Here is a 72,089-nt window from a genome sequence, read left to right on the forward strand (position 1 = left end):
ATATGATAATATTATATTGTATAAGGGATGATACATGGCTTTTTATACTGTAGCATGTCAATACATATTCCTTTATCTTTTTTATTTTTTTGTATTAGTGTTTAATTTGATTTTATCTATTTAAAAATAAATAAATAACACTATTAGTTTTTCTTTTATGTAATATATAAGATTTTAGTATATATGCCTAATTGGATGATTATTTTATTTTATTTTATTTTATGATTATTGTATTCTAATTATTATATTTTTATATCATTTTACTATATTAGTTATCTTATATATATAAATTTGTATTCTAAATTAAAAATTTACGGTTTCCGTAACTTTATCTATATTTCCATCGATATTTCCGTAAAATTATACCCTCGACATTTTCATTGACATTGATATTTTCTTCACTGGTCATCGCTTAAGCCAGCTGGTTCACTCATTCACTAGAAAGTTACACTTGTAGAAGTGGACTCAAATTAAAAATTTAAAAGCAGATGTGCAGAACGACATCAAGGAGCAGTTGGTCTAGACTGAAAATTAAAAGCACGAAGCTGCGTAGCACCTTCCTTTGTCGTTTTTAGTATAATCTGGGAGGAGAAATGGCACAAGGCAGATGGTCCCTAGAAAATGTACACGCTATGGAAATTTTTTTTTTTTTTTTTTTTTGGCTATCCCTGGGCCAGTGGGCCTAGTGAACTCTACCATTGAAGCTGCCGTTTCATAAGAATTTGAGATATATACAATAAATTTTTTTATGAGACAAGATAAGATGACAATAAAAAGTATATTATAAAGATACATATACAATGATAATAAATTAATGTATTAATTTAATTTCTATTATTTTCAATAGGGGACTCGCAATTGTGTCTAATAATAGATAATAATTTCTATTGTTTTCTCGAAAAATAAAAAAACAGATAATTAAGTTCAATTATTCTTATGAATTCTCAAATTCCCACCTTTACAAAGAGAAAAAAAGAGATACAGACGCCTTGCGCACCCTTCACAATCTACATACACAAATTTTATTGCCATATTTCTCAATAACTCAATTACAATTAAGATTATAAAAAAACTACTCTCTATAGCAAGGCTGAACAATATGAACTAATTACTAATTAAGTGTTGAATGTGACTTTAAATTCATGTTCTTGAAGCTTGGTGTTGTTGGTTTGATGTGCATTGATGTTTTGGAGAGGTAGAATTGAAGGAGGTAACAAAGGAGTTCTTGGAAAGACTTTGCAAGAGTTGGATAACATCAATGGCCCTGCAACGCAAGGCCTAGAGTGCGGCCTTGCGTTCATGGCTCTGCGACGCTGCTATAGTACCTGATATTCTTTTTTTCAATTTTAAGGCAGAAACTTGGTTGCCATAGTGCTAGTCATGTGGCGCCACTGTAACACCCCGTCCCAAATTGCACCGGAATCCGTGCACGTTGACCGAGGTTGACTGTTGACCGTTGACCAAAGGGGTCAAAAGTTGACTTTTTGACTCGGTGAGAATGTTGAGTTGACTAGGGTACCGTGGCGAAGTGCACGATGCCACGAGTTCGTAGACTGGTAGCACGTCGAAAACGGAGCTACGGTTTGAAAGTTATGGACGAAACAAGTTGCGGTCCAAACTGTCCAAGGGGTGCCGGAGTTGACTTTTTGTTTATGGGGAATTGAGCTTTGACTCATGCATGGTTGTGAAGTGCTCGTCGATACGAGTTCACAGACTAGCGGCACGCTCAAAACGGACATCCGGTTAAAAAGTTATGGACGTTTGAAGTTTACCGGATACCGTATTATTTTAATATTTTTTTTGGGTCGGTGAATAGTGAAACACCACGTGTCAGTTTCTGATTGGTCCACGTGGCATAAACAGTGTCACGCAGGGGTTTTATTTGTTAAAACACTCGGGGAAGAGAGAGAAAGAGAGAGAAGAGAGAGAAAGAGAGAGAGAGAGCCACCGCCGGCCACCGGAGTTTTCCACTGTTCCGGCCGAGTTACTGTACACGCGCCGGACAGAAAGCTTGCCCACCTCATTTCCGGCAAAACCTCCAAGTTTCACGGCGAACGGCCGCCGGACGCGCCCGGATCGGACGTCCGAAGTTTGGCGGCGATTTTTCCCCTCCACCGCCGGCCACTTTCCTGCCACACGCGCCTGACAGCCTTGATCCTCTCCTCAAGTCCGGCCTACCCACCAAAAATCACGGCCATCGGACCACCGACGCGCCGGGATCGGAGCGTTTTCCGGCGAGGGGTCGGAAATCTTCAAACGGTGATTTCTCCGCCGTCCGACCTCCGTTTTGCTCACCGTCGGTCCCGTTGGATTGCTCTCCTCATGATCTACAAATCTGCAAAATTTCACAGCCAACGGCCACCGCCGGAAAATACTGTTCCGGTGACGGTTGCCGGTGACGTGGCGGCCCGCCGGAAATTACTGTTCCGGCGAGTACCCGAAAATGCCGGCCAGCTCCAGTTCGCAGTGTTCGACCTCCTGAACCCAAATCCGACTTCCGTTTCCGCCAATTCGCGACGGTTTGGGAGAATTGCGAAGCCGAAACTCGAAAAGCTTTCCGGCGAGATTCCGACCCCGTCGGGTTCGATCACCGAAAAGTAAGACCGAATCCGTGATCCTCATCACACGAGCTTCGATTCGGTATATAACTCGTAACCCTTAGATGTCGCTTGGTGTTCGCTCCCCGGGTATCCATTTGGGAATTACCCGAATAAAATATTAATATTTTTGGTTTGTGCACTGTGGTTGTTTAGGTGCACGCGCGAGTAGTGGAGTGGATCCCGAGGAGGATCTTAGTTGATTTGCGCTCTCCAGGTGAGTGACCCACCTTCAAAAATTATTTTGGGCAATTAATTAAATTTAATTGGTATTTAATTTAGTATTTAATTACGCTCATGTGGTGTGGTTTAATTATGGTTTTAATGCGGTTTAATTTAATTTATTTGTTATGCATGAGCAAGGTATGTTTCGGTATTAATTTTACGTGGTTTCAAATGTGATTTCTCGGGCATAATTGGGTTAAATATTTTACGAAAATATTTGTTTAAATTTTATAAATTATGCCCGCGGTATTTTTATGGTTGCATTTCGTATTTCGAGGAAAATTGTGGTTTGTTGTTATCGCTGTTTCGTACCGGGTTGTGGAATAAAAATATGTGGGATGGTGTTTTGTGAAAATTTGGTATACTTCCCACGGTGGTTTTTGGAAAAACGGTACGGTTGGTTACTTATGTTTATTTTTTTAGACGCACTCATACAGTATTGGTGTTCTGGTGTATGGTGTATGGACACGTGGTAGCACGCGGTTATTATATGGTTTAGCGTGCGGTTATTACTTCACCCGTGAGTTGCCATTGGACCGTGGGCAGGCAAGGTTATTGTTGCGCACAGCCGCCCCCCTCCTTGGCCGGGTGATGGTTTTTAGCAGTTGGTACTGTCGGGACGCCGAAGTGACCACTGCAGGTTTCTCTCTTTAACCTCCCGCCAGTCGGTGCTCGGGACGCTGGGTATCGGAGGGCATCACCGGTATATGGTGTGGTGCGTCAGGTGTAATTGTCGGTGTAATTGCAAATAATGGTTTAATCCCCAAAGGTGTTCAAAATTTATTTATTATAATTTATTATATTTTTATTATATATTTGGGTATGTATTTATTTAATTGTTGTTGTTAAATTATTTAATCCCTTGGTTTTTGGGAGGTATGCACATTGGGTTTTGCGAAAAGGTTTTAAAAAGGGAACATTTCAAACGGAGCGATTGGTGAGAGTTTTGAGGGAAATCATTATTTTCCAAAGGTTATTATTATTTATTATTAATTGTTGGTATTTGTTCCACTCCTTAATTGTTATTATTTTATTATTATTATCAAAAGGTGTTCAGTAGTTCGGGTTACTCACGGAGATGATTAGCATCTCACACTCTTAAATTCCATTCCCTTAGGTGCAAGTGGTGGTAGACGTTCTTCCGGAGCGAACCAAGTTTTCCGCTGCTGTTGTGTTTCGAGAAGTTTCTTTGTACTCTTTCATTTCAGTGTATTATATCTTTTCAGCCTTGTTGTATTTCTGTTGTTTAGCACTTCTTAAAGCTCTGTATACTATTGGAATACTTCTGTTTTATTTATGCACTGGACTGTTGTTGCTTTGAGAAGTGCTGGAATTTGTGGAATCAGTTTGTAGTTTGTGGGAGAAGTGTGTTTTCAGTGCAGGTAGTTTGTGGTAAGTAAATCCCTTAGGGGAGGCTCTGTCGGATTTTCCTTTGGAGGGTCCGGTAGGGTTTCCCTGGGATCAGGGCTGTCTAGGGTTCCGGGGAAGGAATTCTGGACGGGTCCTGACAGCCACAGTGCTACAACTTGTTTTAGGTGCCGAAATGATAAGTTTACCCCTTTCTAGTGATATATATATATATATATATTTAGAGACTCAAGCTAACGGCTCATTAAGTGAGAGAAACACTGCTTTGGAAAGAGAAATAGTGAGTTCTCTTGGAAGCCATTCTTGGAGACCTCTTGTATTTCTTCAATATTAACGAGAAATCCTCCTTTACTTGTCATGTAGATGTAGATCACATCGATCGAATAATGTATTTCTTGATGTGCTTGTTTCTTACTTTCTCTTTTATTTATTTGGTTGCCTTTATCTCTTTACATAGTTGATTGTGTTGCTTGGTTCATCTATTACTTGCATATTTTTCTTTATTGACTATTTTGCTTAGTGAGATTTATTATTTCAATTATATATAACCTAGACAATTCCTCAACAAATTGGTATCAAAGCTTAGGTTTTGGGATTTAGACCTAGGATTTGGAATTGGGGATTTTGTGTGAGTGTTAAATTAGTTCTTGTTGTTGGAATTGTTGTTTCTTGGTAGAAACTAAGTTAAGATCTTGTACCCCCAAGTAAATTTATCCATGTCTAACAAGTTTGAAATTGATAAATTCATGGGTTTAAAAGATTTTGGCTTTTGAAAAATGAAGATTAAGATGGTGTTGGTTAAATAAAGGTTGGATACAACTTTAGATGGTGAAGATGAGCTACCAAAGATTATGGAACAGAAAGAGAAGAGGGAATTATTTACAAAGGCTTATAGTTAATAATTCTTGATTTATGAGACAAGGTTTCGAGAGAAGTTTTATGTGGAGGATGTTTAGAGGAAGTTGGAAGAAAGGTATATGGCTTAGATGGCTTCAAATCACATTCATGTGAAGCAATGCTTCTATGGCTTCAAGATAAAAGAGGGAAAGTCTTTGAATGACAATCTTGATGACTTTACTTAGTTGATTTAAGATATGAAGAGTTTACAAATCTTAATTACATATGAGGATCAAGCTGTGATTTTGTTGAATTCCTTACCCCAAGGAAATGAGAGCTTTATGGATACTACCAAATATGGAAAATAATCCTCAAGTTGAAGGAAGTGATAACGGCTATCATGTCAAAAAACGCAGAGACGAAGATCAGTGATGAGGATAGAGATGGTAAGGGTTTTTTGGCACAATGTAAAGCCTTGGAGTGGTCTAGTAGAAGGTATTGATGTAGTAAAACTTGGGGAAGATTAAAATTGAGAAATAAAATAAAATGTTTCCAATGTAATCAATTGGGGTATTTCAATAAGAATTGTCTAAAAATAATTGAGAAAGGAAAGGCGAAGCAAACCGATGGAAATGCTAATGTTGTTGCGTAAAGCTATGAAAATGAGAAGGTGTTACTTGTAGCCAACCACAACAATGGTGATGTATGGATTCTTGACTTGGGTTGCATCATACACATGAGTCCAAAAATGAGCAATATTGACACATTCGAGTAACTTGATGGAGGTTGATTTCTCGTGGGCAACAATGCAATTTCTAAAGTGGAAGGAACTAGCACGATTAAGTTGAAGTTGCATGATAGGATTGTGCAGACTTTGACTGATGTGAGGGTGTTCCTAGATTGAGGAGGAATTTAATTTCTCATGATGTATTGGATGATAATGATTTTTTGTACAAGATGTAAAATGGCATATTGAAGGTTATGCTTGATATAAGTGTAGTTCTAGGTAAAGCTTCGGTCTCAACTAATGAGAATTTGAGTGAAAATAGACTTTAGCATAGAAAGCTAGACCATGTTAGCAAGAAAAGACTAGTTGAGCTTAGTTAACAATGGCTTTGTGTACTCACAAGGCCGAAAAACTTGATGTTTATGATCATTGCATATATGAAAAGCAAAAAAGGATGAAGTTTAACGTAGTGGTTTATTGATACGAACCTAGGACGACCTGCTCCTAAACCTGTATTATATTAACCTGGATCTAATTATGTTCAAGTTCTAATGGTCACCTTGACCCCTAGCCAACTTGTGATTAGAAACCTTGGTATATAGTGAAAACGCCACAATAGGTGATGGATGTGTTATTGATAAGTCAAATTAAAACACTCATTCACTAATGGTATTTTAGGTGTTCAAAGATAAAAAAGAGAATTCAATATCACAAATAATTTTCTGTATAAAATTCAAGGTTAATTCTTATTGAAAAATGAGCCTTTAATCCTAAAAAACAAAGGAAAAACCAGCCATACAAAGTGGTTTCTTATGGTGGCCGAAATTCTCACTCCTTTCCTTATCTAATTTGGATTAATTAATTCCTTTATTTTGAATTAGGAATTAATTAATTTACAATGAAAATAATAAAATAATAACTTTTCTAAACTTATTTCTCCAGAAAATAAATAAATAAAAACCAAAAAGTAATGGTAATTTCCTAAAACAAAAGGTAGAATCAAATTAGGAAATTAAAATATTAGCTTTTTGACTAAGTTGACTTTGACCAATCTTTAACCTCTTTAAGCTCCAAATCAGCTTCTATATACTTTTTAGGATGACAAATAAGCTTATTATGGAGTCCCACACGTTTTCTTTGCTTGGAGGAAAGAGAAAAAGTCAACTCAACACAATACAGTAAAGCCAGCACAAAATACAGCAAAAACAGGCCAAATTTACTAATTGTCCGTACAACCCCTTTTTGGACGACTTTGAAGCTGATTTGACTTGATTCCATGTCCTCTTAGACATATTTATTGAATCCATGAAACATGGGAACCATTTCATGCTTTTCAGACTCCAAAAATGTACCAAAACCGCTATCCGGGCCCGTATCGGCTTCCACCACTTGTATGCTCAGAACATGTCTTGGATCTTCGAGTATGGACAAGCCCTCTTGAAAATTAATTACCTCCTGGATAAAGGCAGCATGTTTGGCCTTAAATCTCTTAGTTTGGGCCCTAGTTATCGGCCCGATCTTCATCCGTATCGGATCAGCACTCTAGGGGTTGTCGGTTGTGTGGACTCAAGCGGAATCACATCATTAAATGTGTCACTAACACTATAGTCACCTATTAAATCAAGTTTGTAGGTATTGTCGTTAATCCGCTCCAAAACGTGAAAAGGTCCATCCACACGCGGCATGAGCTTTGACTTTCTTTGTTTAGGAAACCTTTGCTTTCATAAGTGCAACAAAACCAATTCTCCTGGGTTAAGCACTATCACAAAAAAATTATAAATACATGCTCATTATGGTAAAAATTACACTTTTTAAAGTTAGCAAACAATATTTCCCAATTTTTCAAATTTCCACAAAGTAAAGCTCTCAACAAGGCAGATAAAGTTCTATACAACAAAAACATCTTTAAATAAGCATCTTTATGATTCATGACAAGCAATGGTTTCTTACTCAAGATAGCTTTATTAACATCTCCAAAACTCAAATAAAATTTTTTATTTTTCTTTTCTTTTCTTTCTTTTCCTTTCTCGCTCACGAATTTATTGAATTTTGCTTCACTCTCGGCTTTTGCACTAAATTCCTCACTCTCGGCTTTGTTTAAATTTTTCCACTCAACCTAGGTTTTGGAGGACTTACCTTGGACAGTCAGCTCACGTTTCTCTTTTTGGATGGATGGTGGAACCGTTGGTGCCATACTAGCCTTCTCTTTAAGCCTCTCGGCTTCCCTCCTTTGTTGCATTTGAAGTCGATTGCTAAATACTTCCTTTGGAGTTAATGGCTCCGACTTAAACTTTTTCCCTTTAAATTTAAATACAATGCTATTCTCTCTCCCATAATGGATGGCATCTCTATCAAATGGCCATGGCCTACCCAACAAAATATGACCCACATGCATAGGAACAACATCACACAATACAACATCCACATATGTATCAATGCTGAATTTTACTTTGGCTTGTTTATTTACTTTTATCTCACCACTATCATTAAGCCATTGTAATCCATATGGTTCAAGATGTTTAATGGTTGTTAATCCTAATTTATCAACTACCACATTACTAATTACATTACCACAACTTCCACTATCAATTATCATACTACATACATTACCTTGAATTTTACATCGGGTATGGAAAATGTTTTCTCTTTGAATTTCATCATCATTTTTGTATGCAGTCAGCACTCTCCTAGAAACCAAGCTCAATTCAGAATTTGAAACCTTTAGGATTTTGGCTTCATCCTCAATTCCTTCCTCTTCATGCACGGTCTCAATTTCAGCTTCATCACTATCGGACTCCAACTCACCATTGTCCTTCAACACCATGATTCTTTGGTTTGGACATTGGTTGGCAATATTTCTTTGACCCTGGCACTTAAAGCAAACAATATCTCTAGTCCTTGAATGTTTAGGATCAGATTTTACCTCATTTTTATGTGCTTGGACAGATTCGGTTTTAGTGTCTCTCCTTGGCTGATTTGAACTTTCTTCTCCAACTTTCAAAAGTAGGATTGTTTCTCCAGCCACTTGGATTTTATCTACCATTGTTGGAAACACCTCCAAACCATGAGCCTACACCCCTCCTCTTGAATCGATGCTCTAATTTAATAGCCACATGCAACATCTCCTCCAATTCAACATATTATTGCAATTCTAGTTGGTTGGCTATCTCACGATTCAAACCACCAAGGAATCTTGTCATGGTTGCTTCTCTATCCTCATTCATGTTTAACCTCATCATAAGCATCTCCATCTCCTTGTAATAATCCTCCAAGGACCTACTTCCTTGAGATAAGGATTGAAGCCTTTAATGCAGCAACCTATGATAATGTGATGGTACGAACCGCTTCCTCATGGCTCCTTTCATTTGTCGCCATGTAGTGATCAAGTCATCACCAACTCTCCTTCCAGTGTTTTGCTCATTGCTCCACCATTGGAGTGAATAATGACCAAACTCCATTGCTGCCAACTTCACCTTCTTGGCCTCCAAATAATTATGACAATTAAAAATCATCTCCATTCTCTCCTCCCATTCCAAATATGCCTCCGGATCACTTTTTCCCATGAAAGGTACAATGTTTACCTTGATATTCCCTAGATCATCATCTTCATTCCTTGCTGGTCTCCCACAGATTGGCCTTTCTTGAGGTTCAAAAATTTCATCAAACCTTTCATCCAAGTCATCTCCATAGTTACTTCCCCCAAATTCCTCTATTGGTTGCCCTCGGCCTCCTCGACCTCGACCTCGACCTCGTCCTCCATGAGCATCTAGCCTTATATTCGGCACTTCTTGGGATGTTTCTAACCTGTCCATCCTTTGATTTAAATGGTCAAATTGAGTAGTCATCCGCTGTAGTTGCTCCAAGACAGCCCTCATGTCCGTTTGCTCACTACTCCCCGAAGCTCGGGAACCGCCATGGAATCCTACGAACTCGACTTCATTAATTCTTAAAGGTGGATCTCTTCTTCTCACCCTTGAATCTACCATGTTAGTATAAATAATGAAAATTAAAATAAATTCTCACCAAAAGTCACTCCCTCACGTGTTTTACTCAATCAAGGTCTCGACACTTGTGTTTTCACACTAGTTTCGGCTTTTACCCTGTTTTAAGCTCACACACTCTTGCCTTTTTCCGCTTAATGAATTATCTCAAAGTTCTAATTAAAACACCCCAAAAACAGCAATTAGATCACAAGTATGTCTTAATTAAACTTATCAACAAAACATTAGCAAAAAGTAGGCAATACCGAAGGAATTAACAAATCCTAGTTTTCATCTTTTCTAGGCAAAATAAGGAAAATCAATGAGAAAAATTTGGAATTTTTAAGAACTGGACCAGATGGTAAGAGTTTAAGGATTCAAGAATAAAATTTAGGAAAAAGAATTTCAAACACGAACAAGAATCAAATCGAACAAAAATTAAGAATAGTATTGGTTGTTGTTCTTGTAATTCAAGTTTTGTATCAATTCCTTTATCTAATTGTAATCCAAATAATTTAAACACCCAAAATCCAAATACCCAGTAACTCCAAATAACAAATAGTCAACAATGCAGCAGCTCAAAGAAATTTCCTGCAAACACCAAATTCAACAAACCGAAAATTTTTTTTTGTTTTTTTTTTTTTGTAATTCGGCTTTTTCTTCTTCTTTTTTTTTTTTTTTTTTCACTTACAGAACATAAAACAACTGCAGTAACAAAGATAAGCACCAAAAATTGCAATTCTACAACAAAAATGGACCAAACTCGTGGCCTCCAACAAAAACAAAAGTGCAGTTTTTTTTTTTTTTTTATATGTTGCCACAAACCCTACTTTTTTTTTTAATATATGAATGCAAATATTTAAGACTAAAACAGCAAATAAAAATCAATAAAAACCAAAATTAACAAGAACAATGATAAAAAACAATCAACAAATTAGGAAACAAAAATACGATAAAACTAGGACATCCTAATTCAACTAGGAATGAATTTTTATTTTTTTATTTTTATTTTAAGATGCAAAACGTGTATGGGATGGATGCAACCTTAACCTAATGCTACAATTATAGAATAACACTAACAAAAATAAAGAAAATAAAGATAGATCAAACCTGAACAAAATTTGGCTCTGATACCAAATGATACGAACCTAGGACGACCTGCTCCTAAACCTATATTATATTAGTTCGGATCTAATTATGTTCAAGTTCTAATGGTTACCTTGACCCCTAACCAACCTGTAATAAGAAACCTTGGTATATAGTGAAGACGCCACAATAGGTGATGGATGTCATGTTGATAAGTCAAACTTAAACACTCGTTCACTAATGGTGTTTTAGGTGTTCAAAGAGAACAAAGAGAATTCAATCTCACAAATAATTTTCTATATAAAATTTAAGCTTAATTATTATTGAAAAATAAGCCTTTAAATAGGCTACAATGTCACAAAATAAACCCTAAAAAACAAAGGGAAAACCGACCATACAAAGTGGTTTCCTATGGTGGCCAAAATTCTCACTCATTTTCTAATCTAATTTGGATTAATTAATTCCTTTATTTTGAATTAGGAATTAATTAATTTACAATGAAAATAATAAAATAATAATTTTCCTAAACTTATTTCTCCAGAAAATAAATAAATAAAAACAAAAAAGTAATGGTAATTTCCTAAGACAAAAGGTAGAATCAAATTAGGAAACTAAAATACTAGCTTTTTGACTAAACTGACTTTGACCAATCTTTAATCTCTTTGAGCTCCAAATCAGCTTCTATATGCTTTTTAGGATGCCAAATAAGCTTATTATGGAGTCCCACACGCTTCCCTTGCTTGGAGGAAAGAGAAAAAGCCAACTCAGCATAATACAGTAAAGCCAGCACAAAATACAGCAAAAACAGGCCAAATTTATTAACTGTACGTACAACCCCTTTTTGGACGACTTTGATGCTGATTTGACTTGATTCTATGTCCTCTTAGACATATGTATTGAATCCATGAAACATTGAAACCATTTCATGCTTCTCGGACTCCAAAAATGTACCAAAACCGCTATCCGGGCCTGCACCGGCTTCCACCACTTGTATGCGCAGAACATGTCTTGGATCTTCGAGTATGGACAAGCCCTCTTAAGAATGAAATACCTCCTGGATAAAGGCATCAAGTTTGACTTTAAATCTCTTAGTTTGAGCCCTAGTGATCGGCTTGGTCTTCATCCGTATCGGGTCAGCACTCAAAGGAACCTAGAATTATATTCATTTTGATGTATGGGGTTGGTGAATACTTGATCCATGGGTGGTTACAGGTATTTTATGACTTTTATCGATGATTATTCTAGAAGAGTATAGGTGTACATGATAAAGACCAAGGATGAAGACTTTCAAAAATTCAAGGAATGGAAGGTAATGGTTGAGAACCAAACTAGGAAGAAGACTAAGAGGCTTTTGACAAATAATGGACTTGAATATTACAATTAGGATTTCAATTCCCATTGTACTGAGCATGGAATTATGTGAGATAAGACCATGCAAATCACTTCACAACAAAATGATCTTGCAAAAAGGATGAATCATACCATTTTGGAAAAAGGGTGAGGAGAATGCTATCCAATTCTAAACTGCCATTAAACTTTTAGGCGAAGACGATGGATACCATGGTGCACTTGATCAATTGGTTTCCATCAAGTGCTATGACGTTCAAGACTCTAGTGGAGATGTCGTTCAAGCATGCATTGAATTTAAGCAATCTCAAAGTCATTGGTTGCACTTCACTTGTACATGTTAGCAAAAGTAAACTACACCCAAAATGTATGAAATGTATTTTTGTGCGGTATCCAAATGGTGTCAAATGCTATAGATTTTGGAAATCAGTTATAAGAAGTGTTTGATTAGTAAAGATGTGTTGTTCAAGTTGAGTGAAATGCATGATTGGCAAAGGATAATAAATCTTCTAATGGAGGTGAAATTAGCAAGGAAACAGTTGACATGAGGATTGATTTATAAAACAAACCAAGTGGAGATGTAACTTGTCTGGAGCACCAAGATACACAAGAGGTTAAAAAATAAGTTGTTAAAGTAGATTATCATATCGAGGAGGAGCTTGTTGAAGGTGAAGACCTTTAAGACTATAATTTAGCTTGTGATAGAGTTAGAAGACAAATTAATTAAGGCATCAAATAGGTGTGACTTTATAGATTGCATTATTTATACACTTAAAGTTGCAGAGATATGGACTCATAGCCAAACACATATGAGCAAGCTTTGAAATCAAAGGACTCTAAGATGTGGAAGGTGGCCACGAATGATGAGTTTGATTCTTTACATTGGAATTAAATGTGGAAACTAATTGACAAACCTAAGGGTGGTAGTGATGCGAATCCACCCGAGACTGTTCGACCGACAACCCGCTGGGGTGCTGACCCAATACAAATGAAGGTGGGACCGATCACTAGGGCCCAAGCCAAGAAGTTCAAGGACAATCTTGCTGTCTTCATACAAGGAATAAGTCATAGTCAAGAGGGGTTGGCCATGTCTAAAGAACCAAGGCCTGTTTTACTCATACAAGCAATAGAAGCCAAAATGGGCCCGGGTGACGTTTTTGGTGATAATAAGGAGGCCGGGTTGTATGAATTGGAACCCCATCCTTATGGGTTCAATTCATATGGAGGATGAGTCATAGAAACCAGCCAAAGCAGCTTCAAAGCCGACCAACAAGGTGGTTTGCGCACAAGGGGAAGAAAATGCCAGATTTGCTGTATTCCTTGCTGGCTTTACTGTATTTTACTGTATTAGCCTTTTCTCATACTTCCAAGCAAGGGCAACGTGAGGAACTTCACAATAAGCTTATTTGGCATCCCAAAAAGACTATTGAAGCTGATTTGGAGTCCAATTGGATCAAAGAAGGGTCATTACCAACATAGCCAAAATTTACCATTTTTAGTTTCCTAATTTGTTCTTACTTTTTGTTTTAGGAAACTACCATTACTTTAAGGTTTTTATTTATTTATTTTCTGGACAAATAACTTTAGGAAGGTTTTTATTTTATTCTTTCCATTGTAAATTATTTAATTCCTAATTTAATATAAAGGAATTAATTAATCAAACTTAGATTAGGAAAGGAAGTATAGTTTTCGGCCAACTAGGATTCTTTATGTGAGTGGCCGGTTTTACCTAGGGTTTTTAGGGTTTATTTTGTTTCTTTCAAAGCCTATTTAAAGGCTTAGTTATCAATAATAATACAACTTTGATTTGATTAAGAAAATACCTGTGAGATTAATTATCTCTTTGTTCTTTAAGAACACCTAAAACACCATTAGAGAATTGGTTGTTTTAGCTTGACTTATCAATAGGTTTTCCATCCCCTATTGTGGCGTCTACATTATACCAAGGTTTCTAACCACAGGTTGGTTAGGGGTTGAGGTCCATTCCATTAGAACTTGAACTTAATTAAAGATCCGGACTAATATAATACGGGTTTAGGAGCAGGTCGTCCTATGTTCGTATCATTTGGTATCAGAGCTAAATTTTGTTTAGGTTTGATCTATCCTTATTTGTTTTATTTGTTTTGTGTTATTCTGCTATTTTAGCATTAGGTTAAGGTTGCATCCATCCCATACACGTTCTGCATCTTAAAATAAAAAATAAAAAAATTCATTCCTAGTTGAATTAGGTCTCCTAGTTTTATCGTATTTTTGCTTCTTAGTTTGTTGGTTGTTCTTCATCGCTGTTCTTGTTAATTTTGGTTTTTGTTGACTTTTCTTTGCTGTTTTAGTCTTAATTATTTGCATTCATATATTTAAAAAAAAAAAAAAGAAGCGGTAAAGCCGAATAAAAAAAAAAATATTTCGGTTTGTTGGAGGTTGATTTGTTTGCTGGAAATCTGTTGGAGCTGCTGGTTTTTTTTTTTTTTATTGATTCAATATTTGAGTTGTTGGGAAATTATTTTTGCTGCTGGATATTTGGATTTTGGGTGCTTAAATTGTTTGGATTAAAATTAGTTAAAGGAATTGATACAAAACTTGAATTACAAAGAACAACAACCAACAACTTTTCTATATTTTTGTTCTCTTTGATTCTTGTTCATATTTGAATTTCTTTTTCTGGAATTTTATTCTTGAACTCATAAACTACTACCATCTGGTGCAGTTTTCAAAAATTCCAACGTTTTCCCATTATTTTGTGTTTTCTTGTCTAGAAAGCCGAAAAATTAGGATTTGTTGGATTCTTTCGGTATTGCCTACTTTTTGCTACTGTTTTGTTGATAAGTTTAATTAAAACATACTAGTGATCTAATTGCTGTTTTGTGGGTGTTTTAATTAGAACTTTGAGATAATTCATTGAGTGGAAAAAGGCAAGAGTGTGTGAGCTTAAAAGAGGGTAAAAGCTGAAACTAGTGTGCAAACAAGAGTGTCGAGACCTTGTTTGAGTGAAACAGGTAAGGGAGTGAAATTGGTAAGGTCCTATTTTATTTTTATTGCATTATTATACTAACATGATAGAATCAAGAATGAGGAGGAGTCCGTAGCATTCCATGGCGATGCCCGAGCTACCAGGAGTGGAGACCAAGTGGACATGAGAGCTGTTTTGGAGTCAATACAGCGGGTTAGTGCTCAAGTTGAGCATGTGAATCAAAGGATGGGAAAACTAGAAGTTTCCCAAGGAATTCCGAACACAAGAAATAGGCAAGAATTTCATGGAGGATGAGGCCGAGGACGAGGAGGTCGCGAAAGACCGAGAGAGGAATTTGATGAGGAGCCATTCGGTGGAGACTTTGAGGAAGGTATGGATGAAACTTTTACTGTCCAAGATAGAGCTGGCCGTGGAAGATATAAGAGGGAAGATACAGATGATGATTTGGGAAATATCAAGGTTAGCATCCCACCTTTTATGGGTAAAAGTGATCCCGAAGCTTATTTGGAGTGGGAAGAAAAAATGGAGATGATTTTTTACTGCCACAACTATTCGGAAGGTAAGAAGGTGAAGTTGACAGCAATGGAGTTTGGCCACTATGCACTCCAATGATGGACAAATGAGCAACGCACCTGAAGGAGGGTTGGTGATGACTTGATTACAACATGGCGTCAAATGAAAGGAGCCATGAGAAAGCGGTTTGTGCCATCTCATTACCATAGGTTGCTGCATCAAAGGCTTCAATCTTTGTCTCAAGGAAGTAGGTCCGTGGAGGATTATTACAAAGAGATGGAGATGTTAATGATGAGGCTGAATATGAATGAGGATAGAGAGGCAACAATGGTGAGATTTCTTGGTGGTTTGAACCGTGACGTTGCCAACCAACTTGAATTACAACAATACTTGGAATTGGAGGAGATGTTGCATGTAACCATTAAGCTTGAGAACCAATTCAAGAGGAGGGGTGTTAGTACACGGTTTGGAGGAGTTTCTAGCAGTGGGAGGACAAGTTCAAGTGGCTGGAAAAACAATTCCACCTATGAAAACAAGTTGAAGCCGAAATTAGGAGAAGAAACTACCAACCGGCCAAGAAGGGAGGTCAAGACCGAATCTGTCCAAGCACTTAGAGGTGAGATAAAATCTAATCCTAAACCTCAAAAATCCAGAGAAATAATTTGTTTTAAGTGCCAAGGAAGAGGACACATAGCCAGCTAATGCCCAAATAGAAGAATCATGGTATTAAAGGGTGATGGTGAGCTGGAATCTGCAAGTGAAGAAAGTGGGGCTGAAACCGAGCAAGAGGAGGATTGCAATGAAGATGAAGCTGAACCTGTAGATACATCTAATGCTGAGTTGAGGTTGGTTTCAAGGAGAGTACTTGCTATCTACAAAGATGAAGAGCAGATACAAAGAGAAAACATCTTCCACACTCGCTGCGAAATACAAGGTAAAATTTGTAACATGATTATAGATAGTGGGAGTTGTACTAATGTGATAAGTAATCTTGTAGTTGATAAATTAGGCTTGAAAACAATTAAACATCCAGAACCATATAGATTACAATGGCTTAATGATAGTGGTGAGATGAAAGTAAACAAACAAGCCAAAGTAACATTTAATATAGGTAGATATGAGGATGTAGTTTTATGTGATATTGTACCCATGATTGCTGAACATATACTATTAGGTAGGCCATGGCAATTTGATAAAGATGCTACTCATTTTGGTCGAGAAAATAGTATTGTTTTCAGGTTTAAAGGGAAGAAGGTCAAGCTGGAACCATTATCTCTTAAAGAGGTTTACAAAGACCAATTACAAATGCAACAAAGGAGAGAAGCCGAAAAGCTCAAGGAAAAAGCAAGTATGGCACCAACGGCTTCACCATCCTTTCAAGCGGGTAAGAATGAGGTTGCTGATCAAGGTAAGGTTTCTAAGGCTCATACTGAGTGGAAAGATCAAGGGAAAACCGAAAGAGATGGAAAAGGAAATGGCAAACCCGCGAGCTTGGAGAAGGAAGAGAAATCCGAAGGTTTGCGCCAATCCAAGGGAAAAAAAAAAAAAAAGAAAGGAAAGTTTAAGTAGCAATTTTTATTTGAGTTTAGGGGATATTAATAAGGTTATTGAGTGTAAGAAACCTTTGCTGGTCATGCTTTACAAAGAAAATTATTTTAATGATCAAACTAACTTTGAAGAACTTGAATTGCCAAGTTCAATGATTTCTCTTTTGAAGGAATTTGGAGATGTCTTCCTAAATGAGATCCCAAGTGGACTACCACCTATTCGAGGGATAGAACATCAAATTGACTTTGTTCCAGGGGCTGCCATACCAAATAGACCAGCTTATAGGAGCAATCCCGAAGAAACAAAAGAGCTGCAAAAACAGGTAAGTGATTTGCTTGATAAAGGATACATTCGTGAGAGTTTAAGTCCATGTGCTGTTCCTGTTTTGTTGGTACCTAAAAAAGATGGTTCTTGGAGAATGTGTGTTGATTGTAGGGCTATAAATAACAGTACCATCAAATATAGACATCTCATTCCTAGATTAGATGATATGCTTGATGAGTTGCATGGTGCTTGCATGTTTACAAAAATTGATCTTAGGAGTGGTTATCACCAAATTAGGATGAAAGAAGGTGATGAATGGAAAACCACATTCAAAACTAAATATGGACTGTATGAATGGTTAGTTATGCCTTTTGGATTATCCAATGCACCTAGTACTTTCATGAGGCTTATGAATCATGTAATGCGTCCATTTATTGGAAAATTTGTGGTTGTTTATTTTGATGACATTCTAATATATAGCCAAAATTTGGATGACCATGTGGATCAACTTAGGCAAGTTTTGCAAGTTCTTAGAAAGGAAAGATTGTTTGCTAACATTAAAAAATGTGAATTTTGCAAAGAAGAGCTTGTGTTTCTAGGTTTTGTAGTAAGTGCTGCAGGAATCAAAGTTGACCAAGCTAAGGTGAAAGCAATTCAAGAGTGGCCGGTTCTTACTTCTATCACTCAAGTGAGGAGCTTTCATGGCTTGGCAAGCTTTTACAGAAGATTTGTCAAGGATTTTAGTACCATAGCAGCACCATTGAATGAAGTTGTCAAGAAAAATGTTGGTTTCAAATGGGGGGAAGTACAAGAAAAATCTTTTAATTTGTTGAAAGAAAAATTGTATAATGCACCTTTGTTAGTTTTGCCAAATTTTTCTAAGACTTTTGAAATTGAGTGTGATGCTTCGGGTGTAGGTATTGGAGCTATCGTAATGCAAGAAGGAAGACCCATAGCCTACTTTAGTGAAAAATTAAGTGGAGCTGCCCTAAACTACCCGACTTATGATAAGGAGATGTATGCTTTGGTGAGGGCTTTGGAGACGTGGCAGCATTCTCATGCCAAAGGAGTTTGTGATTCATACAGATCATGAGTCTTTGAAGCATATCAAGGGTCAAGGAAAGCTTAACCGAAGGCATGCTAAGTGGATTGAATTTATTGAAACATTTCCATATGTGATCCGCTACAAAAAAGGTAAGGAAAATGTGGTTGCCGATGCATTATCCCGAAGGTATGTGCTTTTTTCTACCTTAGATGCTAGATTGCTTGGATTTGAACAATTGAAAGAACTTTATGAGCATGATAGTGACTTTGGAGAAATTTTTAGAACCTGCTTGAAACATGGATTTAATAAATTTTACATATTTGAGGGATATTTGTTTAAGGAAAACAAACTTTGTGTGCCTAATTGTAGTATTAGGGAATTATTGGTTCGGGAAGGACATAGGGGTGGTTTAATGGGCCATTTTGGTGTTTTAAAAACTTTATCTTTGCTGCAAGAACATTTTTATTGGCCTAACATGAGGAGAGATGTTGAGAGAATTTGTGAAAGATGTTTGAAGTACCGAAAAACAAAATCAATATTGAAACAGCATGGATTGTATAAGCCTTTGCCGATCCCTACCTATCCTTGGGTAGATTTGTCTATGGATTTTATTCTTGGGTTGCCTAGGTCAAGGACAGGTAAGGATTCAATATTTGTTGTATTAGATAGGTTTTCTAAGATGGCACATTTTATTGCATGTAACAAAACTGATGATGCCTCCAATATTGCTAATTTATTTTTCAAGGAAATTGTGAGATTGCATGGAATACCAAGAACTATTGTGTCGGATAGGGATGCTAAGTTCTTAAGCTATTTTTGGAAAACATTGTGGGCTAAATTAGGTACTAAGCTTTTATTTTCAACTACTTGTCATCCACAAACTGATGGACAAATCAAAGTAGTAAATAGAACCTTGTCTGTGTTAAGAGCATTAATTAGTAGAAATTTAAGGACTTGGGAAGAATGTTTGCCACATGTTGAATTTGCATATAATAGGTCTTTACATTCAGCAACTAAATTTACTCCATTTGAAATTGTTTATGGTCTTAATCCTTTGACTCCATTAGATTTAACACCTTTGCCTTTAAGTGAGCGTGCTAATCTAGATGGAAAACAAAAAGCTGATTTTGTAAAGCACATTCATGAGAAGACACGAGCAAACATTGAGAGGAGGACCGAGCAATATGCAAGGGTGGCTAATCAAGGCCGAAAATCAATGGTGTTTGAACCTGGAGATTGGGTGTGGCTGCATTTAAGGAAAGAAAGATTTTCCGAACAAAGGAAATCAAAACTCATGCCGAGGGGTGATGGACCTTTTCAAGTTTTGGAGAGGATAAACGACAATGCCTACAAACTTGATCTACCAGGTGAGTATAGTGTTAGTGCCACCTTTAATGTTGCTGATTTATCTCCTTTTTCTGCAGGTGATGACTTCGATTTGAGGACAAATCCTTTTCAAAAGGAGAGGAATGATGCGAATCCACCCGAGATTGTTCGACCGACAACCCGCTGGGGTGCTGACCCAATACAAATGAAGGTGGGACCGATCACTAGGGCCCAAGCCAAGACGTTCAAGGACAATCTTGCTGTCTTCATACAAGGAATAAGTCATAGTCAAGAGGGGTTGGCCATATCTAAAGAACCAAGGCCTGTTTTACTCATACAAGCAATAGAAGCCAAAACAGGCCCGGGTGACGTTTTTGGTGATAATAAGGAGGCCAGGTTGTATGAATTGGAACCCCATCCTTATGGGTTCAATTCATATGGAAGATGAGTCATAGAAACCAGCCAAAGCAGCTTCAAAGCCGACCAACAAGGTGGTTTGCGCACAAGGGGAAGAAAAGGCCGGATTTGCTGTATTCCTTGCTGGCCTTACTGTATTTTACTGTGTTAGCCTTTTCTCATACTTCCAAGCAAGGGCAACATGAGGAACTTCACAATAAGCTTATTTGGCATCCCAAAAAGACTATTGAAGCTGATGTGGAGTCCAATTGGATCAAAGAAGGGTCATTACCAACATAGCCAAAATTTACCATTTTTAGTTTCCTAATTTGTTCTTACTTTTTGTTTTAGGAAACTACCATTACTTTTAGGTTTTTATTTATTTATTTTCTGGATAAATAACTTTAGGAAGGTTTTTATTTTATTCTTTCCATTGTAAATTAATTAATTCCTAATTTAATATAAAGGAATTAATTAATCAAACTTAGATTAGGAAAGGAAGTATAGTTTTCGACCAACTAGGATTCTTTATGTGAGTGGCCGGTTTTACCTAGGATTTTTAGGGTTTATTTTGTTTCTTTCAAAGCCTATTTAAAGGCTTAGTTATCAATAATAATACAACTTTGATTTGATTAAGAAAATACCGGTGAGATTAATTATCTCTTTGTTCTTTGAGAACACCTAAAACACCATTAGAGAATTGGTTGTTTTAGCTTGACTTATCAATAGGTTTTCCATCCCCTATTGTGGCGTCTACATTATACCAAGGTTTCTAACCATAGTTTGGTTAGGGGTTGAGGTCCATTCCATTAGAACTTGAACTTAATTAAAGATCCGGGCTAATATAATACGGGTTTAGGAGCAGGTCGTCCTAGGTTCGTATCAGGTAGAGTAGTTGGTTGTAAGTGGGTGTTAAATAGGAAATAAGGTGTACATAGAGTTGAAGCATTAAGATATAAAGTAAGGTTGGTAACCAAGGATTATACTAAAAAAGAAATAGTGGATTTTAATAAAATATTCTCTCTGGTTGTGAGGCATACCTTTACTAGGATATCGTTGCCATTTTTAGAGTAAAGGTACCTTGAATTGCATCAATTGGATATTAAAATGGCATTTTTACATGGGGAACTAGAAGAGGAGATATACATGATACAGCTTGAAAGCTATGTAAGAGGTTTTAAAGTATATTTACTTAAAAAGTCCCTTTATGATTTAAGACAATCTTTTATGTAATAGTATAAGAAATTTGACATATAATGAACCCGTAGGATGGGTGCAAGAAGCACTGGCAAGCTAATTGTTGTTCAATTCCACATCGCCTGGGTGTGGAATAGAATATGGTTTAAATATAATGATAGTCACTCTTATAAGGTTAAGGCCTTTTTAGAGTAATTAGCTTCAAGATTCAAAAAATAAGTGTGCTTCAATGGAAGGATGGATGACCTCTTGGGAAGCCTAAACAAAAAATCTCACACTGAGTGCAATAGTTAAATTGGAGATAATATCGGCAGATAGTAATATGTTAGTTAGTGGAGACGACGTGTTACATAACAAGATATGCTTGAGATTAGCTTTAATAGGAGTACATTTCATCTTTGTCAAATGAGGAGTTCATATATCTCTTGTTGTATATTGATTACATGTAAACATATGAAGAATATAAACAATTTGAAGAGTTTGATGAGTTTAAAATTTGATATGAAAAATCTTAGTGAAGGCAAAAAAATTTTGGGAATTGATGTAGCGAAGAAAATTTTGGGAATTGACATACTTCGGGATAAGGAGAAGAGGGAGATATTTGCTTCTCAAATGAAGATATGGAAAAAGTTTTAAAAAAAGGTTCAATATGAAGGATACAAATCCATTGATCACTGCTACAGCACTTAAATTGTCAGCTAAACAATGCATGAATGTTTAATAAGAGATGGAAAGTATGGTTAAATGCCATATGCAAGTGTCACTAGTTTTATCATATATTTGATGGTTTGTACTAAATCAGACATTACTCATATAGTGAGTGTGGTAAGTAGATATATGTGTAAACCAAGCAAACCAAATTAGGAAGCACTACAATAGATATGTTGACTAAGGTAGTGACAATGAAGAAGCTTAGGCTTTGTATGAGCTTACGCAATGTGCTCAAGAAGTGATGAGATGAGGAGGTACAGATTAAAGAAATGAGAATTTAGAGTCAAGGCAAATAAGATAGTGAAAACGAAGAAGCTTAGGCTTTGTATGGGCTTAAGCAACGTGCTCAAAAAGTGATGAGATTAGGAGGTAGAGATTAAAGAAATGAGAATTTAGAGCCAAGGCAAATAATTGTTGAATGTGACTCCAAATTCATGTCCTTGAAGCTTGATGGTGTTGGTTTGATGTGCAATGGTATTTGGAGAGGGAAAATTGAAGAATGAGGTAACAAAGTAGTTTTTGGAAAGACTTGGAAAGAGTTGGACAGCATTAATGGCACCGTTGCCTTCATGATGTTGCGGCATGCTATGGCACTTGATGTTCTTTTCTTCAGTTTTGAGGTGGACACTTAGGTTCCACAACACCGATGATGTAGTGTTACTGGGCTACGACTTTTTTTGGATGCCAAAATGACAAGTTTGCCACCATTTAGCGATATATTATTGGGAACTCAAGCTAAGGGCCTATTAAATAAGAGAAACCCTATTTTAGAAAGAGAAATAGTGAGTTCTCTTGAAAGCCGTTGTTATATACTCTAAGCTTGCATTTCTCCAAGATTAATGAGAAATTCTTCTCTGCTTGCTCCATGGACATAGATCACATTGACAGAATCATGTATTTCTTGGTATGCTTGTTTCTTGCTCTCTCTCTTTATATTTATTTGCTTGTCTCTCTCTATGGACATAGCTAATTGTATTGCTTGGTTGATCTACTCCTTGCATATTTTTCTTTATTATTTTAATTATGCAATCTAGATAATTCCTCAACAATAAGAGCTTTGCATATATATATATATATATATATATATATTGTCAAGACCTGTCTAAAATTCCCACCGAAACCCTAGACAAGTCTTGATCCTAGGAAAACACCATCGAACCTTTCAACGGAAAATCCGGCAACATCTCCCTTAAGGGTAGGACTTACCACAAAATTCCCTGCACATAAAACACACTCCAATAAATACCACCTTATTCCTCCCACCTTACTACAATTTGTTTCCACAAATTTACAGCACTCCAAAATAATAACAGAGAATCAGTAAGCAAATATCTATCCAATCCATATACAAAGCATTATACAAATAGATATGACTTTAATACAATAACAGATAAAGAAGCAATACAAGATGGAGAGAAAAAAAAAGGAGGAAATGCTTCTTGGACTTTCGGCAATGAACTGAGACGTTGGACTCGCCCCGGATGATCAACGTCTCCCAACCTGGGCCTAAGGGAACGGAATTTAAAAATATGAGATGCTAATCATCTCAGTGAGTAACCCAATCTACTATACAATAATTATAATAATAATAAGGTAAATAACTGAGTTAATTGATTAATAAGAAATAAGTAAATAAATAATAGGTAGTTTAAAAATAATATTTTCCCTCAAAACCCTCACGACTCACTCAGTTGGAAAAGTTCCCCTTTTAAAACGTTTTACAAAACCCGCTATTTGTATGCCCCGAAAACCAAGGAAAACAATTAATCAATAGTTTTATAATAAAATACGATAGTTCAAGAATTCAAATTTATAATAAAATAAATTGAAATAAAAATAACTTATAACAATTACTAAATAATAAATGCATGTCATAACAATTAATACCGAGATATTAATAAAACTCACATTAAAACAATTTATAAAATAATTAAATAATTAAAATAAATCAATTTATTGAATAATTAAGCAAAGAAAAAATTAAATCAAATTAATACCTCCATTTGAAATAAATAATAAAACAACATTAAATATATTCTTAATTTAAATACAATTTCAAAATATTTAATTTGAAAATCATGTTCCGAAAACCACTTGATGCACCCATTATATACCAGTGGCGCCAACGGTACCCAGCATCCTGAGCACCGCCAGATAAGAGGTTCAAGAGAAAAACCGGCATACGGTCGCGTGGCGTCTTACCGCGCTGCTGCTAACAAGCATCCCGGCCATGGAGGGGCAGCTACCCTCATCCGATGGCAACCACAGGACAACCCCATAATCACCTGTGCGCTACTCACACCTACCTGCGCACTCATCACATCCACCTGCGCGCTAATCATATCCATGTATAAAGAACACCAATACGTGTATGGTGCATCTAAAAATCATAAAATCAATATATTTATTTTCAAATCTCATAAATACCACCGGGCTTATTCCATCCAATTAAACTCGTAAATTTTCCACAATTCCTTTATAAATCATCGGCATAAATCCATCGCACAATTTCCATCAATTTCAAATCCATCAACTTTCAAATGCATAAATTTTCCAATCCACAATATTCAAATGCGTAAGCATAATTTTTAAAATAATATCCTTAAATCCTTAACATTCAAGATAGGCATAATTTCATTAAAATCTCATAAAATTTCCAAAATTCATAAATTCATATAAATGCATGTTTATTGCTTGAAATAAACTCATAATAATTTCAGCAATAAATCAATAATGTTAAAAATCATAACTTCTTTATATCAAATTTTCATAAAATGAATTTCCATAATTTATCAAAATCGAAATATGCTTCAGTGCACACACATATACACATTTCAAACTGTCCAAATATTAGCATCAAAATTTAATTTGCAATTTATCACATAATCAATATAATATAAAAATCCAAATATTAAAATATAACGAAATATAATTAATTTGACACCCGAAATTAATTTTTGAAGTTGGATCACTCACCTCGAGCACGCAATCCAACCAAGATCCTCCATAGGATCCATTCCACGACTCACACGTGCTCCTAGAACAATAATATTACACAACTCAAATAAATTAATATTTTATTCGGATAAATAATATCCGGTACCCGGGAGGCTAACACAAATGGTATCAAAAATTCACAAATAAGGTGCCTATGGAAAGCTAAGGAGATGAGGATCACATTACCGACCTTCATTGGACCCAATTTGATCGGCAGGGACCGGCAGAATGGACGGGAAGCTTTGGCCGAACTTCAACTTGTCGTATCTCCCAAACGATAGGGAATTGAGCTGGATGGAGCTCAAAATCGAGCTCAAGAGGTCCAAAATAGGTAGAAAGGAGTATCAATTTGGCCGGGTGGTGGCCGGATTACCGGCGGAGCCAATCTTGCCATCGCCGGCAACGAAGCCCGATCCGGCCGCATCCGGCGACGGTTGGCCTCCATTTTCTGGCTGCTGGCCGGAATCTTCCCCCTCTTCCTCCCCATCAGGCACGTGTAGCTTCATATGATCGAAAAAAAAGAGAAACGGGGTTAAGCCAAGAGGGAGAAGGAAGGAAAAAGGAAGAAGGAAGAAGAAAAAGAAGAAGAAAAGAAAAGAAAAAGAAAAAGAAAGAAATTTTCGTGGGTGTTTCCCCACATGAGGAAAAAGAAAATTTTTAAAAATAAAACAAAATAATAAAAATAATCAAATAATCAAATAAATAAATAATATTAAAATAATACTATATTTGAAAAACTTTACAGATCCATAACTTTTCAACGAAATGTCCAAATCAGGTGTGCCGCTAGTCTACGGATTTGTATAGATGAGTAATTCACATTCGTACATGAGTCAAAGCTCATATCCCCAAAAATAAAAAGTCAACCCCACACCCTTGGACAATTTGGACCTCAACTTGTTTTGCTCATAACTTTCAAACCGTAGCTCTGTTTCTGACGTGCTACTAGTCTATGAACTCGTGACAACGTGTACTTTTTAACAGTACCTCGGTCAATGTGAAATTCCACCGGAAGCAAAAAGTCAACATTTAACCCCTTCTCGATCAACGACGGTCAAACCAACCTTGGTCAAATTTGAGAAATTTCCGATGTATTTCGGAATGGGGTGTTACATATATATAGAATTAAGACTACTAATAACTAAACCTTTCCACTAACTAATTAACTTTCAACCAGTCCAGAATTAATAATTAGCTGAAATACTTAAGGAACCTTTTTTTTATGTAATATATTTTAAGTTGAAAATTAATTATTCAAAGAAATCCAATCCCTTGTGTATATATATATGTTATCCACAAAATTGTAATGAATTAAATATGCAAAAGAAAAAAGAGCTTAATCAATTTATACTTCTTCAATAAGTCGTAGCTATGGTTGAAATATCTAGCATTTAACATTTCTTTATCAAAATTTAGACACTTAAGATGCCATTTATTTTCTTCATATCCATCGACATTATATATATGATGATCCTCCAGAGGAGGAGTGACTACTATTCATCCTGGAATCCATTGTCACCTTATATGTCGAGAACTTGCGAGGGCCTTGGCACCACTTCTTCACAAGCCATACCATAAAGTGAACAATATAGAAGATAAAGATGGTACCATGCAAACCAAGACATATATCTATCACCTCTAGTGTTATATATAAGGTTTAAGGGTGTCACCAACCCCGATGCCATTAGGAAAGTAACTACCATGAACATCAAAGTGATACACATTGCGATCGTCAAAACCCACATGCCAAACTTGTTCTTCAAAGGGAATCCGCTTATTAGGAGGATGATGTTGAGAGACTATGCAATGAAAGATATGGTGTATAATACCACGAAGAAGAGATATGGATTAGCTATACTACGAGATAACATCACGGTTCCAGTAAGGCATATGTTGTTCTCTATTAAATTTGCTGGCCCAACACCACCTGGTGGACTGATTGCAGTTTGGAATGTCGTTGTTGCTGATACGAACCTAGGATGACCTGCTTTTAAACCCGTATTATATTAGCCCAGATCTAATTATGTTCAAGTTCTAATGGTCACCTTGACCTCTAACCAACTTGTGATTAGAAACTTTGGTATATCGAAGATGCCATAATAGGTGATGGATGTCCTATTGATAAGTCAAAACTAAAACACTCATTCACTAATGGTGTTTTAGGTGTTCAAAAGAACAAAGAGAATTCAATCTCACAAATAATTTTCTGTATAAAATTCAAGCTTAATTCTTATTGAAAAATAACCCTTTAAATAGGCTACAAAGTCATGAAATGAACCCTAAAAACAGAGGGAAAACTGGCCATACAAAGTGGTTTCCTATTGTGGCCGAAATTCTCACTCCTTTCCTAATCTAATTTGGATTAATTAATTTTTTTATTTTGAATTAGGAATTAATTAATTTACAATGAAAATAATAAAATAATAACTTTCCTAAACTTATTTCTCCAGAAAATAAATAAATAAAAGCCAAAAAAATAACGGTAATTTCCTAAAACAAAAAGTAGAATCAAATTAGGAAACTAAAATACTAGTTTTTTGACTAAGTTGACTTTGACCAATCTTTGAACACTTTGAGCTCCAAATTAGCTTCTATATGCTTTTTAGGATGTAAAATAAGCTTATTATGAAGTCCCAGACATTTCCTCTGCTTGGAAGAAAAAGAAAAAGCCAACTCAGCACAATATAGTAAAGTGAGCACAAAATACAGCAAAAACCAGCCAAATTTACTAACTGTCCGTACAACCCCTTTTTGGACGACTTTGAAGCTGCTTTGACTTGATTCCATGTCCTCTTAGACATATGTATTGAATCCATAAAACATTGGAACCATTTCATGCTTCCTGGACTCCAAAAATATACAAAAACTGCTACCTGGGTCCGTACCGGCTTCTACCACTTATATGCTTAGAACATGTCTTTAATCTTTGAGTGTGGACAAGCCCTCTTGAGAATGAATTACATCCTGGATAAAGGCAGCAAGTTTGACCTTAAATCTCTTAGTTTGAGCTCTAGTGATCGGCCTGGTCTTCATCTGTATTGGGTCAGCACCCTAGCGGGTTGTCAGTTGTGCAAGTTCGGGCGGAATCACATCAGTTGCGATCACAGTAACCACCACCATCATTAAGCCTCGCTACTCTTCCAGTCAACTATATCCTTTGTCATTCAAATGCACAATCCATGGCCAACTTCTCCCGGCCACCACTTTTTTCTCTTCTTTTGCTGGTTCTTAATGATCATGAACAATATCTATTGGTGGTATTGCCAATGGTAGATTTGGATTATAGTATAGGCTCTTTTGTTTCACATTGGTATCCATAAGAACAGTTGGGATTTTGATGCTTTCGAAGTCCTTTGGGATGTGCTGTAGCATATCAAAGGCTTTCAAGCCACTCTGGTTCAATGTATCTGCCCCTGCTTTAACCCCTGTTATTGAGAGTACGTATTTTACAGTCTACATGCAATAGTAATAACATTTGTTTAAACTACCTAAGGTAGATGTACATGTTAGTATTTAGATACTAATTAAATTAATGTTAGAAAAGAAAAGAGATTTTTTTTTTTTTGGGGGGGCTTGAATACAAACGAAAAGAGATTTGTCCAATGTCTGAAAGATTTGTGATAGATAATAAAATTCTTATTCTATATACATTGTGCCTAATTTATTTTATTACTTAAAGGATTAGAAGGAATTTCTTACCTCAATTCGCTTTAGCATCACTCCTAAATGCAGCTAACCAGAAGTTCAAAGCACCTAACTCCCGTTCTTCAGCTTGCTCAAAATATGGAAACTTGATTTGTCTCTTATCAACCAGATTTGACATATTTTTCCTCCATTTTTATAATTAATTTCTCCTTGCTAGATTGATTGTTAGTAAGTTTTATAGAAAAAATATACCCAAATTTCATAATCACTTAAACGAAGGAACGATTCAACTTCAATTTCAAATCTTTTTTTTTTTTTTCATTTTGGATTTTATCTGATAATTTTATTTTGCCTTAGAAAATGAATGACTTGGACATATGGTTCTATTTTGGCATTTTGTGTTAAAAATATACTGTATGTGTAACAAATTTTTCTTCAATTGTTTTTCTAATAAATTTGGAAAAATACATAATAAAGCACAAGATGTAATATATCCAAATTCGTTAGAATCTATTTGTTATGGATGATCTCAAAATTTTTTTGAATTGGCTGCAGGCATTTCTTAAATTATGAGCATGTATCATAAAGATATTTTATATGATTCTATTTTGCCATTGTTGAAGTCTAGAAGGAGGTTTTCTTTTTCTTTTTTTCTTTTTTAATTATTGTTATTATTTTTACTTTTATTTATTTATTTATTTTTAAGGATAGAGGAAGAAGAAAAAGAAGCGAACGAGGACGTTTGGTTCTTGTTTTTGTGCAGATGAGAGACTGGTTGTGACAGAAAGAAGAAAAGAAAGAGAGAGCCGGTAGCCGGTTGTGAGAGATAGGAGGGATTAATTATGTGAGCTGAAAGCAATCCACGTGGCTACAAATGAGATGAAGGAGTGCTGAGCGGGTTAGCACTCCAGGAGTACTATAAATTTTTTCCAGCAGAACATATCAGTTATCTCTCCTTTCAGTATGCTCGACTCCAAGGCCCTGTCTCACCAATTAATTGGTGACATGTCATATTTTATAAATTAATTGGTGACACCTCATATTATATAAATTATGGTTAGAGTCATCCATTATTTTTTATCATTTTCTATTTAATTATTTGCTTTTCCGTAAATTTGGATTGCTAGATCCAAATTTAATAAACTTCCCAATCGGTTTTTTCATCTAATTAATATATATGATTTTCTTTTTTTTTTGGCGAATCATCCATTATGTATTAGAGATTAAAAAAAAAAAAAGCGAGACGTATAATTATAGGAATAAATCAAAGTTTAAAGGCTACTACTCCCCCATTGCATATAATTAGAAAATACTGCAACCTTGTTACATTTTATTACCAAAGTTTATAATTACTTAATTGCATACATATATATATATATATATATATATGCATAGAGAAAATAAAGCAGCTAGCCAGCTAGGCAGGAAGATGATTTACAAGTGAGGGGAATGTTGATCCGTGACGGTCTTCGGGTGATCTGAATCAACCATTTGGGGCAATATTCCTTCACAGGCTCATAGAGCATTCGAATTGTGTGGAGCAGAATGACGATTCCAAACATACTATTCCAACCATAAAACAGGCCCTCGTAGATTATGTATACCCTAACCTTGACATCCGTAGGAAGCACCAAGTAAACTCCTTCCATAAAGGTAAGCGCCGTAAACGTCACAGCAATACAAATGGCTAAATTGAAAAACCACTTACAAAGCCTAAACTTGACAGGGAATCCAGAAATAAGCAAAAATATGACAGTGAGCGATGCAAGGAAAGCGGTGGTATCATAAGCTAGAAATTTGATGAACTCATAACTATGGAGATTCGGTAACACTGCGGTTCCTGCCTTGCAACTATCCTCTTTGCCGCATTGAAATCCATGGCCAAGCTCTGTGGTGTTTGTATTTTCTTGCCAGACACCACCAGGCGGGTTGAGTGCAGCTTGGAATGTCATTGTTGCGATCACTGTAGCCACTATCGTCAATGCTCCACTTCTATCTTTTATCCAATCCACATCGTATGTCTTCAAGTGGTTAATGAATTTGATCCACCAATACTTCCAACAACTAATACGTGCTGTTTCTGAATCTGATGCTTCAGGATTATCATGTTTTTGGGTTTGGAGACATCGTATGTCTTCAAGTCGTACATCCTGAATAATATTTTGTATTTGGACACATTTGAAGTCTTTTGGAAGGTGCTCTATCATTCCAAAGGCTGTAAAACCGCTCTTGTTCAAGATACTATTTGCTCCTCTTGTCATTTCAGGTATCGACACCAAGAATTTTATAGTCTGCCATTAACACACCATGCCATTAATTTTATTCAATCACCAAATCTCTAGGTAGCGAAGTGCCTGCCAAATCTCTTCTATGAAAATCAATAACTAAATGTAGGACCATCAATAAATTGTTTATTTTTTATTTTTATTTTTGTTTTTGTTTTCTGCTATTCAGTCGTGGGCCCATGGGCGGACAGCTACCCACATAGGGCGCGTGCCAAACTCAAGTTTATTTCTATTTTTAATTTTTTTTATTTTATTAATTTATTTATTGGTTTTTATTTATTAATTTAATTTGGAATGACAATTTAGATTATGATACGGCGATATAATTCGAAAATGATATAGAATAAATGGGTTTGCGTTTATTATAAATGGATTCGGATCATAATTGTGCCAACACATTTAACATAATTATTAATCATGTCATTTTCGGATTGATCCGTTTAATTCGAAATTGATCCGTTATGACCTATTTATTAAATGTATCAGTTTCAATCCGACATGATTATATACCTATTACAACATATTTAAATTTAATTTTAAATTATAATTTTACCCATAATATATTATTTAATAAATAAAAAATATTATAAATTAAAAAACTTTATAAAAGTAATTTTTTATAAAAGCACATGTATTGAGATTTATGTATTATGGATTAAGATTTGCAAATATAATTTGAGGGTATATTACTATGAAATTTAAATATTGTATCTTAAATTCAATTATTTTTATTTATTTTTAATTATTATTTTTAAATCATTTTCAAATAGGGAGCTTGATTTTCAACTTAGTAGAATATATATATTAATAAATAAGTTAATTTTCAATAAATAGGTTAATTTTTAATAAATAAGTTAATAGGTGAATATTTAGGTTAATAGGTTAACAGGTCAATACTACCAGTTAAAGTAATCATATTAAACGAATCGTGTCGAGTTGACCTATTTATAAATAGATTGGGTTAGTGTTTTAAATAGCTGACATGATTAATAAATGGGTCAAGTTAGGATTGAACATTTTTTACACTATTATTAAATGGGTCAATACAAATCCGATACATGGACACGAATTGCCACCCCTAAGTTTAACTCTTAAAACCCAATTGTGCGGCCTCTGCCCCACTGTCCAACATGTTACTGGGAAACGTGGTTGATAAATATAATTTGTTAACTATTTTTAAAAAATTATAAATTTGAAGAAGAAAAGACATCTAACACATACGATTTGAGTTACTTTTAATTTAGAGCTTATGTTATTATTTTTTTTTTTTTGCCTTGACTTTATAGTTAATTTAGATAGTTAATAAAATCTAATTAATATTAACTGATATTTAATATAAGTAAATTACACATAATTATATAAAGAATAATAAAAGATAAAAACTAAAAAATAATAAAAGATAAAAACTAAAAAATAAACTATGTTATGTAATGGCACCTAATTTTTTTTTTTTTCGCCTTTCTGTTTTCTACTGTAGTATTTTATCACCTATATATATGTATATATATCTAGGTGTATATATGTATATATCTTAGTTTTATACTTATTTACAATAATAACTATTTTAAAATAATTTAAATATATAATGTTTTTAGCAAAATAATCACTATATCAAATATATAATTTTTGTCATTTAATTATTTATTAAAAAAAGAATTATGTAATTAATACTTAGTTGTCTACTATTTTTTGTTTCGATTACATAGAAATTGAGTCGCCAATTTAATTACACATTTCTTCAGGTTATATATATATATATATATATATTATTTAATTTACTGTGAAAATTTAATTTTTTTTTTCTCCAAAGCGTAAAAATATTTATTTTCTTCTTATAAATTTGTACTGCATGAATAGCAAATCAAATTTGTCAAAAGCATTGAAATTATATTTTCTCTCAAAAGTTTTAAAGAAAAATGAAAAGAATATTTAACCCTGCTTAGTTTAGTGAAGATTTCAAAAAAAAAAAAAAAAGAAAGAAAAAGAAAACAAGAAGAAAAAAAGAAAAAAAAAAAAAGAAGGAACAATCTAACACTATCATGTAACCATGCATCCTTTTCCCCAAAAAAATAAAATAATGTAACCAAGTCCCCGGAAAAATTTGTTGCGTCCTCTACTGCATTCAGCTAGTATATATTAAAGAGTTCACTGCTAACTCTAACTTAATTCCTAAACAGTAAATCAACATATGCATATGCATGTCCTCAATTGTCAAGTGATAAAAGTTGGCTTCAATTAATGTTATTTAATGCACATGTAGAGGTACCTCAATTTGCTTTAGCATCACAGCCAAGTGCAAAATGGTGTTGCCACATTTCTGGTCTTTGGAGTTGAGGAACTCATTATTCTCCTTAACTGATCCAACCAACATTTGCAGAGCCTCCAATTGGTTATACTGAACACACAAATGTAAAACTGTTTCTCCTTCATTAAGATTCTCCAGAATTGACTTGGGTTCGGATCGGATAAGAAGTTGAATGACCTGAAGACGTCCTCTAATGGCTGCATAATGAAGAGGGATTTTGCCATCTTCATCTCTAACAAAGCACATACCTTTATTTGCTTCTATTAATGCCTGCACCGTCGCAGTGGAGCCCTCGGCTGAAGCCAAGTGAAGAGGTGAACGTTTGTGGAAGTCCAACTCCTCGGCAAGTTTAGGCCCTTTGGGTTTGTAAGAAAGAAGTTGTTTGGTAAAATTAAGGTGGCCAAGCATAGCTGATATGTGAAGAGGAGTTTCGCCAAAAGGGTTAACTGATATCTTGCTTAGAGTGAAAGGGTCTACCTCTATCAGTGAATCCAATGTGGCCACACATCCTTCGCTTGACGCTTTGTAGAGTCTCATCATTCTATCATCTTCGTCACGTCTCAGTTCCATTGCTTTTGCCCACGCATAAAAACTTAAAAGAGTACTGCAGTGGGATAGTATAGTCCGTATTTATATCCAAAACTCCTAAAATATCTCCATCAAGAAAAACAGCACAAAAACAATTTGTTTTATAAATGTATTCGAGCAATGTGTGGGGATATATCCATATATATATATATATATATTGTAAAAGCAAGTACAATATATATATATAGTAAAAGCAAGTACAATTTTTGTGTTTTTAGCCCCCAAAAAAAAAAAAAGTACAATTTTTCTCTTAAAAGAAATACTATTTTTTTTCTTTTGGTGAATAAGTAATACTATTGTTTTGGTAAATAAAGTAAAAGTAATATTGAGTGCTATGCCAACAAAAAGGTTGAAATATATATATAAAATAAAGGACGCTCCGAGATTTTTGTCACATACAAACAATTTTCTTTTATAATTAATATCTACTATAGAGTACTTTATTCAACATATACGGTATACCAGGCTTAATTAGAATGCTAGCTTCATAGCTAAATACACGCAATCGTTTTTTGTTTTTTTTTTTGTGTTTTGTTTTGTTTTTTTTTTTTTTTTTTTTTATCTTAATGAGAGCGCAATCCGGATTTTGTATAGTGTGCCCAATTTTATTTTCTTGATAAAGATATATAAAATAATAATTTGACTAAAGAATACACATATGCTAAATTATTAAATAAATTGGATGCACTATTGCTGATGATATATGCAAATGAAGATTTTTATGCTGTAGAGTCACGTTTGGTATGCGTTGTCCTCATAACTACAGAAACGTCATTGCTCAGATCACAATATACCGTCATCATCTTTGCATCTTGCCTTCGAAATTTTGATCCAACATGTTCTGCTTGGTATAAATCTCAAAAGTCGATATGAAAGATCGTTTTCCAATTTGTGGATATGAAATATCGTTATACAAATTTGTTATAATAGTCATTCATATGCATATATGATGGTGTAGATTGAAATTAAATTAAATTACATGTTATTTAGAGATATGCATTGACACGAAGCAAATTTGTATCATTATATATAGAGAGATATATTGTTTCTATATTATATTTTTGATGTTCAACTTTAACATTTGTCATCTAACATGGTTTCCAATGTAAAAATGAGATGTATATTTGCAAAAAATAAAAACTGTTCTTAATATATCACGTTAAATATATATCATTCAATAAATGATACAAGTCTTACTAATTATTTAATTACTATGTACTTGATGCTTTATTATTATTATTATTTTTTTTAATAAAGTGTGGAAAATGTTATACTTTTATAATCTTTTTAAAAAAATTTTATGATCTTTTTTTTAAGAAATTTTTTTTATAATCTTTAAAGGACAAATTTTTTATAATAAAAATATACAATTACTTCAATAACAATATATAACAAAAACGAAATTATCAGAAAATAAATTTATTAGCAACATTTTGAATAAAAAGTAAGAAACAAATGCAATAATAGAAAACATTTGCGTAAACAAGAAAGGTATGGTTTGTGCTTGTTGCTATTAATCTATAGTACATAATTAAATAGAGACAATTAGAAAATTATTTTAACCCCTACAATTTTCATTTCATCCTCCAAAAAAAAAAAAAAACAAACAAACAAACTATATAAATAAATAAAGTGAGAGGGGATAAAATGACAAAGAAAGAAGTCCTAATCCTAAATGCTAAACCGTAAACCGCCACAGAAATAATAATTCGAAGGCAATATGTAAGAGGTTTTATAATATAATCGACGGAGTGCAAAATATAATATAGTTGAGACCGCTTTAAATAACTTGCTTTGGCCGGGTTTGAAAGAAGAAGAAGATGGGGCGGACTGTAGTTTTGGAATCCAGATTTTCTGTTTGGTTTTTTCTCTCGTCTTTCATTTGTCTCCATCGTTGAGATGATACCATATATATTATTTTAATGCATTAGCAAATAAATATAAATTAAAGAAAATTAAGTGAAAAAGAATAGCTACAATAAGTGAGATTCTACAATAATTGAACATAAACTGAGACAAAATCTCCATCAGCAATTTCGTTCAAAGTGCGTTCTGACATCTGAAAATTGCCAAGTGACGTTAAACTATAGGCTGGACTATCCAATACTTGACTACTATTTAGTCTACCACTCCAGTCGTCGCACAAGCCAGCTGGTCCTCTCATTCATTAGAAAGTTAGGACTCGCAGACTCAAAATTAAAAATTTAAAAGCTGATTTTTTTCACCCCAAAATAATAATTAAAAATTAAAAGCAGGTGTATGGAACGACATGATGAAGAATTGGTCTAGAAATTGACGGCAAAGAAGCTGTCTAGCACCTTCTTCTGTCGTGTTTTCAATCAAATCTGGGAGAAACAAATCAACAATCGGACAAGGCAGATGGTCCCTAGAAAGGGTACATGTTATGGAAAAAGAATTTGAGATATTATAACTTTCTTACTAGAGAAGATAAGATAATAATAAACAAATATGTTAGTCAAGATATATAATATGATAATAAATTGATGTATTAATTTAATTTCATTACAACACGGGAATGGCAATTGTGTCCAATAACAGATAATTAGACTGAAACGACTGCCATTATTGGCATCAAATCAATATCAATTCATACAAACTAAGTCTTCGATTTGGGCTCCAAAGAAAGAATCTTAATTTAATTAATTTAGTTGTATCTCTTTTGCTTTTATCCAAAACTTGATATTATTTATTATTTTTTATTTTTTGTCCAGTGCAAAATGCTACATTTCAAGGCATATCATTTCCATTTTTAGAATTAAAACAAATTAAAATTCTCAATTTTCTACAACTTCAAGGGCAAACAAATTATAATGATTGCTGTTCTTTCTTTAAAAAAAAATTAAATAAATAATGATAAAAGAGGAAGAAGTGTTGTATACGCCTTTGGCATCCTCACAAATTTTATTACTGTATTTCGCAACATAGCTAGGCCGAACAATATGAACTAATCATTTAACATAAGGAACCAAATTAGGAGCTAAGCATATATACATATATGTATATATATTTATAAATATATAGATATACAGAATTAAGACTGTTAATAGCTAAAGTTTTCACCTAAATAATTAACAAGTCCAATAACACTAATTAGCTGAAATACTCTAGAAACTTCTTTTTTTTTTTTTTTTTTAAATCGAACTCTAGGAACTACTTGGTCATCCAATTAGACTCTTGATCTTCTTTGAATTTGGTATAGGGAATAATATATTTTAAGTTAGAAATTAATTATTCCAGGAAATCCAATCCCAATGATTTAAAAATGCGATAACAGGAAGAGCTTAATCAATGTATACATCTTCAATAAGTAGCTATATATGGTTGAAATAGCTAGCATTTAACATTTCTTTGTCAAACTTTAGACACCTAAGATGCCACTCATTTGCTTCATATCCATTGGCCTTGTAAGTGAGGGTGGTCCTCCGGAGAAGGAGTGATTGCTATTCATACTGGAATCCACTGTCACCGTATATTTCAAGAACCTGAGACGGCCATGGCATCACTTCTTCACAAATCTATACCACAAAGCGAACAATGTAGAAGATAAAAAAAGATGATACCAAGCAAACCAAGCCATATCTCTATCACCTCTAATGTCATATACACATATATATGTATATATATATATACATACATACATACATACATATATATATATATATGGTTTAAGGGTGTCAACAACCCCAAAGCTGTCAGGAAAGTAACTGCCATGACCGTCAAAGTGAGACACATCGTAATCCTCATAACCCACATACGAAACTTGTTCTTCAAAGGGAATCCGCTGATTAGGAGAAGGATGATGCTGAGAGATGCAATAAAAGATATGGTGTTTAAGATCAAGAAGAGACACTGATTGGCTATGCTATAGGATAACACTGCTGTTCGAGCAAGACATAATAGTTTGTTCTCTGTGCAACTGAAGCACCACCTGGTGGACTGATTGCAGTTTGGGATGTCATTTTAGTGATCACAGTAGCCATCACCATCATTGAGCCTTGTGATTCTTCCAGCCAACTATCTCCTTTGTAGTTCATAAGCACAATCCTTTTTCCCCACCACTTTTTCTCTATTTTTGTTGGTTATTAATGATCATGAACAATCTCAGTTGGTGGTATTGTGTAGAAATACCACTTATTCCAAAAACTTAAACTAATGTAAGGTGGGCTTTCATTTCATTTATAGTTTTCTCTAACATTGCCCCTGAAATGTAGGTCCGTCTTTTTTGGACTTATGTATGAATCTTTACATTTATTTTTTTATTTTGGGTGGAATTGTTAAGTTTTGAACCCAGAACCACCTCAGAATTCTTCCTTTCCTTTGCCAACTTCACATCATCCATCTTCTCAGCTATATGCTTTTGACAATAAAAATCAAGTGACTTACTCTGGTTATCAAAAGGACTCGAATTCTTCTTTTCAACCTACTAGTTCTCAGATTTGAGGAAACTTGGCTTATACTAATTCTACTTATCAAAATTCTGGAGGACTTAATGAAGTCTCACCTATTGTCACTATTTCTGAGAAATTTGCAGGGGCTTGCTATATTGCTAATCCAATGACACTTGTTGATTCTTTCTAGTACTTTGATAATGGAGCAACTGATCATGTTGTAGCTGATGGTGGATGTTTGCTTAATGAAACTTAATATCAAGGTCATAACAAGCTGATGGTTGGAAGTGGAGCACACTTTGACATAACTCATATTGGAATTACTTTTATTCCCACTGGGCACTCGCCTGTGAAGTTGTTAAACGTGCTAGTTGTGCCTTATATTGCCAAAAATTTACTTAGTATTTTGAAATTGACTCATGACAATAATATGTCTATTGAATTTTATTCTTCTCATTGCATGCTAAAGGATCATCAGGGGAAGTCCATCCTTAGAGGCATGAATGAAAGAGGACTTTCTAAGCTATAGTTTCTTCAAATCATAGACTACTGTTTCAGACTTCTATTTCACCAAATGTTGATAACATTGTTAGTTTTGCTTAAGTGTCATAAGCATACTTCTAGTGCTCCTATTGTTTCATCTTATATCACAAAACCAATATCATCCTATATTTCAGTTTCAACATGTAAGCCTTCTAGTTCAGATTTTTGTTTGAATAATGAAGTAAGTACTGGTACTTCAAATTCTTGTAATTCTGCTACTGTACCTACATTTTATACTAATAATAAAGATGACACAGTTGAAAATTTCTCTTATTTGTTACCTAATTCATTGTCTTTTGTTGCTACAAACTCGATTGATGTTAATATTCTACATAAAAGACTTGGTCATCCTTCCTCTCATGTTCTCTCTACAGTTCTTCATTTATGCAATCTAAAATCAAATTCTGTTGCTCCTCTTCATTTTTACGATGCTTGCCACCTTGGCAAACAACAGTTAGTTTCATTTCCCAAATCTTCTTCTTGAGCTTTAGCTCCTTTGGAGCTGATATACACTGACTTATGGGGACCTGCTCCTATAGTTTCCCTTGATGGTTTAAATACTATATTCAATTTCTTGATGACTTTTCTCAATATGTTTGGATTTATCCCATAAAAACTTAAATCTGAAACTTTTCCTACATTCCTTAGGTTTCAAAAAATGGTTGAGTTGCTTTTTAATCGTAAGATCAAATCAATTCAGTCTGATTGGGGAGGGGAATTTTGAACCTTCTTACCTTACCTAAACTCTCAAGGCATATCGTTTCGTCGCCTTTGTCCTTATTTACATCCAGAAAATGGGAGAATTGAAAGAAAGCATAGCACATTGTTGAAGTAGGTTTAAGTTTGCTAGCTGCAGCTAGTATGCCTTTAAAACTATGGTAGGATGCCTTTTGATGTTCAATCGATCTTATTGATAAGCTTCCTACTCAAGCTTTGAATAATCAAATTCCTTTTTCTCTTTTGCTTAATGAAAAACCAGATTTTGATTTCATGAAAGTGTTTGGTTGCATTTGCTATCATTTCCTTCGACCTTATAATGATCATAAATTTCAATATCATACTAAAAAATGTGTTTTTCTTTGTTATAGTCCTGATCATAAAGGATATCGATGTCTTCATCATACTGGTAGGATTTATATCACAAAGACTGTTAAATTCAATGAATGTGAGTTTTCTTTTGCTTTAGATACCAATTTTATTTCCATTTACTCTACTACTTCTACTTCGTCTTCTAAAAATACAGATAATTTATCAACTCCACTTTTCATTCATCATTGCCCATCAGTTTCTAACCCTCATAGCTCACCACTTATTTTAAATCCAGAACCAATTACAACCTCTCCTTCTCCTCCTATTCACTCGATAGTTTTTTTATCAGATTCTCCATCATCTTCTTCATCCACTTCACCTTCCTGTTTGATTCACAAACCACCTTCTTTACCAACATCTTCTACTCATCCTATGGTAACTAGATCTAAAACTGGTTTACCAACATCTTCTGTTCATCCTATGGGAACTAGATCTAAAACTGGTTCACTCAAACCTAAACATTTTCTTGCTGCCAAGTATCCTCGGCCTTCAATTTCTTTTGCCTTAGTACAAGAACCCTCTAATGTCAAACAAGCTTTAGCTTATCCTTCATGGAAACAAGCTATGACTCAAGAATATAATGCTTTTCTTCAAAATAATACTTGGACATTAGTACCCTATGATCCTAGCATGCATTTGGTTGGACACAAATGGGTCTTTTGAACTAAGTATAAAGCTGATGGCAATGTTGAAAGGTTAAAAGCCAGGTTAGTTGCAAAAGGCTTTCATCAAACTCCTGGTATAAACTATAATGAAACTTTTAGTCTGGTGATCAAACCAGCAACAATTTGTATTATTTTGTCTTTGGCATTGTCAAATCATTGGGAAGTAAGATAGTTTGATTTCAACAATGCTTTTCTTAATGGGGACCTAAATGGATCTGTTTATATAGAACAACCTCAAGGCTTTGAAGACTTATAGAGACCCAATTATGTTTGCAAGCTTATAAAAGCTCTTTATGGGCTTGACCAGGCTCCTTGAGCATGGTTTGAGAAGTTAAAAATAGTTCTTCTACACTTTGGTTTTACAAACTTTGTTTCCGATTCTTTATTGCTTATTCTCAAAACAACTCAAGCTTATGTTCTTCTTCTGGTTTATGTTGATGATATTCTCATCACTGGAAATAATTCAAGCTTTATTGCTCAGTTGATCACTCAATTACTTGATATTTTCTCTCTGAAAGATTTAGGGGCCTTGCATTATTTTTTGGAAATCAAAGTCACAAGAATAGCTTCAACAATGTTCCTGAGTCAAGCCAAATACATTTCAGATTTGCTAAAAAGATCATCCTTAGATGGTGCTAACCAATTTTCTCACCCATGTGTTCAAGTACAAAGCTTTCTAAAAATGCTGGAGATCCTTTTACTGATCCCGCAGCTTATAGAAGTATTGTAGGTGCTTTACAATATATCTCACTCACACGACTAGATATTTCTGTTACTGTAAGTTCTCTAAGTTAGTTTCTATCAGCTCCTACAACTCAGCACTGGGAAGCTTGGAAAATGTCCTTAGATATTTCAAAAGCACTTTATCTTATAGTTTAAAACTTACTGTTGATTCTGTTCTTCAAGTTCAAGGGTTTGCAGACTCAGATTAGGCTGGTAATATTGATGATCGAAGATCAGTTAGTGGTTAGTGCATTTATTTTGGCCCGAATTTAGTCTCATGAAGCTAAAAAAAGCAGCAAGTGGTTGCAAGGTCAAGCACAGAAGCTGAATATCATGCACTAGCTCATATAACCTCATAAATTTGTTGTCTACAAAACTTAACAACATAGCTTGATCATCATATTGACTGTCCCATAGTTTGGAGTGATAATACAGAAGTTGCTGCTCTTTCTGTTAATCTAGTTCTACATTAAAGAGTTAAAGCATATTGAGATTAATCTTCATTTTTTCAGAGATAGAGCTATTCAAAAAAGTTTGGAGGTACATTATGTTCCCACACTTGATTAAGTAGCTGATATTTTCACCAAACCCCTTGGTACTCATCATTTTCAACTATTACGAGGCAAATTGCATGTGGAAGATGTTAAATAATACATGCAAGATGTTAAAGAGTAACACGTTGTAGGTCACTATCTACTCCACAATCTCTCTTTGCAAGAATCTCCTTAGCAGCAGATGTGTTTTGGTGTTTTCTTATTAAAGAAGAAGAGGTTCCTTCTAGGGGGAATGTTAGAGTCACCGTCTGCTCAAATATCTCTCTTTGCAAGAATCTCCTCAGCAGATGTGTTTTTGTCAGGACCCGTCCAAGATCCCTTACCGGAACCCCAGATAAATCCTGATCCTAGGAAAACTCTACCGGACCTTCCAATGGAAAATCCGGCAGAACCTCCCCTAAAGGTTGGACTTACCACAATTCCCTGCACTGAAAATATACTCCTATATATACCACCTTATTCTTCACACTTTACTACAATTTAATTTCACAAATTTGCAGCACTTCAAATGAAAAATAGGGAATCAGTGCATAATCAATTAAATAATACATCCAACATAATATACAGAGTATTAATAAAGTTCTAAGTATGATAATTAATACAACAGAGTAGAAAGAAAATTACATAATAAGAAATGAAGAAAAGAAGACTTCTCGAAGTTCCGGGAACGATCAAACTGTTGAGCTCGCTATGATCGAACAATGTCTACCACCTGAATCTAAGAAAACGAAATTTGAAAACATGATATGCTAATCATCTAAGTGAGCGACCCAGTCTACTAACTATTAATAATTAAGTAATTTTGTAATAAGTAAATGAATAAATAATTATTAAATAAATAAATACATGAATGGTTTAGTAATAATGGTTGAAAATAAATTTTCTCTCAAAACCCTCACGGTCACTCAGTTGGAAATGTTCCATTTTTAAAACGTTTTCACAAAACCAGATGTTTTATGCCCTAAGATTAAGAAAATAATTAATCACATAATTTACAAATAAAACACAACAAATTAAAAATCCAAAACTTGAATGAGAATAATAATAGAAATGAAAATAAACTTTTATAAGAATTCTAAAAGATTAATAACATATCATCAACAGATAATACAAAGATTTCAATGAAACTCATATTAAAACAATTCAGAAATTAATCAAATAATTAGAATAACTCAATTAATTGAACAATTAAGTAAAGGAATAATTTAATCCAAATAAAACACCCATTTAAAATAAATGTTAAGAATATAATAAAATGAAAGAAAATATAATATATTAGAATGGATTTCAAAATACCAAAACAATTTGAATAATAAATTCGTAAAAGCATTTTTATAAAAATTGCATAACCTTTAAACTTAAATAATTAATAAAACACTGTTAAATACATTTTATTAAAAATCATGGCGTGAAAACCATTTGATGCACACACTATATACCAGTGACGCCAACGATACCCAGCGTCTCGAGCACCGCCAGACAGGAGGTTAAAGAGAGAAACCGGCATACAGTCGCGTGGCATCCCACTGCGCCGCTGCAAACAGGCGTCCTGGCCATGGTGGGGGGTGGCTACGGCCGATATCAACTTGCCGACCCTCGGTCCGATGGCAACCACAGGACAACCCATAAATCATCGACGTGCTACTCACACCCACCTACGTGCTAATCATATCCATGTGCGCACTAATCATATCCACATATACAGAATACCAGTACGTGTGTGGTGCATCTAAAAACTCGTAAATCATAAAATCAATATTTGTATAAAATACCACCGGGTTTATTTATCTTATTCATTTAAACCCATAAATTTTTCACATTTCTTTTTAAAATCATCATCATAAATCCATTGCATAAATTCCATAAATTTCAAATCCATCGACTCTCAATTTCATCAATTCAAATATATGAATTTTCCCAATGGCATAAAGTCAAATCTTTAATATTCCAACGTATAAATATTTTTAAACATAATAATTCAAACCCATATCTTTCTCAAATTCTCAAAAATTAATTTAAATCAATATATCCTTTAAACCCACATAAACTTCATAAATAATTAAATTCCACAATTCCTTAATATATAATAAATTTAAAATAAATAATTTTCTTCAAATCCATACAATCAATCCATACCAAAGTAATATTAAATCACATAATTTCATAAGTATTAAAATTATATAATTATGCACAATAAATCTAATAATAAACATAACAATAAATTAAAGGTATTAAAACTATAATTCCTTTAATTCACAAATATATTTTTCGCACCAAAACACACATTAAAATTATCATAAATTAACAATATAAAATTAAAGAGTAATTTTATTGAATCACTAACACATAAAACATAATTTCCAAATAATCAATTAACATAAAATATATAATTAATCACCCTAAATAATTTTGAAGGTGGGTCACTCACCTTGAGCACACGTATCAATCAAGATCCTCCACAGGATCAAATCTACTATCTACACGTGCACCTAAAATATCAACGTTACATCAAATCAAATATATTAATATTTTAATCTAGTAATTCACAAATGGGTACCCGGGAGAACGAACACAAATGACAACCAAAATTTACGAATGATATACCAAATCGAAGCTTGTGAAGCAAGGATTACAAATATGGTCTTACTTCCCAGAGATTGGATCTAAGGTGGCCGGAGTCTCGCCGGAAAGCTCTCGGATTTGATTTGATTCTCAAAATCTGTTAAGAATTGGAGAAAGTGGACACCAGATTTGGATTCAAATGGTCGGAATTAGTGGGACAGGATGGGCAGTGCAACTGGAAACTCGCCGGAAAGTCGATTTCCCGACTAGCCGTCGTGGTCACCGAAACCCATCACCACCGGTGGCGCGTCCAGTGGCCAATGGTCGTGATTTTTGGAGGAAATGCAGATCGAAGGATGGGTGATCGAATGGGACCAACGGTGAGGCAAACGGAGGCCGGAATAGGGAGAAATCTAGGTTTGAAGCAATTGGCGCCGCCGCTGGAAAAAGTCTCGATCCGGGCGCGTCGGAGGTCGGTTGGCCGTGATTTTTGGCTGGCCAGCCGGTTTTCAGGTGGGCATCAAGGTGGGGTGGTGTGCGTATGGAAAGGGTGGCCAGAAAATGACAAATCGGCTGTGGCCAGTTGGGTTTCTCTCTCTCTCTCTCTCCTCCCCTCTCTCTTTCACACAGCTCCCATGTAGGTTGAGCCAATAAGAAGCCATCCCGTGGGTACCACTATGCACTCATGGGACTGGCTGAGGGCTTGACACGTGGCATCCAATTTTACACACTAATAAAATAACATAAAATAATACGGTATACGAAAAATTTTGCGAGTCCATAACTTTTTAACCAGATGTCCAAATTAAGCGTGCCACTAGTCTATGAACTCATATCAATGAGTACTTTACAACCATACAAAAGTCAAAACAAAATTCTACAACCATAAAAAGTCAACTCCGGCACCTTTGGACAGTTTGGATCTCGACTTATTTTGCCCATAACTTTTAAACGGTAACTCCGATTTGGATGTACTACTAGTCTACGAACTCGGGGCATCATTTACTTTGCTACGGTACCACGATCAACTAGAAATTTCACCCGGAATAAAAAGTCAACTTCTTGACCCACTCGGTCAATGGTCAACCTCGGCCAACGTGTAAGAATTCTAACGTACTTTGGGACGGGGTGTTACAGTTTTAGTGTTTTCTTAGTAAAGAAGAACAGGTTGCTTTTGAGGGGGAATGTTAGAGTCACATGCTTGATGTTAAGATGCACGTGTTTTGCTTCTTTTAAGTAGTTAATTAGTTATTCAAAATAGGTTTTGATCTCTCCATGCGTATTAACAAGATTGGATGCTGTTTTTCTGTTAATTAGTTGGTTAGCTTTGTTATGAGCTATTTAATTAGCTCTCCAACTGTTCTGTATTTTGAGACAATCATTGGTCATTTTACTTGAAGAAACTCTCTAGTGTTTCTACATTCTCTTCGCCTTTTCTTCATTTTCTTACTTGATTTCTTATTTTTCTTTCTTGCTTTTCTTTCATTTTTCCTTCTTGCCAAACAATTTTTACAAATCTACAACTCTTTTTCTTGACCTTATCTTATTGCTAGTGGCAGGTTTGGATTTTGGTGCTTTTGAAGTCCTTTGGGATGTGTTATAGCATCAACATGTCAAAGGCTGTCAAACCACTCTGTTTCAAGGTCTCTGCCCCTGCTTTAACTCCAGGTACTGGGCAAGTCTTTAACAGTCTGCATGCAACCGTAATAACCTTTTTACACAGAAAGAATACATGTATAATATGTTGTAAAGAAATGCATTTTCGTCCATCTTTTGAACTATGAAAGTTTACGGATTTCTAAAAGATAAGAACACTCTAGCTCTATATATATTTGCAAAATTTACTTTATCACTTGTAGTGCAAGAAAATGTTTAAACTTATATGTTATAAGGAATTACTTACCTCAATTTGCTTTTGCATGATAATTAAATGCAAAATGGTATTGCCACAATCAAATGCTTTCAAGTTCAGGAACTTGTTATTCTCATATCCTACTTATTCGACCAACAATTTCAAAGCCTCAAAATGATTATATTGAACAGCCAAGTGTAAAATCATTTCTCCTTTGGCAAGCACCACAAAAAAAAGGGACTCATCTCGTGCATTTATAAGTTGTTTGATAACCTAAACATGCCCTCTCATGGTTGCATAATGGAGAGGGATTCTCCCATCTTCATCAGACGCTGAGCACATTTCATCATTTTCTTCCAACAAAGCTTGAACTATCTCAATGTGACCCTTAGCAGAAGCCAAGTGGAGGGGTTAGCATTTGTGCTTGTCCAACTAAGCTGCAAAACTATGCCGCTTTTGGCTTGTAAGAAAGACATTGTCTGGTGAAATTAAGGTGTCCAAGTAAAGCTGCTATGTGCAAAGGAGTTTCTCTGAAGGTGGTTAGCCAAATTTTGCTGAGGATTAATGGATCCTATTGAATCAATCAGTTCAAAGAAGATACACATCCTTCTATCGATGCCCGATAAAGCTTTAGTACTGATGCATTATCCTCACTAGGAGTTCCATTCTTTTCTCTATTTATGTCCACAAAGTGAGCAAAAAGATCGATATTGCATACACGCAATACTTGAATGGAAGTGAATATGTAGGCTGACTACTCTCCACAAAATGATAGTCTGTAAATTAATCCAAGAACCAGCCAAGAATACTCTTTCAAAAAAAAAAAAAAATCTATGTTACCATTCATAGAAATATTAATTGACAAAAGCATTGTTTATATCTGTGAAGGAAAAAGTTGAAGCAGGCAGAACGGAGGCTGAAAGACATTGGTAATGTTGATGAAAAATGTTTTTACTTCAAAAGTGTTAGTAATGAATACATAAGAAAGGAGACTGTTGGTAAGACGAAAGTTGCTGGATGATCATATTTTTATATAATTTTTTTCCAAAAAAAAAAAAAAAAAAAAAACCACATTTGTACTCGTTTTCCATCTCATTCTATATTTAATTAGATATTGTAGGCTCTATTTTATGATATTGACGGACTTTACTTTTTATGGACGGCAAGCATTATGAAATTACAACATAAGCTTCTCAAAGTTAACATTGTGTTTTTGGTTACCAGTTTTTGCTTCCGATCCACCAAAATAAACAATATTAATAATAATAATAATAGTAATAATAATTATCAAAGTAAACAGAGTGATTTTATTGGGGAAAATATCACAAATAACAATAATAACAAATTAAAACAGCGTAGAGGTATAATATATATATATATATATTCCCTCATTGTGCAATTAAATGGATAAGATAGCAACTGAAAGAATAATGGAAATAAATAAGCGTGAACAAAAATAGCACAAATTTTTTTACCTAGAAACCTTTAAAATATATAAAAGGAGAAAACAACGGAATCTTAATCAATGGTTGATCCAGAAAATTTGGTCAGAGGAGGCACAATTAAAAACAATTTTTATTACGAAATTAAATTATAATTATTGATAATAAAACCAAAAATTACTTATTCATGAACAAGTACATAATTAGTAAAATATATTTTCTATTCAACTATTGTGGTGCAATAATATAAAATAATGAAATAGTTATTATAGAAATAATATTTAAAAAGATAAATATTTTGCATGAAATAAACCGCAAAACTATATAAAATTGATTTTTTTTTCTTTTTTGTTGTATACGAAACCAATTTCAATGGTGAAAGATATTCATAAAAAAAAAAAATGGTGAAAGATACTTTTAGATTTTTTTTTCTCAAAGAAAAAATTTGTAGGCTTACATATAATTTTAAAAGTTATTTTTGCAATAATTAATAGAGTATTTATGGTAGATATTTGCATAGCAGATATGTGCATAGTAGATATGAAACCATAAATTAAAAAGGGGACACATGCCTTGTAACATCCCGTCCCGAAGTACATCGGAATTTCTAAAATTTGACCAAGGTTGACTGGGTTTGACCGTCGTTGACCGAGAAGGGATCAAATGTTGATTTTTTACTCCTGATGGAATTTCACATTGACCGAGATACCGTTAAAAAGTATACGTTAGCACAAGTTCATAGACTAGTAGCACGTCGAAAACGGAGCTACGGTTTGAAAGTTATGAGCAAAACAAGTTAAGGTCCAAACTGTCCAAGGGATGCCGGAATTGACTTTTTGTTCATGCAAAGTTGAGCTTTGACTCATGCATGGTTGTGAAGTACTCATCGATATGATTTTATAGACTAGTGGCACGTCCGATTTGGACATGTGGTTTGAAAGTTATGAACCTGTAAAATTTTTCAAATACAGTATTATTTTAATATTATTTTTAAATATATAAACAGTGTGCCACTTGTGACTTAATAAAGGGTGCCATGTGTCACAATGGTGAGATGCCACATGTCAACTATGATTAAATACCATATTATTTTATTATTATTCTATACAATAATATTATTTTAATATTATTTAATTATTTTCTTTTATTTTCTTTTCCTTTCTTTTTCTTTTCTTTTCTTTTCTTTTTTTTTTTTTTCCCTTCCCCCATGTGGGAAAAACACCCCAGCCCCGCCGAGCCTTTCTTCTTCTTCTTCTTTCTTTTTCTTTCCTTTTACTCCTCTAGGGTCCTTGCCGTTTCTCAAATTCCGGCCACCGGACGGCCACACGTGCCGGCCAGGGAAGGCGCCCATTCACCGGCGATGCCACCCTCCAAATTTCCCGGCCAAACGCCATCGGATGCGCCCAGATCGGGCCGGTGAAGTCGGCGGCGGTGAGTTTGAGTTTTCCGGCGATTCTCGCCGTTTCCGGCCAACCCAGTCTGGTCTTCCACCCCCTTCCCCCTATTTTGGGTCTTCTGAGTTCAAATATAGTCTCCAATTGTTTAAATTCGAAGTGGTTCGAGAGTTATGAGGAGGTGAAGTTCGGCTAGTACTTCCCGGGCAAATTCCGACCACCACCGGCGGAACTGGGGTCAATGAAGGCCGGTAATGCGATCCTCGTTCCATAAGCTTCAATTCGGTATATTACTTGCAAATTTTGGTTAACGTTTGTGTTAAACCCCCTGGCTACCGGGTATTATTTATCCGAATAAAATATTAATTTATTTGAGTTGTTTAATATTGTTGTTCTAGGAGCATGTGTGTATTGTGAAATTGATCCTATGGAGGATCTTGGGTTAATTGCGTGCTCGAGGTGAGTAACCCACCTTCAAATTAATTTTGGGTGTTAAATTAAATATATAATTAATAATTTTATGATAATTAAATATTTGGATTTAATAATTATGTGTTAAATATTTAACAAATTATATTTGAAATTTTGATGGCACAATTTAAATAAATTGAAATGTATATGTGCATTAAATCATATATGATTTTTGACCAATTATGGAAATTTAGATTTTATGGAAATTTGATATTTAAAGGAATTGTGATTTTAATATTAATTGATTTATTGTGGAATTTATTTGTGAGTTATTTTGATTAATAAAAATGCATTTATATGGATTTATGAATTTTGGAAATTTTATGGGATTTAAATGAAATTATGCATATCTTGAATTTTAAGGATTTAAGGATATTATTTTTAAAAAAATTATGCTTACGCATTTGAATATTGTGGATTGGAAAATTGATGGATTTGAAATTTATGGAAATTGTGGATTTATGACGATGATTTATAAATGAATTATGGAAAATTTACGGGTTTAATTGGATGGAATAAACCCGGTGGTATGTATGAAATTTTGAGATTTGAAAATAAATATATTGATTTTATGATTTTTAGATGCACCATACACGTATTGGTGTTCTTTATACATGGATATGATTAGCGCGCAGGTGAATGTGATGAGTACGCAAGTAGGTGTGAGTAACGCACAGGTGATTATGGAGTTGTCCTGTGGTTGCCATCGGATGAGGGTAGGCCGCCCCTCCATGGCCGGAACACCTGTTAAGAGCGACGTGGTGGGACACCACGCGACCGTATGCCGATTTCTCTCTTTAACCTCCTATCTGGTGGTATCTTGGGACACTGGGTACCGTTGGCGCCACTGATATATAGTGGGTGCATCAAATAGTTTTCAGAACATGGATTTCAAAATAAATATTTTGAAATTGTATTTAAATTAAGAATATATTTAATGTTGTTTTTATTATTTATTTCAAATGGAGATTTTAATTTGATTTAATTTTTCCTTTGCTTAATTATTCAATAAATTGATTTATTTTAATTATTTAATTATTTCATTAATTGTTTTAATATAAGTTTTATTAATATTTCGGTATTAATTGTTATGATATGCATTAATTATTTAGTAATTGTTATAAGTTATTTTTATTTCAATTTATTTCATTATAAATTTTGGATCCTTGATTTATAATACTTTATTTGATATTTAGTGGACTAATTATTTTTTGATTTTTGGGGCATAAAATATTGGATTTTACGAAAATGGTTTAAAAGGGAAACTTTTCCAACAGAGTGAATGGTGAGGGTTTTGAGAGAAAATATTATTTTCAATTAATTATTAATTATTTATTTATTTATTCTTAATTAATCAAGTGTACTATAGTTATTATTACTATTATAATTGTATATTAGACTGGGTTGCTCACTGAGATGATTAGCATCTCATATTTTTAAATTCCGTTCCCTTAGGTCCAAGTTAGTCGACGTTAATTGTCCGGGGGAGAACTCAACGTCTCAGTTCATTGCTGAAAATCCAAGAAGCATTTCCTCCTTGTTTTCCTCTTCATCTTGTATTGCTTCTTTATCTGACATTGTATAAATTCCATAATTATTTGTATAATGCTCTATATACTGATTGGACACATATTTATTGAATCATATATTGATTCTCTGTTATTATTTTGGAGTGCTGTAAATTTGTAAAATTAAATTGTAGTAAGGTGGGAGGAATAAGGGGATGTATATAGAAATGTGTTTTCAGTGCAGAAAATTTATGGTAAATCCAACCCTTAGGGGAGGTTTTGCCGAATTTTCCATTGGAGGATCCAACAGGGTTTCCTGATCTTGGACGGATCCTAACATGTCTAAATTTAAGTGATAATCAACTAACTGGGGAAAAAAAATTAGAAAAAGTGTTTTTGAATACCAATATTGCAACTCCGAATATTGTGCAATCTTACACAGCACTTGGCAATTTCTAAATACCAATATTGTGTTATTTTTATTTAGTCACCTCATCAGGTTTGTAAAAAGAACAGCATAATTTTTCAAACAAGGGAGCTTGGTGAAGAATCACTTTCCGTAAAGTTGGTGTTTTTTTTAGGACTCCAGTACACGGAACTTGCTGATTTTCCTGAGCACATCTGAATCAACATTCTATACCTCTTTACGAGCCAAAAAAGGGAGCTAATTGCACAAATTACCACAAAACCACAAAGCAAGCCAAGGTGCTAACAGCATGTATCATAAAGATATTTAATATGATTCTATTTTGCCATTGTTGAAGTCTAGAAGGAGGTTTTTTTTTTTTTTTTTCTTTTTTAATTATTGTTATTATTTTTACTTTTATTTATTTATTTATTTATTTTTAAGGATAGAGGAAGAAGAAAAAGAAGCCAACGAGGACGTTTGGTTCTTGTTTTTGTGCAGGTGAGAGAGTGGTTGTGACAGAAAGAAGAAGAGAAAGAGAGAGCCGGTAGCCGGTTGTGAGAGATAGGAGGGATTGGTTATGTGACCTGAAAGTAATCCACGTGGCTAGAAATGAGATGAAGGAGTGCTGAGTGGGTTAGTACTCCAGAAGTACTAGAAATTTTTTCCAGCAGAACATATCAGTTATCTCCCCTTTCAGTTTGCTTGACTCCAAAGCCCTGTCTCACCAATTAATTGGTGACACCTCATATTATGTATAACTATGTTAAGAGCAATCCATTTTTTATGATTTTCTATTTAATTAATTTTTTTCCGCAAATTTGGATTGCCAGATCCAAATTTAATAAACTTCCCAATCGGTTTTTTCATCTAATTAATATATAAGATTTTCTTGTTTTTTTGGTGAATCATCGATTATGTATTAGAGAGTAAAAAGAAAAAAAGAGTGAGACGTATAATTATAGGGATAAATCAAAGTTTAAAGGCTACCACTCCCCCATTGCATATAATTAGAAAATACTGCAACCTTGTTACATTTTATTACCAAAGTTTATAATTACTTAATTGCATACATATATATATATATATATATATATGCATAGAGAAAATAAAGCAGCTAGCCAGCTAGGCAGCAAGATGATTTACAACTGAGGGGAATGTTGATCTGTGACGGTCTTCGGGTGATCTGAATCAACCATGTGGGGCAATATTTCTTCACAGGCTCATAAAGCATTCGAATTGTGTGGAGCAGAATGACGATTCCAAACATTCCATTCCAACTATAAAACAGCCCCTCGTAGATTATGTATACCAAATCCTTGATATCCGTAGGAAGCACCAAATAAACTCCTTCCATAAAGGTAAGCGCCGTAAAGGTCACAGCAATGCAAATGGCTAAATTGAAAAACCACTTACAAAGCCTAAACTTGACAGGGAATCCAGAAATAAGCAAAAATATTACAGTGAGCGATGCAAGGAAAGCGGTGGTATCATAAGCTAGAAATCTGATAAACTCATCTCTATGGAGATTCGGTAACACTGCGGTTCCTGCCAGGCATCTATCTTCTTTGCCGCAATCAAATCCATGGCTAAGCTCTGTGGTGTTTGTATTTTGTTGCCAGACACCACCAGGGGGGTTGAGTGCAGCTTGGAATGTCATTGTTGCGATCACAGTAGCCACTATCATCAATGCTCCACTTCTATCTTTTATCCAATCCACATCGTATGTCTTCAAGTGGTTAATGAATTTGCTCCACCAATACTTCCAAGAACAACTAGATAGTTCAGGATTATCATGTTTTTGTACATCCTGAATAATATTCAGTATTTCGACACATTTGAAATCTTTTGGAAGGTGCTCTATCATCCCAAAGGCCGAATAACCGCTCTTGTTAAAGATACTATTGGCTCCCCTTATCATTTCAGGTATCGAAACCAAGTATTTTATAGTCTGCCACCAACACACCATGCCATTAATTTTATTTAATCACCAAATCTCTAGATAGCAAAGTCCCTGCCAAATCTCTCTTATGAAAATCAATAACTAAATGTAGGACCATCAATATTTTTTTTTTTAATTGTTTAATTTTATTTTATTTTCTGCCATTCAGTCATGGGCCCATGGGCGGACAGCTACCTACATGGGTCGCGTCCCCACCTTAAGTTTATTTCTATTTTTAAATTGTTTTTATTTTATTAATTTATTTATTCCTTTTTATTTGTTAGTTTAACTAAAACCCAGTTGTGCCGCCTCTGCCCCACTCTCCACCATGCGAAGATGTTACTGGGAAACGTGATTGATAAATATAATTTGTTAAATATTTTTAATCTTCGCAGTTACTGGGAAACGTGATTGATAAATATAATTTGTTAAATATTTTTAAAAATTATAAATTTGAAGGGGAAAAAAAGAAATCTAACACATACGATTTGAGTTACTTTTAATTTAGAGCTTTTTTTTTTTTTTTTTTGGCCTTAACTTTATAGTTAATTTATATAGTTGATAAAATCTAATTAATATCAATTAATATTTAATATAATTAAATTATACATAATTATATAAAGAATAATAAAAGATAAAAACTAAAAAAATCAACTATCTTTTGTAATGGCACCTAAATTTTTTTTTTGTCTTTCTGTTTTCTATTTTAGTATTTTATCACCTATATATGTATGTATATAGATATATGTATATATCTTAGTTTTATACTTATTTACACTAATAACTATTTAAAATAATTGAAATATATAATGTTTTTAGCAAAATAATCACTATATCAAATATATATTTTTTGTCATTTAATTATTTATTAAAAAAAGAATTATGTAATTAATATTAGTTATCTACTATTTTTTGTTTTAATTACATAGAAATTGAGTAGCCAAATTTTTTAATTTAATTACACATTTCTTCAGGTTATATATATATATATATTTAATTTACTGTAAAAATTAATTTTTTTTCCTTCTCCAAAGCGTAAAAATGTTTATTTTCTTCTTACAAATTTGTACGGCATGAATAGCGAATCAAATTTTTCAAAAGCACTGAAATTATATTTTCTCTCAAAAATTTTAAACAAAAATGAAAAAAAATTTTTAACGTTACTTAGTTTAGTGAAGATTTCAAATTTATTTTTTTTTCGGGTAAATGAGTGAATATTTTAATTAGTTAAGAGTATAATGAAAGAAGAAAAAGAAAACAAGAAAAAAAAAAAAAAAAAAAAAAAAAGAGAACAATCTAACACTATCATGTAACCATGCAACCTTTTACCCAACAAAAAAAAAATGTAACCATGTCCCCAGAAAAACTTTTTGCATCCTCTACTGCATTCAGCTAGTATATATTAAAGAGTTCACTGCTGACACTAACTTAATTCCTAAACAGTATATCAACATATGCATATGCATGTCCTCAATTGTCAAATGATAAAAGTTGGCTTCAATTAATGTTATTTAATGCATATACATATGTACCTCAATTTGCTTTAGCATCACAGCCAAGTGCAAAATGGTGTTGCCACATTTCTGGTCTTTGGAGTTGAGGAACTCATTGTTCTCCTTAACTGATCCAACCAACATTTGCAGAGCCTCCAATTGGTTATACTGAACACACAAATGTAAAACTGTTTCTCCTTCATTAAGATTCTCCAGAATTGACTTGGGTTCGGCTCGGATAAGAAGTTTAATGACCTGAAGGCGTCCTCTCATGGCTGCATAATGAAGAGGGATTTTGCCATCTTCATCTCTAACAAAGCACATACCTTTATTTGCTTCTATTAATGCCTGCACCGTCTCAGTGTAGCCCTCGGCTGAAGCCAAGTGAAGAGGTGAACGTCTGTGGAAGTCCAACTCCTCAGCAAGTTTAGGCCCTTTAGGGTTGTGAGAAAGGAGTTGTTTGGTAAAATTAAGGTGGCCAAGCATAGCTGATATGTGAAGAGGAGTCTCGCCAAAAGGGTTGACTGATAGCTTGCTTAGAGTTAAAGGGTCTTCCTCCATCAATAAATTCAAAGTGGCTACACATCCTTCGCTTGACGCTTTGTAGAGTCTCATCATTCTATCATCTTCGTCACGTCTTAATTCCATTGGTTTTGCCTAGGCATAAAAACTTAAAGAGTACAGCAGTGAGATCGTCTAGTCCGTATTTCTATCCAAACCCCTAAAATATCTCCATCAAGAAAAACAGCACTAAAACAATTTGTTATATAAATGTACTCGAGCAATGTGTGGGGATATATCTATATATATATATATATATAAAGTAAGAGTAAGTACATTTTTTCTTTTAAATTTTTTTTTTTCTTTTGGCGAATAAGTAATAATATTTTTTTGGTCAATAAAGTAAAAGTAATATTTAGTGCTACACCAACAAAAAAGTTTAAATATATATATAAAATAAAGGACGCTCCGAGATTTTTTGGATGGTATGTCACGTACAAACAATTTCTTATTATAATTAATATCTACTATAGAGTACTTTATTCTACATATACAGTACACCAGCTTTAATTAGAATGCTAGCTTCATAGCTAAATACACGCAATCACCTTTTTTTTTTTTTTTTTGATGAAAGCGCAATCCGTATTTTGTTTAGTGTGCCCAATTTTATACACATACGCTTAATTATTAAATAAAATATTCCATGCACTATTGCTGATGATATATGCAGATAAAGTTTTTTATGCTGTAGAGTCACGTTTTGTATGCGTTGTCCTCATAACTACAGAAACGTCATTGCTCACATCACAATCTACCGTCATCATCTTTGCATCTCGTCTTCGAAATTTTGATCCAAACATGTTCTGCTTCGTATAAATCTCAAAAGTCGATATGAAATATCGTTTTACAATTTGTGGATATGAAATATCCTATAAAAATTTGTTATAATAGTCATCCATATACATGTATAATGGTGTAGAGTGGAATTAAATTACATGTTATTTAGAGATATGCATTGACACGCAAGCAAATTTGTATCATTATATATAAAGATATATTGTTTCTATATTCTATTTTTGATGTTCAACTTTAACACTTGCCATCTAATATGGTTTCCAATGTAAAAATGAGATATATATTTGCAAAAAATAAAAACTGTTCTTAATATATCACGTTAAATATATATCATTCAATGAATGATACAAGTCTTACTAATTATTTAATTATTATGTACTTAATGCTTTAGTTTTTTTTTTTTTTAAATAAAGTGTTGAAAATATTATATTTTTATAATCTTTTTAAAATTTTTTGTGATCTTTTTTTTTTTTTTATAACCTTTAAAGGACAAGTTTTTTTATAATAAAAAACATAGAATTACTTCAATAACATTACTTCAATAACAATATATAAAAAAAATGAAATTATAAGAAAATAAATATATTAGCAACATTTTGAATAAAAGTAAGAAACACTTGTAATAATAGAAAATATTTTCGTAAACAACAAATTTGTGGTTTGTGTTGTTGTTATTAACCTGTAGTACATAATTAAATAGACAATTAGAAAATTATTTTAACACCTACAATTTTCATTTCATCCTCAAAAAAAAAAAAATAATAATAATAATAATAACTATATAAATAAATAAAGTGAGACGGGATAAAATGACAAAGAAAGAAGTACTAATCCTAAATGCTAAGAGGTTTTAAGAGGTTTTATAATGTAATCGACAGAGTGCAAAATATAATATAGTTGAGACCCCTTTAAATAACTTTCTTTGGCCGGGTTTGAAAGAAGAAAAAGATAGGGAGGACTGTAGTTTTGGAATCCAGATTTTCTGTTTGGTTTTTTTTATCGTCTATCATTTGTCTCCATCATTGAGATAATACCATATATATTATTTTAATGCATTAGCAAATAAATATAAATTAAAAAAAATTAAGTGAAAAAGATAGCTGCAATAAGTGAGATTCTACAATAATTGAACATAAACTGAGACAAAATCTCCATCAGCAATTTCATTCAAAGTGCGTTCTGACATCTGAAATTTGCCAAGTGGCGTTAAACGATAGGCTGGACTATTCAATACTTGAGTACTATTAAGTCCACCACTCCAGTCGTCGCACAAGCCAGCTGGTCCGCTCATTCATTAGAAAGTTAGACTCGCAGACTCAAATTAAAAATTTAAAAGCTGATTTTTTTTTCACCCAAAAAAATAATTAAAAATTAAAAGCAGATGTATGGAACGACATGATCAAGAATTGGTCTAGAAATTGACGGCAAAGAAGCTGTCTAGCACCTTCTTCTGTCGTGTTTTCAATCAAATCTGGGAGAAACAAGTCAACAATCGGACAAGGCAGATGGTCCCTAGAAAAGGCACATGTTATGGAAAAAGAATTTGAGGTATTATAACTTTTTTATTAGAGAAGATAAGATAATGATAAACAAATATGTTAGTCAAGATATATAAGATGATAAAAAATTAATGTATTACTTTAATTTCTATCATTTGCAACAGGGGACTGGCAATTGTGTCCAATAACAGATAATTAGACTGAAACGACTGCCATTATTGGCATCAAATCAATATCAATTCATACAAGCTAAATTTTCGATTTGGGCTCTAAAGAAAGAATTTTAATTTAATTAACTTAGTTGTATCTCTTTTGCTTTTGTCCAAAACTTGGAGTGTTTTCTTTTTGTCCAGTGCAAAATGCTACATTTTAAGGCATATCATTTTCATTTTTAAAATTAAAACAAATTAAAATTCTCAATTTTCTACAATGTCTAGGGGATTAAATGTTTTCAAGGGCAAACAAATTATAATGATTGTTGTTCTTTCTTAAAAAAAATGAATAAACAATAATGATAAAAGGGGAAGAAGTATTATAGACGCCTTCGGCATCCTCACAAATTTTATTACCGTATTTCGCAACAACTATAGCTAGGCTGAACAATACGAACTAATTAATTAACATAAGGAACCAAATTAGGAGCTAAGCATATATACATATATGTATATATATATATTTATATATACATATATCAATATACAGAATTAAGACTGCTAATAGCTAAACCGTTCACCTAAATAATTAACAAGTCCAATAACAATAATTAGCTGAAATACTCTAGGAACTTTTTTTTTTTTTTTTTTAATCGAACTCTAGGAACTACTTGGTCATCCAATTAGACTCTTGATCTTCTTTGAATTTGGTATAGGGTATAATATATTTTAAGTTGGAAATTAATTATTCCAAGAACTCCAATCCCAATGAATTAAAAATGCGATAACAGGAAGAGCTTAATCAATGTATGCATCTTCAATAAGTAGCTATGGTTGAAATAGCTAGCATTTAACATTTCTTTGTCAAACTTTAGACACCTAAGATGCCACTCATTTTCTTCATATCCATTGGCCCTGTAAGTGAGGTGGTCCTCCGGAGGAGGAGCGATTGCTATTCATCCTGGAATCCATTGTCACCGTATATTTCAAGAACCTGCGACGGGCCATGGCACCACTTCTTCACAAATCCATACCACAAAGCGAACAATGTAGAACATGAAAGATGATACCAAGCAAACCAAGCCATATCTCTATCACCTCTAATGTCATATATATATATATATATATATATATAATATAAGTACATATATGTGTATAAGGCGATGCTAGATTGTCGATAGTTCGCATGCGGATTCGTACATTGCCTTTCTTGCTACACAGATATAGCAAAAATGATACTTTTTTTTTTTTTTTTTTTTTTAAACGTTGCTTTTGGTGCGGTCCACATGCTAGACATGCTCTATATACATATATTTATATATATAAGGTTTAAGGGTGTCAACAACCCCAAAGCTGTCAGGAAAGTAACTGCCATGAACGTCAAAGTGAGACACATCGCAATCCTCAAAACCCACATACGAAAGTTGTTCTTCAAATCCGCTGATTAGGAGAAAGGATGATGCTGAGAGATGCAAAAAAAAGATATGGTGTTTAAGATCATGAAGAAGAGATACTGATTGGCTGTGCTACAGGATAACACCGCCGTTCCCGCAAGACATAATATGTTGTTCTCTGTGCAATTGAAGCACCACCTGGTGGACTGATTGCAGTTCGGGATGTCATTTTAGCGATCACAGTAGCCACCACCATCATTGACCCTTGTGATTCTTCCAGCCAACTATCTCCTTTGTAATTCAGAAGCACAATCCATCTTCCCCACCACTTTTTCTCTGTTTTTATTGGTTATTAATGATCAAGAACAATCTCAGTTGGTGGTATTGCTAGTGGCTGATTTGGATTATAGTATTGGTTCTTTTGTTTCACATCGGTATCCATAAAAATGGTTTGGATTTTGATGCTTTTGAAGTCCTTTGGGATGTGCGGTAGCATCAACATGTCAAAGGCTGTTAAACCACTCTGTTTCAAGGTCTCTGCCCCTGCTTTAATTCCAGGTACTGGGTAAGTATTTTACAGTCCGCATGCAACCGTAATAACCTTTTTACACAGAAAGAATACATGTATAATATGTTGTAAAGAAATGCGTTTTTGTCCATCTCTTGGACTACGAAAGTTTACGGATTTCTGAGAGATAAGAACACTCTAGCTTATATATATCTGCCTAATTTACTTTATTACTTGTAGTGCAAGAAAATGTTTAAACCTATCTGTTATAAGGAATTACTTACCTCAATTTGAATTTGCATCATAATTAAATGCAAAATGGTATTGCCACAGTCAAATGCTTTCAAGTTCAGGAACTTGTTATTCTCATATCCTACCGATTCGACCAACAATTTCAAAGCCTCAAATTGAACAGCCAAGTGTAAAATCATTTCTCCTTCAGAAAGCACCACAAAAAAATGGACTCATCTCGTGCATTGATAAGTTGTTTGATAACCTAAACATGCCCTCTCTTGGTTGCATAATGGAGAGGGATTCTCCCATCTTCATCAGACACTGAGCACATTTCATCATTTTCTTCTAACAAAGCTCGAACTATCTCAATGTGGCCCTTAGCAGAAGCCAAGTGGAGGGGTTAGCATTTGTGCTTTTCCAACTGAGCTGCAAAACTAGGCCGCTTTTGGGTTGTCAGAAAGAAGTTGTCTGGTGAAATTAAGGTGTCCAAGTAAAGCTGCTATGCGCAAAGGAGTTTCACCGAAGGTGGTTAGCCAAATTTTGCTGAGGATTAATGGATCCTATTTAATCAATCAGTTCAAAGAAGATACACATCCTTCTATTGATGCCCCATAAATCTTTAGTGCTGATGCATTATCCTCACTAAGAGTTCCATTCTTTTCTCTGTTTATGTCCACAAAGTGAGCAAAATGATCGATATTGCATACACGCAAAACTTGAATGGAAGTGAACATGTATACTGACTACTCTCCACAAAATGAAAATCTTTAAAGTAATAAGAACCAGCCAAGAATACTCTTTCAAAAAAAAAAAAAAAAAATCTACGTTACCATTCATAGAAATATTAATTGATAAAAGCAGTGTTTATATCTGTGAAGGAAAAAGTTGAAGCAGGCAGGACGGAGGCTGAAAGACATTGGTAATGTTGATGAAAAATATTTTTACTTCAAAAGTGTTAGTAATGAATACATAAGAAAGGGGACTGTTGGTAAGACGAAAGTTGCTGGATGATCATATTTTTATATAATTTTTTTCAAAAAAAAAAAAAAAAATCTGCATGTATACTCGTTTTCCATTTAATTCTATATTTAATTAGATATTATAGGCTCTATTTTATGTTATTGAAGTATTTTAATTTCTATGGACGACAAGCACTACGAAATCACAAAATATGCTTCCAAAATTAACATTGTCTGTGTTTTTGGTTACCGGTTTTTGCTTCTGATCCACCAAAATAAATAGTAGTAAGAATAATAATAAACAAAGTAAACAGTGTTCTTTTTAGACAAATGTCTCAAATAACAATAATAATAAATTACAACAACGTAAAGGACTGCTATATAATTTTTCTGTCTTTGTGCAAACAAATGGGTAAGAAGCAACCAAAAGAATAATGGAAATTAAAATTTTTTAAAAAAAAAAAAAAAGTGAACAAAAATAGCACAAAAAAATTTACTTTGGAAACCTCTAAAATCAGGAGAGAAAGTAACGGGATCTTAATCAGTGGTGGATCGGGGAAATTTGGTCAGAGGAGGCACAATTAAAAACAATTTTTTTTAAGAAATTAAATTATAATTATTGATAATAAAATCAAAAATTACTTATTCATGAACAAGTAGTACATAATTAATTTATATTTTTTATTCAACTATTACGATGCAACAATATAAAATAATAAAATAGTTATAATGGAAATGATATTTAAAAAGATAAATATTTTGCATGAAATAAACTCAAAAACTATATAGAAATTGTCTTTTTCTTTTTGTTGTGTAAAATACTAATTTCAATGGTGAAAGATACTTTAAGCTTTTTTTTTCTTTTTTGTTGTATACAAAACTAATTTCAATGGTGAAAGATATTCATAAAAAAAAAAAAAAATGGTGAAAGATACTTTTTGTAACATCCCACATTGGTTGGAAAGGGTAATGAAACATGCCATATAAGTGGGTGTGGATACCTTTCCTTTGCGAGGCCTTTTGTGGACCCACCGTGTAACCGAGGTCGCAAAGCAAAACCGTGCGGGTTGGATCCAAAGCGGACAATATCGCATGCGGGTGGTCTGGACTGTTACTCTGGTATCAGAGCTAGTACCCGGATCGGTGTGCCAGCGAGGACGTTGGGTCCTAAGGAGGGAGGATTGTAACATCCCACATCGGTTGCCATATAAGTGGATGTAGATACCTTTCCCTTGCGAGTCCTTTTGTGGACCCACCGTGTAACCGAGGTAGCAAAGCAAAACCGTACGAGCTGAGGCCAAAGCGGATAATATCTTTGTGGACCCACCGTGTAACCGGGATCGCAAAGCAAAACTGTACGGGCTGGGCCCAAAGCGAATAATATCGCATGCGGGTGGTCTGGGCTGTTACACTTTTAGATTTTTTTTTCTCAAAGAAAGAAATTTGTAGGCTTACATGTAATTTTAAAAAGTATTTTTGCAATAATTAATCGAGTATATATTTAGGTTTGGATTAGATAAATTCATCCAGCAAAAAAGGAAAAACTAATTCAAACTAGGAAATATGAGCATACTAGTTATGAAACCATAAAATTAAGAGGTCGGCACATGCCTGAAATTTAAGTGATAAATCAACCAATTAGGGGAAAAAAATTGTATAAGCGTTAAAAAATATATATATAAATTGAGGGGGGCACTTGCCCCCAGGCCTTAGGTAAATCCACCCATAACTTTGACTAATCTTATTTACTAAAAATAATGGGGTATAACAAAAATCTTTCTAAACAATTTAGAGGCTCTCACAGATCACTCAAAGACTCAAAGAGTAGTTCTTTTTCAAATGGTCTATTCTAAGAAAAGAATGTAATAATAATTCAAAAAGAGAATCCAATAGTATATCACAGTTGGACAAAAGAGAAACATCACTTCTTTTTTTCTTTTTTTTTTTCCCTCCTCTCTCTTTTCTCTCTTTCTTGTCTCTTTCTCTTTTCTTGAATTCCTTTGCCAAAAGTTTACTACACTTGGGTTCACTTAAAATATTGGATTGTGCCCCATTCAACATCCTCTCTTATTTATAGGAAAAATCAAGCATGCGTGGCTTTCTATTCCTACGTCAGCCTGGAACCTTTTAGAACCACAAAATGTGTGCCTTACCTCCATGTGGGGAGGGACCATGTTTGGCATGGTGAAGCCATACTTCAACAAATGCACCATATACCTGACCATGCCGCAACATACCTCACCATGCCTCAAACAGTTCTTATTTGTTAAGGAAATTTGCTAAATATTCTCATAATTTTTTAAAAGAAATGTTCATGGAAAAAGATGTTAAGGAAAAATTAATGTAGTTACTGTTGAAGAAAGATCTGTATAGTTTCATTAAAGCCTTAGAGGTCTTTGTATCCGTCTAACCCGCGCCCCCCCCCCCCCCCCCCCCAAAAAAAAAAAAAAAAAAACAATAAATAAATAAATAAATAAAAACAACAACAACAAGAAGACAGAGGGCATTCTCATTAAGGAAAGAAAAAAACATAAAGTACTTTCATACTTATTGTTTGAAAATTATATATGTAATCTTTCCCCTTCAAAAGATGGATAAAGTACTACACCCTATTAATTCAAAATAGAAAATATATTAATGAACACATTCCAAACATCTAACTCAGCCTTAGCAATTTCCAAATAACAATATTGTGTTATTTAGTCACTTCATCATTTTGCAAAAGAACATAATTTTTCAAACAAGAGAGCTTGGTGAAGAATCACTTTCCGTAAAGTTGGTGTTTTTTCGAGGACTCCAGTTCGCGGAACTTGCTGATTTTCCTGAGCATATCTGAATCAATATTCTATACCTCCTTACAAGCCAAAAAAGGGACCGAATTGCACAAATTCCCACAAAACCACAAAGCAAGCCAAGCCACACGACTAATGATACATCTTCCACCCCAAAAAGCTTAGGAGTAAGATTATCCGGAGTCACCATGCTAGCAGCATAAAAATAGGTAAGCGCCATGAATGTAAGATTGGTGCAGATGGCAAATGTCAAGATCCACATACAAAGCTTGTTTCTGAGAGGCAATCCACTAATCAGCATAAGGATTACACTCGGAGAAGCAACAAAACCAACTGAATTATATGTCATAAAATCTAGGTAACCATCTTTCCATTCATAGGCAAAAACTGCGGTTCCAACTTCACACGGGAAAGTTTCATTGCAACTTATACCTCTGGAGGAATCAAGAACATTTTCTTGCCAAACACCACCTGGTGGGGTGATTGCAACTACGAAAGCCACTGTTGCTGTTAGAGTAGCGACTACCTTCAGGGTGTTGTGCCTTTCTTGCAAGAAACGGCCACTTCCCTTTCTTCGTTTCTTACGAGGATCCTCAAAATACTTCGTTAATTTCTTCACTTCTAGAAGAAGGAAATTTGTCCATTTGTACCACCACTTGAACTTCGCTAGTTGTTGCGTAGTTTCGACGTGGTTGTGAATGTTGACAACAGTTGATGGTGGTGGAGGTGGGAGATCATTTTTTTCTGCTTTTCTATTGACACCAGCATCTGAAAAAATATGTCGAATTTCAATGCTTTTGAAGTCTCTTATATGGTGCTCTATAGCATCTAAGGCTGTAAAACCATTGTGATTCAGGGAATTTGCAGCTGCCATTACTCTTGGTACTGAAAGCAAGTATCTTATAGTCTGCATATGTGCTTTTTTCCGTTATTGTCATTTTAAAAGTAAAGTTTAGACAAGGGTCGTATAGTTCATGAGAACTTCATATATAATAAATTTTAGTATATAAACTATTTTGGACCCATCTCCTTCAAGCTTAATCTTTTAGGAAATGTGGTGCTTTAACAAAATAAAATTGCTGTATTACAAATCACGTATACAGAACTCAAGAAAACATTATATGTAACTGTGCTACTCAATTTTGTTTGTCATCTTCAAAACTAGATATATGATTGATTTTTGCTATCTACAATTGTTTACGGTAAAATTTATTTAGAATTTACGAAAGAAGGTTATCTCAATTATATGGACTGAGTGGCAAATTATATATATATATATATATATACAAAGAAAGGAAAAAGTAACCTCAATTTGCTTCAACATTGTAGCCAAATGCAAGATAGTGTTGCCAGCAAAACCATCTTTTGAGCTGAGGAACTCTGCATTTTCACTCTGCGATTGCACCAACAACTTCAGGCAATCCAACTAGTTATACTTGACACACAGATGCAGAGCAGTTTCTCCTCCATCCACCACCATCAAAGTTGTCGCCGGGCACGAAATGATTAGCTCTTCGACAACTTCTACTCGTCCTCTCATCACTGCATAATGGAGAGGAATTCTCCCATCCTGGTCTCGGATCCTGCAAACATGATGATTTACCTTTAACAGCTCTTCGACAATTTCAGTGTGACCCTCAGCGGCAGCTAAGTGGAGTGGTGTGCGTTTGAATGTGTCTAACCCGGAAGCAAGTTTGGGTCTTAGAGTGACAAGGATTTGAGTGAAAGCAAGGTGGCCAAGCAAAGCTGATATGTGCAATGGAGTTTCACCAAAAGAAGTGAGTGAAAGTTTATTAAGAAGGAGAGGGTCTTTGTGGATCAATGCTTTTAAGGTTGAAACACAGCCTCTCTGAGATGCCTCGTAGAGTTGTGTTATGTCGTCCTCCTGAGGCCTAATTTCCTTTTCCATCTTTGGTGTGTTTTTGGCAATAATGATTTGTACTGCCTTATATAGTTAAACACAATAAGCATTACGGTTTTTATATGTATTTTTGTACTTGGAACTTTTTAAAAGCTGATGTTTAAATCTTTAGGAGAACAAATTCATTGCGTGACAATGACCCACAAAAAAAATAAAATATTCATTGCTTGTCATTGACCAAAAAAGAATAAAAATTCCTTGCGTGCGTACTTGACTGTCGTAAACATTCTAAACTGTTTACGAGGGCTGTTAATAAACAGTGAAATTAAAGTTAGTACGCCGGGTAAAATATATAAAACAAAAAAAAAAAAGAAAAAGAAAAAAAGTTTAAAAAGTTGATGTAAAATTTGATAGTATTTGCGGGCCCTAGACATACTGACGTGGAGGTGCTAAACCTTCCTGTCTGTCGATGTGAGTTCTTAGGGAAGATCAGTCTGCTATTCCTAGAGCAACTTTTATCCGTTGTGCAACGGCCCTTCCACTTGGCACTGTCGGATCACTAAAGCCGACTTTCATCCCTGCTCGACGGGTGGGTCTTGCAGTCAAGCTCCCTTCTACCTTTACACTCAAGGACCAATCTCTGTTTGGTCCGAGGAAACCTTTGCACGCCTCTGTTACCTTTTAGGAGGCCTGCTCCCCATAGAAACTGTCTACCTGAGACTGTCCTTTGGTCTATAGGTCCTAACACATATATATAGTCCTTAGTGGCCTGTACTGATGCTGTAGTGGAAGAAGATTCTGCCATGGAACTTCTAATTTAACTTTTTGGGATGGAAATTTAGAAATGTAATACGAAAAGGGAAAGGAATCCAATTCCAAATTAATAAGAAGATTTTAATATTTCCCCCGTGAAGTGATGCTTTCTGAAGCCTGCACAAAGAGAACTTGTTGTTCCACAATGGATTAGATATGGTACTTGTGTGTGGTATCAAGATGGGACAATTTAAATGGCGATTGACCACTGGTGTAACGTTCAGGTTTTAGATTTCGCTCAAACTAGACTTCCTCCTAATAAATTCCCTCTAACATAGTTCATCAATTAGTACATTTCAAGACAGATTAATTATCTCTTCATAATTATTATTTAATTAATTTCAAGATGGATTAAATTATCTCTCAAGAAAAAAAAATTATATATATATATATATACATATATGACATGTAATCTAGCGCGATGATTTTCATATTCTGAAAACTTAGAACGAATTAGATATGCAAAACAGAGCTTAATTTATACATATTCAACAAGATAGCTAGGTTGATAAAATCCTATATTTTCTGACAATGATCCTCGAATTTGAATATCTGGATATGCCAATATCAAAATTCGACTCTTAACATGCCATTTATCTTGTTTATATCCATTGGCAGGCAATGGTTTCCACTTTCCAAGAAGAACACGGGGAATTTGATGATTAGGACTCTGTTTCGCTTAAATTTTTGTCTTATTCAATTGGTGGAATTTGATGATAGTTTTTCTTCCTTAGACCACATTTCCTCCACATTTTATTTGTAACAAAGAGAGCCAACTCTCAAGAAAAGGATCATAAACACATTCTTTTATTTTATGTGTTTTCACAAACAGTTGAAAACAGAATACTGTTTTCTAGTTTCATGGGCCAAAAACAGGAACATACATAGGATTCTCCTTTTCATATTATAATTTTATAAGACAATGAATGAAAACTAATTACAACAATGAATCTGCCATTAGTGATCATCATCTGAGTTGCAAATTAAGAAGAGGATAAATTTTCAGGTTCTATTTCAATTCATGGCACATGATGGTTTCTGGTGGATCTGTTATGAATCAATTTATCAAACCTTTTCACAAGCCAAAAGAAGCAGCGAAGCACAGAAACTCCAACAAAAACAGCAAGCAGGCAAAGCCAAATGTCTACTGATACATCTTCCATTCCGAAAAGCTTAGGCGTAAGATGATCTGGAGTTACCATGTTAACTGCATACATATATAGGTAAGCGCCATGAACGTGAGAATGGCACACATGCATACTGTCAACATCCACATGAAACGCCTATTTTTATTGAGAGCCAATCCGCTAAGTAGCTAAAGGGTGACAGTGAGAGAAGCAACAAAACTCAGAGAATTGTATGTTATGAATTTGAGGAACCATGTTTCCAGTGGTATGAAAAGACTGAGGTTCCGGCTCCCATATGTTGGTTCTGTTGCAATTGAGTCTTTGAGTGGAATCGCGGACAGTTTCTTGCCAAACACCACCTGGTGGGTTAATTGCAGCTTGGGAAGCAACTGTTGCAGATACTGTAGCTACACCAATAATGTGCTGCTGCAAAAGGTACTGTTAAAAAAAAAAAACAAAACAAAACAAAAAGTATACGTACTCAGCGGGTCAGTGGTCAAGCGACGTGAGGTCCAATATACCACTCACTTTATACTCTTTTTTTTTCCTTAATAAATTATTGCTGAAAATACATGTAATCGTAAGATAGGCTTCTCAAAGTACCATTGGAAGGAATAAAAAAAATCTAGTTAAAAATACAGATACTAAATGTATAAGAGTTCAAAATATTTCCGGTCTAAAAGTCAAATCAAAATATTAAAAAATAAAAAATAAAAAATGGTGAACTTTATATTACAATTATTTATTATTATTATTATTATTTATTAAGATAACATTCGAACTTACCATTATTATCCAAGGACACAATATCCTTTGCCACTGTCTGTTCCGCATAGACATTTGTATTACATTGAAGCTACTAAGAATGAAAGAAATTACATAAGGATGAGTTTGCAAACTATTAGTTTGAACTAGGAGTCACTATCCCATCCTCTAAGTGTGGAATAGTTTCTATATTTCGCCTTAACTTTTTGTTCACCAACCCATCTGAGAAAGCGTATTGGTGGAGATCAATGTGGCCACAACCATCATTGATCCGCATGACTCTTAGATCCAATCACCACACTAGTACCGCAGTTTCTGTCTCCATTTGTTCCACCACTTCGTTCTTTCTAAAGGAACCCCCCTGTTTATGGCAGGTAATTAGGCCGTTCTATTATTTGTGTTCCAATGCAATATTGTAATCCGTAAAAATATGATGGGTTTTGAAGCTATTGAAGTCTCTTATTGGATTGTTCTCTGACATGTCAAAAGCTGTGAAACCTCTCTGGTTGAAGTTATTTGCTACGGAATTGAAAGCAAGTAATCCATAGTTTGCAGCTGTCTAGCAGTTATGTATGTAAAAAATTCATGTATGGCTAAGAGAGTAAGAAAATAAAGAATTAACGAAAACCAATATATATATATATATATATATAAGTTAATTAATTCAAGTTAAATTTGCTTTAGGATCACAACCAAATGAAGAATGGTGTTCCCACCGTCATGGTCCTTGATGTTGAGTATCTCATTGTTATGGTAACCCATTCATCCACTAGCACTTCCATAGCATCCAACTGTTATTGAGCACGAATGAGGAGAATTGTTTGTCCCTCTGCAAGCTTCTCCAAAATCGACTCAGGACGTGCGCTGACAGAGAGTTTGATTATACAGCCTTTCATGATACTCCTTTCTCTCCGTCTCAATCTCCGTTAATTAATGGTTTTGGACTTTTTGTGGCTTTGATTAATGGTTTTGTTTCGGGTTTGACTTTAATACTAATATGATGCATTCCTTTTCACCAAAAAAAAAAATAAAAATAAAAAATGTAGCTAGTGGTGAAGCAACACTAGGCCCAATGGTTTATCAAAAAAACATGAGGCTCAACGGAAAAAATGCTGGCACACTTTTTATTTTATTTTATTTGGTTTAATTTATAAAATTTTCCATTACATAGAAATTAGTAAAAAATTAGGGAAAATACACCAACGACATAACTAATTTGACAAATTAACAATATGAATAGGAGTGTACAGCAATTTCAATTCAATAGATTTAGCCAATATTCAAACTGATTTAGTACAGGTCGGTTTTTGAATTCTTTCTATACCAAAAAAAAAAAAAAAAAAAAAAAATTCAATTCAATCCATTAATAGTTAGTTTCAATTGATTATTTCTACCGATTTGGATTGGATCCAATTTTTATCCAATTTAAACCAATTTTCAATGTTTAAATTTGAACAATTTTATATAAAAACTTTATTAGCTATAAAATCCATTTCAATAATGTATAAACCATTTAAAAAAAAAAAAACTACTAAAAACATATCAATTATAACATGCATCAAAAAGATTACAACTATTTTCAGTTAATGTATCAATACTAAACACATATTGCGATACCAAAGTGAATTAATTTGTCCAAATGGACTAAATTATAGACAACCAACTACTATATCCAAGCTTTCCTTTGGATTTGTGAGCTAGTTTTTTGGTGAAATTAAGGTGGCCCAGCAATGCTTATATGGGTAATAGAGTTTCATAAAAGGTGGTAAGTGAAATCTTACAGAGCACTAATGGATTTTTTTGGATCAATGAATTCAAAGTGGATAAACATCCTTCCATTGAAGCTTCATAAAGCTTTGTCACTGTATCACCTTCTTCAGGCCTCGTTTCCATTGTTTTTTCTCAATTGTGAAACGCCAAGATTAGAATTCAATAAGTAATGATAGCTATTAATCTCTATGCCCCATTTGTAAATTAAGTTCGTCCTCATAAATAACATATAAAAACATGAAAACGAATGCACAGCCAATTAAGAAAAGCCAAACTTGTTGGGAAAAGTCAAGAGAAAGACAAAACTAACAAAGCAGTTAAAAAATGAATACGCTAACAATATTTATGAAGCAACGATGTGATAATATATATATTATTTCCATTAAAAAAGTGTGATATTATATATATATATATATATATATATATATATAAAACATATTGTTTGTCGTGTATAAATTAAGAAAAATAGCGTAACGTTTTAAGTTAGCTAGTTAGCTTCATGAACTTACCTTTTAATCTGCATTGAAGAATAATTCAAGTTGAGATTTAACTCTTTTGCTGGTTAGCTTCCCTGAAAGTACATCTTTTATCTATATGGCAAGGCGGTCCCTCTTGGCATTTAACTAATGTTGATACCGTGTTTAAGTTTATCATTAAATTGGTAAAGCTTAAACTGTTAAGAGGTGAATTTGAATATATATCAAATTGTTACCAATATTAGAAGGTAGAGTAATGCTAATCTCGTTGAGTAGAACCCCAATTTGCCACGGCACTTGATTTCCAAGAACAGTGGTACTGAACCAGGGGAACTCCTGTTTGGCTTAAGCGAATTCCAATTGGTGGAAGTTCCTTAGGCCATTTTACCTACAATGTTTGACAATGTTAATGTGAGGTGCGTCAAACTTACTAGAGAAATAGAGGATCTTTCAGCCGTATCCCAATGTTTTCAAGCTGGAAACCGCACCCATTTCCGAGTTGCCCCAAATAAGACCATACTCATGCAAATATTAAAAACAAGCATATTGTCACATAAAATTTCTTAATGATGACAAAGCTTTATGGACTAAAATTAACTCAGGAACTTAGGAAGCCTTAGTGTATTGGTAACGGCATGGCTTCCATTTTCCATGATATCAATATAAGTACTTAAAACAGAGGTTTTAATTTTAAGTGAAAAATGATCATGGATATTTTTTACATGATATAGGTTGATGAGGAAACCAGGTCGCCACTATCCTTTCTAAATCATCACCTTTGAAAACTGCTTTGCCAATGAACGAGAAATTGCAATATTTGTAGTCCATTATCTCATGGGACAGTCTAGTAGAAAAACCATTATTTTTGCATCCATAGTTCAAATCTTCGTCCCAATAGTCCACCAGTCGTTAGACTTTGTCATTTCTAATTTGAATATTTGCATATAGAATTCAGAAAATTCATCTTCATATAAAAATCGGGACCTTAAAAATAAAGACATATATAATTAGAAATATGAAAGTCGTTGGAAAAAGTAGAAAGAAGGCAATGGTGATGCTGAGGATTTTTCAACTGTATGGCAATAATTCAAGGTGGAAACAAAACCCGTTTCCGAGTTGCTTCCATATCACTATACTCAACAAATATTAGAAATGACCATATTTTCATATAAAATTTCTTAATGATGACGAAGCATTATGAACTAATTAACCTATTAATAATCATATACGATAACTAAACTCAGGAACATTAGGCAGCCTCAGTGTATTGGTAACGACATGACTTCCATTTTTTCATGATTTTAATGTAAGTACCCAAACTAGAAATTTAATTTTTAAGTGGAAAATGATCATGGATAAGAATTAATTTATATTT

The 72,089-nt window shown here is 34.1% G+C and overlaps 2 protein-coding genes and 1 pseudogene across 2 annotated transcripts; all 3 read right to left on the reverse strand.

The window, feature by feature from the left end:
• Positions 1-30,061: 30,061 nt before the first annotated feature.
• Positions 30,062-34,031, reverse strand: LOC107435622 (ankyrin repeat-containing protein BDA1-like). Its single transcript, XM_025074324.3, has 2 exons — positions 33,329-34,031; positions 30,062-31,068 (listed from the first exon to the last, which is right to left on the reverse strand). The coding sequence occupies exons 1-2, from the start codon at positions 33,935-33,937 to the stop codon at positions 30,187-30,189; spliced, it is 1,491 nt and encodes a 496-aa protein (XP_024930092.2). The 5' UTR covers positions 33,938-34,031; the 3' UTR covers positions 30,062-30,186.
• An 18,549-nt stretch (positions 34,032-52,580) lies between these two features.
• LOC107435706 (ankyrin repeat-containing protein BDA1-like) lies at positions 52,581-55,779 on the reverse strand. Its single transcript, XM_016047335.4, has 2 exons — positions 55,048-55,779; positions 52,581-53,524 (listed from the first exon to the last, which is right to left on the reverse strand). Exons 1-2 carry the CDS (start codon positions 55,654-55,656, stop codon positions 52,691-52,693), a joined length of 1,443 nt encoding a protein of 480 aa, XP_015902821.3. The 5' UTR covers positions 55,657-55,779; the 3' UTR covers positions 52,581-52,690.
• Positions 55,780-63,846: 8,067 nt separating this feature from the next.
• Positions 63,847-65,811, reverse strand: LOC107435604 (uncharacterized; annotated as a pseudogene).
• Positions 65,812-72,089: the final 6,278 nt, after the last annotated feature.

The sequence above is a fragment of the Ziziphus jujuba genome, chromosome 1 (assembly GCF_031755915.1).
Source record: "Ziziphus jujuba cultivar Dongzao chromosome 1, ASM3175591v1".
NCBI lineage: Eukaryota > Viridiplantae > Streptophyta > Magnoliopsida > Rosales > Rhamnaceae > Ziziphus > Ziziphus jujuba.

Excerpts from the sequence above, each read along its gene's own strand:
- LOC107435622 (XM_025074324.3), bottom strand. The coding sequence starts at position 33,937 with ATGGAACTGAGACGTGACGAAGATGATAGAATGATGAGACTCTACAAA. Across the intron at positions 31,069-33,328 it reads TGATGCTAAAGCAAATTGAG|ACTATAAAATTCTTGGTGTC; the intron begins GTACCTCTACAT and ends TGTTAATGGCAG.
- LOC107435706 (XM_016047335.4), bottom strand. The coding sequence starts at position 55,656 with ATGGAATTAAGACGTGACGAAGATGATAGAATGATGAGACTCTACAAA. Across the intron at positions 53,525-55,047 it reads TGATGCTAAAGCAAATTGAG|ACTATAAAATACTTGGTTTC; the intron begins GTACATATGTAT and ends TGTTGGTGGCAG.